At 34.8% G+C, this 72,089-nt stretch overlaps 3 protein-coding genes across 4 annotated transcripts; all 3 read right to left on the reverse strand.

Moving 5' to 3' along the window:
- Window positions 1-15,801: 15,801 nt before the first annotated feature.
- Window positions 15,802-24,138, reverse strand: LOC147077469 (uncharacterized). 2 transcript variants are annotated; one of them, XM_085940841.1, is made up of 5 exons: window positions 23,939-24,138; window positions 23,488-23,634; window positions 20,831-21,190; window positions 20,026-20,178; window positions 15,802-17,963 (listed from the first exon to the last, which is right to left on the reverse strand). In XM_085940841.1, the coding sequence occupies exons 1-5, from the start codon at window positions 24,083-24,085 to the stop codon at window positions 17,925-17,927; spliced, it is 846 nt and encodes a 281-aa protein (XP_085796967.1). In that variant the 5' UTR covers window positions 24,086-24,138; the 3' UTR covers window positions 15,802-17,924. The 2 variants fall into 2 exon arrangements, 1 of the variants encoding a protein (XP_085796967.1); XR_015069465.1 differs by having other exon boundaries at window positions 16,723-17,963; window positions 21,042-21,190.
- Window positions 16,317-17,909, reverse strand: LOC147077470 (uncharacterized). Its single transcript, XM_085940839.1, has one exon. The coding sequence runs from the start codon at window positions 17,838-17,840 to the stop codon at window positions 16,317-16,319; it is 1,524 nt and encodes a 507-aa protein (XP_085796965.1). The 5' UTR covers window positions 17,841-17,909.
- Window positions 24,139-34,203: 10,065 nt separating the features above from the next.
- On the reverse strand, window positions 34,204-41,401 carry LOC147077471 (uncharacterized). The gene is made up of 5 exons (XM_085941702.1): window positions 41,214-41,401; window positions 40,773-40,919; window positions 38,910-39,047; window positions 36,160-36,339; window positions 34,204-34,404 (listed from the first exon to the last, which is right to left on the reverse strand). Exons 1-5 carry the CDS (start codon window positions 41,358-41,360, stop codon window positions 34,204-34,206), a joined length of 813 nt encoding a protein of 270 aa, XP_085797828.1. The 5' UTR covers window positions 41,361-41,401.
- Window positions 41,402-72,089: the final 30,688 nt, after the last annotated feature.

The following is a 72,089-nucleotide window of genomic DNA, read 5'->3' on the forward strand; positions in this document are numbered from 1 at the left end:
ACTTTATACTCTTAAAAAGCATAAAAAGACACGTCATACTAATAATTAATCACAATTATTGTCAATACTAGCACACAACAACGGTGACGTAGAAAAACAACGTTGCTGGATATTTTGTCAATGGCGTACATACAAAATATATAAACTATTATAAATATGTAGAGTAAGTAGTTTTTTTTATATAATTAAAAATATTTCAGATAATAAATTGAAGATTATAGTGTCAAATATTGGTCTGTCTTGTTATAGGACCCTGATCATATTATGAGTCCGCTCGTAAATGGTTCAAGCCTCTGTGGACTCCTCAGTCATCCTCAAATGGCGAAAATTTGGAGTTGTGGCTTTAACTACATGTCAATTAATTCCATTTTCCCCAATCGGGCTTCTAGCAGACGTCAAAACGCCTTTGGCTTCAAAGTTCTGTAAGTTTTTTTGAGCAGATTTTTCTCAGTAATTTATCATGTCAACTAAATATACGTTTAATAAACACAATGCAAGCAATTCCTTTACTTGCTTTAGTAATATAAGGTATGTAATGTATTATATTGTCATTTTTTCAATGTATGATGATTTGAAACCAACGCAGTAGCTACATATTATTAATATTCTTTTAAAAATTAGTGGTAGTAAGTATAAAAATAATTGTAAAACTATGTTCAATAGCCACGTAATATCAATAAATGTTGTTTTAAAATTATTCATTATAAATTTTTCATTCGGTATAAAATACACTATTTATGTATATTGTTTCCAATCCCGATATTCTGAAAATTTAGAACTTACATGTCTGCGTTAATTTGGCCGAAAGCTGTTTCCTCATGTCAGGTTCACCAGGCACCAATAGGGAGGGCTGTGCGGCTGGTCAATGCACTCCCTAGAGATGTTAGAAATTTTAAGCGATGAACTCTGTTTTTTAAAATTTATTGTTGAATTTGTATTTTTTTTAATTATTTTTATAACTTTATTTCTTTTCTATAAAATTATTTTGTGCTTTGTTTTTTTTCTCTACCTCTCGTTTTTTTGCTTGTACTTTTTATTGTAATTGTCGTTGTGAACGTCTTGAATTAATATTTCTTTATATTCTCAACCTGTCATTTTAAATAAAAAAAAAAAACTTTTCACATGAATAATAACGTTCAATTATTTTGTATTCGCGGAGTTTCGGAATAATATACAAAAAGTCGTTAAATAATTTAAAAAAATAATTGTTTCATCGTGTTTTATTTCTCACTAAAATAGGTACACAATCTACCTGCATTAAGTATTAAGTACAGAAATTTAATGCGCATGAAAAAAAAGTTACTAATTGCATTTTTTCTATACATTTAAAGCTGTTGGACGCATCGATATGAACTAGCTAAGAGTATGGGATAGAGACCAACCACCAGCGCATGTTTTAACCAACGGAGTACCTAGGTACCTAAATATTACAGCTGATGAGCATCGCAAGTATAAATAATTACAAGAGAAAAAGAACTTTTTATATACAACGTTTTTAATTTTTTTGTTGAATTATTATATTCAATATGCTCAAACTTGTACTTGATATGAAGTAAAGAAAGAAATATAGAAAACTGAAATGTCATTTTGATTTCCATAGTAACGCACGTATATATTAATAATTTAGTTGCTAGGACCACCCCTTTAGCAACCATTAATAGTCCAATATACCAATTCATACAGAACAGAATTAACTGGAAATGAATTTAATTCTGCTTAAAGATGGCTAAAAGTATTAAAAGAATGCACTGGCATCGTGTTCTGATATACCTATTCTAAAAGTTACAAATGTCTAGCTACTCGGGAAGTTAGTTAAAATCGATTGCAAGATTTGTATTGGGTAAACAACCACCGGACAAACAAGAATACGAGCTAAGAAAAACGTTGTAAAATAAAACACAAAACGTTGCAGTGTAGTAATTTAGTATTAATGAGGTCACTCATTTCTTGCCTTGTAATCTCAATTTTGTTTCGAAAAGAAAATTGGAAATCAATACACATTCAACAATAACGTGGCAAAATTCAGGTATCACTGTTCAAAAGTAAGGATATGTTTAATGCCAGCGTTCCATTGGCGAGCCAAAAGTCCGAGGACAATACATCGTCCGATTTGTCAATGCTCTGCTACTAATCAACGAACGAATAAAAAGTCAAGCTGTCGTTATGTCTTCCGATAATCCTATAATTTAGTGTTATTTATATGTAGACTTGCATACAATAATATAGCAGTGAAAACAATACAATTTTTATTTATGAATATCATAAATACAAATTGGTAAATAAAAATTGGTAAATCTCTCATTTTATAATGTGTAAATTAACAAATTGATCAATGAAAATGTTTCGGTAAGAATTATCGCGCAATAATGTCTAATCGAATTTGCATAGTGATCGAAGGACGAAGTCTGGCAACTCGGAGAGTAAAATATCAGATATGTTTGAAATCCAATGAGCCGAGTCTGCGAATTAAAAGACCGCAGATCTGGGGTGCTCCACGCGAAAAAAAATCCAAAGACTGTAAATCATCTGACTTGCGTGCCAATGGAGCGCCGGCTTTATACCAATAAACGAGAAAAAAATATTGATTTTTACAATGAAATAATCCACTGGGAAATGAGATAATAAATTGAAGTTTTAAATTAAAATATGTTTAGTAACGAATTTAATTAAAGCGGATTTTGAAGATATTATGCAAATTAAATTAATATTATTATTTCACTATAGATAATAATATACCATCATAAATGGCCCGGTGTTCGAAATTAGAACTAAGTTCATCACAGTATAACAAGTATTGAATGCTATGTCAAACGTTAGCATGTGGTGCCCTCACTCGGCAGACAACTTATACTGATGGAGCTAAGTAACTTTTGCTTGACACCCCACGTCGAGTACTTTTAAAAGGCTTTATCTGAGGTGTGGTTTTTTTAATGAACATTTCTTATATTATTATCTAGTGTGTTTCACTTTTAGCTCACAATTATTTTTTTTGATTAAAATAATCAGTTTACCTTAATTATTCCAGAATTAACTTGTATGGACTTGAGTATCATTTAATAAAATAAGTGATTCGATTATCAACAAGATATTAGATATTAATTTAGGGATCAATCTTTAACTGTCAGCAGATCATTGATCGGCGGATATTTTCACGATATCTATATTTTATAAATGAAACTTTCATTTACAATATTTTTGTGTGAGGACTGTGCGGGGATGAAAACATGTGTGCAAACACATTTAGTAGGAACATTGCTCGACACAAGAGCAAACATTAGAAATCGTATTTCATAATACTTGAATACGCTCACTTGATAGATTGTTTTTAGTCAGAAGCGTCAGAGTATGTGGTTTGAAGTACCTAGGTATTGAGTCAAAATTATTTTTTAACACATGTTTGAATTATCATAATTTTTCCAATTTTTTATCCAGTTCCCATTCAACACAGATACAAGTTAAAACTATGATCAAAATTATTAAAAAATTTTCTAATACGTTGTAAAGGCATTTTTTTTATATTGTTATATTGTACTTAATAAAAGTACACACCGAGTTTTTTTCAATTTTAATTACAGTCTATTTAACTTTTAAATCGATGTTTCTTAAATTTGAAAAAAAAATATATAAAGATATAATTATTAAGTAATTGCAGTATTTGTTTTGTGATCAAATTCACAATTGTTGTGTGACATAAATAATGGATTTATGTATTTTTTTATCGTAATTTTCATATTAAAACTTGCATCATAATACTACGCCAACCTACATAAATGTATTGAATTGTACACGTATTTTCGGAATGTTCAGCATTCCGTAATGCTGAACTCCAGATTTTGATGCTGAACTCCATTATAACTTTTTTTTTATCTTTCATTACTTTTGAATATATATTTATCCATTAATAAACTTTTCTAGCTATTTTTCGATAACAACTTTACTTAAAAACATCAACTTAATACTATGAAACTTATATCTAAGGCCGCGGACCTGGTGGAAACGCTCATGCAACGCGCGATGAAGTCTAGACTAATAAAATTATCCGCTCCAAATGCTTGGCCTGTCCCACGTAGGAGCGTCCTTTACCAGCGGTTTGAGCCAGTGGCACGTCACCTTTTCAATATAAAAATTTATTTTATATATTTAAAGAAATCGAGAACCTGAACAGAGTTGTTTGGATTATAACCAGAGGGTATTGTATGATCTTTTTGTAAAATACCCACATTGTTTGTAAACTGATATCGCTTAACAAATTCACATTAAAAACATTTGTAAGTCTACGCACGTATTCACCTGCACACATTGTTATCAATTAAATGTAGTCTGGGCAGCCCGTATCATACAGATTTATGAGATTTAATCAAAACAACATTCGTCAAGACCACACGGCATTACTTTTAGTGAAACAAAATCTGTAGACACGTCCACGCTCGCATGTTTGTTTGTGCGTTTGCATACGTTTTCTATTCGTGGCGAAATACAAAAAAAAATGCACATTTGTTTACAATAGTATCTATGAATTGTTTTTATACAAATGTTTACAAACAATTGATATGCAACTTTAAAACTGTTTATATAATGTTTTTTTATTTATCTTGATTTGGGACTTGGCATAACTCGGCACATGATGGCGGTTCCACAACGTTTTTAGTATTGGTGAATTTGTAATCATGTAAGAATTATTGCACCACACATTCTGCCCTGAGAGAAGCGGAAGATCGAGAAGGATGGAAAGTCTTGGTCGCTCAAAGGAAGACGAAATTCAAATTTGGTCACGATCCTCAGCCATGAGTGTACGACCAAGAAGAAGAAGAATTATTGAGATCTTGACTACACTCGCCTACGTAAACAAGTGTGTATTTTTATAAAGTGTTCATTTTATTATACATGCAAAGCTAAATATGGAAAATATTATGTAAATAAACATAAATAATTTACATAGCCCGACAGTCACTAGATCAAAATTGATAAAGGTTTATGTATATAATTCCCCACACAGAAGCGGGTTTTATTTGTATATGTAAAAATCCCGTATTTCACAAAAACAGTGAATTCTCAGCATATCTATAAGATTTTTTTTTTTTTTCTAGATGCCTTTATGGATACCTCGCATTTACTATCGAGGTTTCTTAAGCACTTTGGCACGCAAACTACTCTACTTGATGCTAGTCAAATGAAAATTGTGCCGGCTGAGAGAATATGCCTTATTGAAAACTGTTCTTCTACCCGCATCGGGTATTGCTAATTTGAATTCGGCCAGGGCCTATGATACCGCCTTGCAAAAACCCTGGAAAATTCTTAGTAGCGCAAGGCGGAGGTGATTCTGATGAATATTTTGTCGTATTCATTGGGAACTGAGGACTGCGATTTGTAGTCGAGTTTTTTCCTGTGGTAAAAGAAATGTCGCATTGGACTTATGTTCTAAGTATATACTTATCCTATCTTATATGATTGCAGTCACTGGATCTGAAAGGCATGAATCATCTTTACATGTCACCATTTATTATTTTTATTCTTTTTATTACATCAATACAGAAATTAAAAAGGGCATCTCTTCCGGCCTCGTTTGCCATGGTCCCCGGAAGGTCTCGAATGTCCGCATCTGCCATCTGTAATAAAAAGTTCAGGTTGTGCCGCTCCTTGCTAAAGATTTGACAATCTAGGAGTAAATGTAAGACGTCCTGGTCGCTTCCGTCGTCGCATGGACACTTTCCATCAGATGTTATTTTAAACCGGTGCAGGTATGCTCGCATGACTCCGTGACCTGTATCTCAAAACACAGTCCCTTATGCACCCTGACGTCTCGTGCTGCTAAAATTGAAGGTAAAAACTTTCGGGTCAACTCCCCTGTCGATGAGTTTATGTATCGTGAGTTCCATTCGTTTTTCACCATGTCTGAAATTGTAATTTTCGCGTAGCTCAGAGGAAATTTGTCATTAAGCTACCGCGGTCTTGGGTTCAGAGGCACCATGCCGAGCCAATTTGTCAGCTCTTTCATTTCCTTCTATCCCGGTGTGTCCCCTTATCCACTTGAAGTGCACCTCGGGGTGGCGCCGTCTCAGTAGAGCGGACTCGCTGTGAATAGAAAAGACAATCGGATTAGTAGACAACGGATTTCCAATTGCTTGGATTGAGCTTTTGGAGTCCGAATAAATACAAATACTATGGTTTCCGGTGAGCTTTCGCTGAATTGGATCTGAGCCTGCCCACTCCAGAGCGCATTGGATGGCATAGAGTTCGGCCTGCATTACCGTACAATAGCTGGCAAGGCGGTACTTACGAGCCGCTATCCCACCGCCATTAATGTATGCCACAAACCCTGCACCAGTACCGCCATCAATTTTGCTCCCATCCGTGAAAATCGGCATGTTATTGCATTCGTTGCTTTCCAACGTTGCAGGATAAGAAACCACTTCAGAAAATAGTCTAGCCGGGTGTGGCAGCCTTCTATAGTCCACCGGTTTTTCGTAAAGCCTGTCGTCAGGCAGAAAACCTGCGAGGCCCTCCTCGCCCTTCTTAGCTCTGTAAATGAGAGCGATTTGTTTTAAACGTAAATCTAGAGGCATAAGTCCTGCTAGAGCTTGCGTTGAATTGAGCGAAGCCGTTCGGTAAGCTCTGCATATTCGTATCGCTAGTGCTCGCTGAACCGTATTGAGTTTTTTTGCTATGTTTTTCCGTTTGGCAGCTTCATGCCATATGCTGGCCGCATACGTGATCATAGGCTCAATAGCACAAGTGTAGAGAATTCGAAGAGCTTCAGAAGATACACCCCATGTGGGTTTGGCCATTCTTGCTAGTTTGAGCGAAGTCACCGCGGCTCTTTTGCAGATGCTGTCCGCATGCTTTGACCAATTTAGTTTGTCATCGATTACAACCCCTAAAAGTTTAAGATCCCTAGAAAAAGATAGAGGTTGCCCATTCATCACCAGCGAAGGCGGAGAGATGCGCCTCCTAGTAAAGAATAAGGCCTTCGTTTTCTCCGCGGAGAAAGACAGTTTGACCTTCCTTCCCCAGGCCTCGACGCTCTCCAGCACGCTGTTAGTCATGGATTCTAGAGAACCAAGTTCTTTGGATTCCATAATCAGCAATACATCATCAGCAAAGGCCTGTGCGTGTACACCTTCAGGAAACGGCATAGAGAGAAGATCGTCGAGAACTATGTTCCACAGTACAGGGCCGCAAGACGAACCTTGTATGCATCCCTTTGATGTCTCTTTGGTAGCAGATGCTCCAGCATATTCGACGAAGACTTCTCGGTCGGATAGATAGTTTTTGATGAGCCTGAAAATGTTAGCGGGACAATTTTTAGATTTCAACTGTTGAAGAAGATATGGCCACCATGCGTTGTCAAACGCGCCTTTGATATCAAGAGATACCGCCACTACGAGCTGACCATCGCGGTTAGCCCCCCTGATTCTATCAATTGCTGCATGAAGCGCGTCTTCAGTACTCTTTTGAGGGGTGAAACCGTACTGGTATTCGCTGAGCAGATGTTTAGTCTGAAGTTTCCAGGAAACTCGATTAATAAATAATTTTTCGAGTACTTTACCGAACACGGGCAGCAATCCGATGGGCCGATATGACGAGACGTTAGCGTAGTCGTCCTTTCCCGGTTTGGGAATGACCACCACTCTAGCTACTTTCCAGATTTTTGGAAAATGACCAATTCGCAAACAAGCATTATAAAGAGCGACAACTATGCTAGGAACAGTTAAGAATGAATTGAGACAGATATCCGCCGTGAAACTGTCGTGTCCCGGAGTTTTAGCTGGATTGAACAGCCTCATTGTTCTTTCGACCTCCTCGAGAGTGAAGTTCTCGTCGTCATCTTCCTCTGAAGGAATCGAGGCCGCATTTCGGATCAATGTCTGTTGCTCCGTTTCGTTTGCAATACTGTCGTCTGGAAAAAAATACGCAAGAAGAGCCTCTGCAGATTCGAGAGCCGAAGAGGTCATGCGACCGTTGATTGTCAGAGTTTCAGGCGGTTTGAACGCCTTACTTTTGAGCAATCTCTGAAGACTAGACCATACATTCTCTTTTCCCTGAGCCGAGCAATGGCTCTTCCAGCTTTCTAATTTCGCTTCCGCAATTGCAGTTTCATACTTATTCTTTGCGGCTTCAAAAATCTGTCGAGTGAACGGCCGTCGAACCACGCCTGAATTTCGAAATTTTGTCCTTGCTACTCTAAAAGCCGTCTTCAGTGTATCCAGTTTCGGACTCCACCATGGATTACTTTTTCTTTGAAATCCTTCGCCCGAAGAGCGCACCATCGTGCTCTCGCATGCTGACTCGTTCGCCAATGACCATTCTTTGACAATGTTTTCGAGCTCATGTGCGTCTGTGACGCTATCCAAACTATCTACAGTGATACCGCGATCCTGAATCTGGGAAATAAGTGCAAGCCCAAAATCTATCCAGTTAGCCTTGGACGTCTTAAACAAACCTGGTCGCTGTTGATTGACATTTGAAGTTTTGTTTGCAGCGTAGCTATCTGCGGCCTGTAATGAAAAAACAATCGCATTGTGGTCGGATCCCAACGCTGCATCACGACATACTCTCCAATTTTCAACTCTGGTGAGCAGAGCGTTGGAACACGCCGTAATATCAATATAGCTTTCCAGCTTACGAGTTCCTCTGATCGTTTCAAACGTTGGGACAGAACCCTCGTTTAATATGTTTAGGTCGTGCTGTGCTAAAAAATCTGACACGGCTGTGCCTCTGCTATCAGTACGTCGACTGCCCCACCAGATGCTCTTTGCGTTTACGTCGCCTCCGAGTAACAGCCTGTGACCCTTTGAAGTGTTCATTAGCCTGCTCATGCCGGTCAGCGATTCATCGATGTGCACCGATGGCGCGCAGTACAGTGATCCGACCAGTAGCGTTTCTCCTAAGTAGTCGAGTTCTACAACAGCGCAACTATATGAGCTAAACTCGGAAAGTAAAATGCAGTGGGTTAGAGATGACGTTCGACGCACAAGAATAGCTGCCTTCACTGGATACAGACTGCTCGGCTTCTGAAAAATGATACCTGAAAAAAGCGACGAACGGATTTGACCCGTGTTGCCAGTGTACGGTTCCTGGATTAAAGCCAGGTCCACGTTATTAGATTCCATATACCTGATGAAAGAGACTGTGGCGACCTCACACCGTGCAAGATTCGCTTGTGCAACTTTTAGGTGTATAGCCATTATTGGTTTCCGAAGTCAGTTGCGGAAGTAGACTTGGCTTCTTGTTGGCGGTGCAATATGCATGCGCGCGATAGAGGGCTGTGACCCGTCGGAGCCGTCAGATGGAGCCGCCTGTTTTTCCGGACGCAGTTGACGCATGTCAACTTTCCCTTTTTGGGACACTCCGCAATTTTGTGGTCCCCCCCCACATCCCCGACACGCAAAGGCTTCCTTGCAAGTATGAGCAGTATGCCCATACCCCAGGCATTTCGTGCAATGCACAACACTAGAGCATGGCTGCACTCGAACCCGCTGGAAACCAACGTTCAGGCCACCAACTTCCACCATCTGATGATACAAGGAAGACTCCACCTCCAGAATGTAATTGGATTTGCCCTGGATGCGACCTTTTGTTTTGAACACAACCCTGAAGGAATCGTTCGGTGACGTTCTGATGAAGGCATTTTGATAACGTAGTGCAGTTATCAATTGTTCCCCATCAAAATTTTCCTCAATACCCTTTAGGACAACCCTCGGCCTTTTTAGTGAGCTGACCGATGCGGTGAGAACCTCCGAGCCGCTGACAGCGTCCACCAGTCTCCGGGAGTCGTCCTCGCTCATGACTTTGACGATGCACTTGTTGTGAGTCGCCCTCGCCAATGACACGACAGCGATCCCTAGACCGGAGACGTCCACCGTTTCTCTGATACATTTTTCAACCTCCTCGCTTGTCTTATTATTGTCTTTGCTTGTCAAAATCACAGCATGACGTGAACGAACTTTCCCCGATGCAGCTGCAGTCGAAGCCGGGAACTCCAAGACAGGTGTAATCTCAGGCTTCCTAGAAGATCGTGTAGCCCCGGAAACTTCCGCAAAGGAACGCTTTGCCGGTACGGGTCTATTGGGAATGACAGTTTCGGGTCTTGCGGAACTGGCTGAATGCGGCTGTGCTGGCCGCAGCGAAATGTTGCCAGCACTACGCGAATTTTTAGGGGTAAGGATTTGCGGTGACAGTTCACTCTCCGTGTGCGCAGGTGCTTCACTAAAGATTCCTGTGACAGGTCGGCGATCAGCTGAGAGCTGCGTTGTGTGACGTTTTTCTTGATTGAGCAGATCTCTGGTCGCCTCAGCACGCGCCTTAGATTTGATGAGGGCGCTCTCAAGCTCGCGTTTTTCCAGCTCTGCAGCCTGACACGCGAGCCTGATTACGCCCAGACTATTCGATATCGACTCCTTCGCTGACCGACTGACATTTTTGAGGGCTTCCAGTTCTGCGGAAGCCTTCGTAACCTCTGTGATGATGGTCACCAAAAACGTAACTGCTGTCACGGTCACTGTTGTCAGAGACGAAGGCGTCTTTTGACAAGTGGAATTAATCGTTGAGCCCTCGGCAGATTTGGCAGGCGATTTTTTACCCATTTTAGAACAAAGATGTTACCTACTTTAACAAATTTATTTCAAATAAGCAATTGGATCAAATCAGTTTGGCAACGCTGCGACTTAGGGTAGGTAGACAGACGTTACTAAACGTTATTAGAGCATACGTTGGTAGGTACTATTAACTACTACAAGTTACTAGTATTGCTAACTCATTCCCTCAGAACATCACAATAGCAATAATCGTCGCATACAATAATTACCAGCAAACAGATATGTTTTGAAATGAAGAATATAAAACCAATTTGTTTCAGGATATTGTTATTAGGTAGGTTAAAAAAAGGTTGATTTAAGGGCTGCAGTTCTGAGAATTTGTAACTTTGTGTTTGGAGCGAAGACTTTTGTGAATAGATAAATTTTTTGAAGGCTGCGAGGTTGTTAAGTTGACGATTATTTTTGTAGGTAGGTATGTATGGAATAATTATTTATCGGGCGGTCGGATCGTGCTTTCTAGAATTAAATGAATAAGTATATGGTTATATATTATATAGATAAAGTAAAGGCTGATGCTATGTTTGAAGGGGCTTTAAGTTACATATATAGTGTTGGATATTTTGCGAGCTACCTACTGATAACCTGTGGTACAGGACTAGGTATGTACTGAATTAATTTATTTTAAAATTTAATTTGAATTGAATTTTTATTTGAGAGGGCTAGGCAAGTGCTGTTTAATATAATATAGTTTCTGATAACGAGTTATGGTTTTAGAAAATTATGCTGATGGAGCTCAATAATTTATAGTACCTACCTATACTGATTGCAATGGAATTATTTAAGTGCGAATTGGTAATAGAATAGAGTAGAATTTACCGTTTGCGTACGAATAATATTCTTACTGTGATAGCTATGTGCGGGCGGTAGGTATGGTATTCTATCGAGGTAACGTATTGCATGCTATCGGTAGTGAGTTGGACTTGCTTCGATTTTAATTAATTTTTGAAGTTAGGTCAATTAAGTGGTTTTACAGATATAATTAGTATACTAATTGTAATGAAATGATTTTAGTGAGATAAATTGAGACTGTAATGTATGTACTTTAGGTATTAAATAGTGATTGATTTAAGGTAATGGTTCTATGGTGCAATTTTATTGTTTGTTAGATTACTTAGCTTTCGATCCCGAGCATCCTGGGAGGCGATCTCTGGAGACTCCGCGAGAACTGGGGCAATTTACACGGGCAAGCCGGAACTTATAGAATGCTCTGTCATATATTGTTTACACGATGAGCGCGTCTCCTTATTTCAGACTTATCCGGAGCCGCTCCTGGGCTCGCAGCAATCTCGGAAGAACGTTCGTCAGGATGCACGGTATTCGCGGCAATATAAATGAAGCGAAAGCCGAACACAAAAGTCGAATATTTTAAAACAAACTTTTCAACTCAGAGCGAGGCGGCTGGGTTCAAATGGTTATCGACTAGAGAGCAAATTCAGGTAGAGAAATAAAATTCGGGTCGGAGCGATTTGCGGATACGTGTGTTCGGTCCGAGCGCTAGGAAGCAAGTCCTATCTATAAGATTAACCGAACCAGAAAAAATGCCGAACTACTAAAAAAAACAATAAGAATTGAAAACTTTGAAATGTTTAGTAACGCACAAGCGCATTTTTTGAAACGTTAATAATAATCTAATATATAAAAATTAATATTTGTGTGTTTGTGTGTTTGTTTGTTCGTATTTAATGCGCGGCCATACCGTTCATCCGATTGCGATAAAACTTTGTAAACTTATTGCTTGCACTTGCGGGAAGAGTATAGGCTATACTAATATATAAAAATGAATGTCTGTCTGTCTGTATGTCTGTCCCGTATGCGTTCCTATACCATTCATCCGATTGCAATGAAATTTTGGTAAGTGGTTGTTCGTATGGTCCCTATACCATTCATCCGATTGCAATGAAACCTTCATCAGTTGTTGTGGTAACACCCGCAATGGTTTTTTTAATTAGTACAACCATCTTCTTCTTCTTCTTCTATTCTATATTCTTCTATTCGTATGCGTTTCTATTCCATTCATCCGATTGCAATAAAATTTTCGTTAGTAATTGTGCCTACACTCGCGAAGGTTTCTGAATTAGTACAACCATCTTCTTCTTCTTCTTCTTCATTCTATCTTCTTTTATTCGTATGGTCCCTATACCATTTATCCGATTGCGATGAAACCTTCGTCAGTTGTTGTGGTAACACCCGCAATGGTTTTTGAATTAGTACAACTATCTTCTTCTTCTTCTATTCTATCTTCTATTCGTATGCGTTCCTATACCATTCATCCGATTGCAATGAAATCTTGATCAACTGTTGTGCTCACGCCGCAAAGGTCTCTGAATTGTTACAACTATTTTCTTTTTCTTCTATTCTATCTTCTTCTATTTGTATGCGTTCTTATACCATTCATCCGATTGCGATGAAATTTTGACCAGTTGTTGTGAGCACGCCCGCGAAGAGTTCTAAATTAGTACAACCATCTTCTTCTTCTTCTATTCGTATGCGTTCCTATACCATTCATCCGATTGCAATGAAACTTTGGTGAGTTGTTGTGCCCTTGCCCGCAAAGGTTTCTGAATTACTACAATCATCTTTTTCTTCTTCTATTTGTATGCGTTCTTATGCCATTCATCCGATTGTGATGAAATTTTGACCAGTTGTTGTGCGCAAGCCCGCGAAGGTTTTTGAATTAGTACAACCATCTTCTTCTTCTTCTATTCGTATGCGTTCCTATACCATTAATCCGATTGCAATGAAACTTTGGTGAGTTGTCATGCGCATGCCCACGAAGGTTTCTGAATTAGAAAATCATCTTCTTCTACTATTCGTATGCGTTCCTATACCATTCATCCGATTGCGATGAAACTTTTGTAGTTGTGTGCGGTTTCTAAATTATTATTATATAACATACAAAGTTTGTTGTTTGTTTGTTCCATCCAATTTTGATTTTTTTTTATTACATATTTATAACATTAATAACGTTTTCATATTTTGGATTCGATTTTAATTTAGTGTTCTTATGTTTGACCTTTACTCCTATTATAATTATTTTCATATTGCCATATTGTATTACACAGATATTTTAATAGTAAAGAAATAATAACCTCTTATTATTTTTCAAATATCTAAGATAAATATAACCACGAAGCGACCCCGTGCGAAGCCGGGTACTTCAGCTAGTATTATATAAAATCTGGTAAAAATTAATTATACATTATTTTATTCAGAATTAAATAATATAATAAAATAATAAAAGGTTTCGCAGCGCTGACCGCGTATGGTTTTGACAAGAAACATGACACCTGACGTAATAAATTAAAAAGAAAGTTATTAGTTGCCGCGTAAGCAATCGGCATTATTATTATTACACCCATAACAAAATTATTTTGTCGCCAGCAATATAATAATAATATTTCATTTTATGTTCCGCATAATTAAAAAAATACAATGGAGCAGGAATAACGTAATTATAGTAGGTATGTATTTTTATTTAGTTAAAAATAGACATTTCCGATTTCAAAATTACAATATTTTGGACGTACCTGCTATAATACCTATAGACTTTTTTTATATCTTACATAGTGCGAGGACCAAAAACATACGCCAAATAGTTCGTCCGGCAAAGAAGCTTGGTTACCTACGAGGAATGGTTATCAACCATTCGCCGAATTCATTGGAACCTTGCTCTGTTACATATTGTGTACCTTGTTAATATCAAAATCAAGGTTAATGTGCATTTTAAATCTAAAACTATCGTAAATAAATTTCATCAGTGTACCTATATCAGTGGCGGGCTTAGAGACTTGATAAAGAATACTACCAACGTACCTAATAACAATAACAACGTATCTATTTCCCTATCCAATTATTATTGAAGATGACAGTGATGACACATAATATTGGTGGTTTATTTTTTATATGTACACGTACGTGTGAGTTGGAGGAATTCTGCATCTCTGCATTCGACATCTTCAGGCAATATGTAGGTAATCTTGACTCAATAGGTAGGTACCTACTTTGTTGTATTAATTTTATTATATAAGATATAATTAACTGCATTTATTGACAGTGTTTATTTACTATTGATGAGTGCGCATAGTGCCTGAAGATGCCGTAAGTCAAAAACCGGGTCGCAAAAAACGACTCAAATGGAATACATAGTACAAAACTTAAATGCATTAGATTATTTATACCTGTACATATTAAAAAAAAAAAAACTTAAAAGTATAGGTACATGCTAGTGTAATTTATAATAATATGGGCTTAGTAGGTATTTTCCTTCAAATAAAAATGAATAGCAAACTAAGACGCGCGTAAAACACAAACTATTTTGTGATCCAAAAGATTCATAGCAGCGGCTACCTAACGCTACCAATTGCAGACGTTTTTTGAAGTCGGGGAAAGGAAGGGCGAGGGAACAGTCAATTTTGTTTGACACACCGCTAGCTAGCCGCTCGAAACGCTGCAAATTCGACGAGCGGCCAGACTGTCTACCGCTCACTCTCCGCGCTTTCATGGTGGTACCCATACATTTTTTGGCTCCGCTCGACCTGGCCGCCCCTACGAGGCCCACAGGCTAAGACTCTCTCATACAATGCATGACGTTACACACATATGCCATTTCATTTAAAATTAGGTTTTATAATGATTACATTGAATTACAATTCTTGTTCTACTACGGGTAAATTATAGTATTCTGTATTATCATTCATTTACATAGCACAATTCACCACACACTAACAAAATAACGACTAACATTTTATTATCAAAATAAATAATTATTCTAATATATTCAAGCTCTGTACTATTCCATTTTAGACGTTTTTTGCGACCCGGGTTTCGCCTTTCGGCATCTTCAGGCGCCGTGTACACTCACCAAATGTAAACACACTGTCAACGAACTCTCTTTACTTTAGCTTATATAATAAATCAATACAATAAAGTAGGTAAAACTCCATTACCTACCTATCAAGTCAAAGGTTACAAAAAATACAATAAACAAATTATGAATAGTTGAAGTGTCAGTAAAAAACCCTATCTTATTAATAACAATACACTCGAAAGCATATAATAATAAATCGTCAAAACATAATAATAGATCATTATTCTTTATGAACAATAAAAATACTACATTCAAGAGGTGTAAATCGTCAATTCTAAGAAAAATAATTGATGGGGTTAATTAAAGAGATATTAGTGTTTTACTTTTAGATTCTTTTTTATAACATTTTTTAAAAAAGATACATATAAACTTACCTAATATAGACTTATACATACCTAAATCCTCATCCATACATTTGGTCGATAGTATTAATACATATTTATTGATTTTACAAAAATTGCAATCGTTCCATGGTGGACGTCAATGAAGGAAAATTTCTCCGGGGATGTATCAATAAGTAATGTGAGACCGAATTATAAGAAATAATCAAGGCTTGATACACACATTCGAAATTCTGCGGAAAATGTTTCTTAGGATGATCCTATTCAGGAGGCACCCAATAATCACTTCGTTTTCGTCTACATATACTATAAAGATCGAGAAGGATGGAAAGTCTTGGTCGCTCAAAGGCTGGCGAAATTGAAATGTGGTCACGATCCTCAGCCATGAGTGCACGACCAAGAAAAGAAGAGAGATACTATAGTGTTCAAGGCAGCATCCATTTACGTACTAACCAAGAAATTTCCAGGATATATCATTGAATGAATGAACTCGAATGATGCAATTTTATTTTATTAAACCACATCGCATTGATGTGGTTTTTCACCAGTATGGTTCAATTTATGTTTTTTGAGTTGATTTTTTGTGATGAATGTTTTAAAACACACATTGCATTGATGTGGTTTTTCACCCGTATGTGTCATTCTATGTTGTTTGAGTTTACTTTTTGTGATGAACTTTTTAGAACACACATCGCATTGATGTGGTTTTTCACCCGTATGTGTCATTTGATGTAACTTTAGTTTACTATTTTCGATGAACTTTTTAGAACACACATCGCATTGATGTGGTTTTTCACCAGTATGGTTCAATTTATGTTTTTTGAGTTGATTTTTTGTGATGAATGTTTTAAAACACACATTGCATTGATGTGGTTTTTCACCCGTATGTGTCATTTTATGTTGTTTGAGTTTACTTTTTGTGATGAACTTTTTAGAACACACATCGCATTGATGTGGTTTTTTACCACTATGTGTCATTTTATGTGTTTTTAAATGTCCATTTTGCAGAAATTTTTTAAAACACACATCGCATTGATGTGGTTTTTCACCAGTGTGTGTCATTTTATGTTTTTTGAGATTACTAGTTGAGATGAACTTTTTTAAACACACATCGCAATGATGTGGTTTTTCACCAGTATGGGTCATTTTATGTGTTTTGAGATAACTACTTAGAGAGAATATTTTAAAACACACATTGCATTGATGTGGTTTTTCACCCGTATGTGTCATTTTATGTTGTTTGAGTTTACTTTTTGTGATGAACTTTTTAGAACACACATCGCATTGATGTGGTTTTTTACCAGTATGTGTCAATTGGTGTGTTTTAAAATTACCCATATGCAGAAATTTTTTAAAACACACATCGCATTGATGTGGTTTTTCGCCAGTGTGTGTCATTTTATGTAATTTTAAAACACTATTTCTGATGAACTTTTTAGAACATACATCGCATTGATGTGGTTTTTCACCAGTATGTGTCATTTTATGTTTTTTGAGATCACAAATTTGCTGAAAATTCTTTAAACAAACATCGCATTGATGTGGTTTTTCAACAGTGTGAGTCCTTTTATGTATTTTGAGAGTACCAATCTGCTGGAAATTCTTTAAACATACATCGCATTGATTTGGTTTTTCACCAGTATGGATAATTTTATGTCTTTTCAGTATATTATTTGCGTTGAACTTTTTAAAACACACATCGCATTGATATGGTTTTTCACCAGTGTGTATCATTTTATGTTTTTTAAGGTTACCCATTTGCAGAAAATTTTTAAAACACACATCACACTGATGTGGTTTTTTACCAATATGTGTTTTATATAACTTAGGATGCTGAGACTCCGTGCATGAAACGTAGTGATGATTTAGATGTTTTACGGTGTCAAACACTCCACAACAATTGTTACAAATAAAGTTACGTGGAAAATATGTAACTCTTCTCAACTTAATTCGACCCTCTTTTGGCAAATATAATTTCTGAAATTCATGTTTGATGTTCTGTTCATCAATGGTTATTTCCGAATGCTGCAACATCATTTTTATGTTTTTATTGATTGCATGTGCTATTTTGTTGTTACTCGGGTCATTATCAACAGAATATTTTTTAACGATGTCCAATGGTTAACTCTTACGTACTGCAAAACATTTCTGGGTAGAAATCTACAAAAAGAATGGGAATATTAATATATTCAAAGCAATACGATGTAAAAAATATCAATAAAATATACTTAATATGTTCCAATGTTTCCTAATATAGCACTGATACCATGTCGTTTGTTAAGTGTTTTTCTGTCAAATCGATACGTTACACTGCGCTCACTTGTTGATATTTTTATATATATATATATATATTTTAATTGTGGTGAACATTACAAATTATTAATATAAGACGTTCACAACATGACATTTAGAAGAAAATAAATATTAATAAAAGAGTATTACATATATATTAAAGAAAAAAAAGATGACCATTAAAACAGTAGAATTAGTGTGGACATTAAAAAATTAAAATAACAAGGTAGTCACCGGATGAGCTAAGCAGACCCTATTTTAAGAATTTATAAAACATTGCCCACTTATACTCATCCTGACGCAGGTGAAATATGTCAATATCTAAAGTGATTTGGTTGTACAAACTTATTGCCCAACAAACAAAAAATGGATGCACTCGATTTCTAAGATAATTATCAGAGACACGCAAACAAATATTACCAAGAAGTGCAGAGTTTTCATTTACGTATAAGTCGGAAAAATATGTAGCTAAATAAAAATACTTCTAAACTTTAAGGGGTACATGCTCAGCGTAGGTCAAAATGGAGCTTTTATTGCATTTTCAAACCATGATACTGGACATTCCTTAAACGTGGTAGATAATCTATTTATATAATTTTGAAGCCGTATTATCATTTATATTTATCTTAAACATTTGATTATTTTATTACATAAAATTGTATTCTTTTAAGCCTCTCGCTCTAATGTTTTAGAATATAGTCATATTTCGGTACATGAATGTGCAGTGGTGTTAAGATTCTTTACATTTATTAATTTTTAAACGCAATTATAAAACTATTAGTATAATTAATGACGAGATAATTTTAGTAAAATATTTACGATAAAAAATTATATTGTTAATCTCTGTGATCCCAAATTTGACAAGAATTAGGCATTTTATTATTCAAAAAAAGGCAAGATTAACACATTTGAAGATAATTCTAAAGATACTAATTATAAGCTATGTTTTTGACCATTTAAGTGTGATGCACATCCTACGAATAATGATTGCTTTATAATAATTATTGACATAAAAATAAGGTATTGTTTTTTTGAAAAATTGACAAACTAAAGCTGAAGTAGGGAGTAAGATCATGTTAACGCGCGTGTTTGAACATGTACCGTTTTAAAAAAAAAGATTTTTAATTTAATTATTTTTAATTGATTTAAAATAAATATAAAGGATAATAAGGCTTCAAAATCATATAAATAGATTATCTACAACGTTTAAGGAATGTCCAGGATCATGGTTTGAAAATACAATAAAAACTCAATTTTGACCTACGCAGAGCATGTCCGCCCTTAAGTTACAGTATGTGAGCATACCTAATGATCAGTATACCTAGCCTTGCAATTCTTCATGAACAGAACCACTCAAACAACAAACAATAATAAATTATCCAAATTTACTTGGAAAATCTGTTGTCGATTTACGCAACTTATAACTTCAATTTACCGCAAAATTGCGTTTAGCGATGACGCTCATGTTTGCACGCGTTTGTTAATAAGGAAAATTGTCCACACGAAAAAAGACTAATCCAGAAGACTCCCTAGAATTCATTACATCTAGAGTAATGCACCATTTCATGTGGTTTACGCGCTGGTTGCATCGACGCACAATTCTTCAAAAATGGGGCCAAAGCTCACGTTAAGGTCAACGGAAATCCTTGTCAAACCATGATTAATATTTTGATTTAAATATTATGGATTTATTTTAAAAAACGGTGATTTATTTTCAACTAGATATAATAAAAGTAGACCAAATTGGGCACCCAGAATTTGGTTAATTGAGAATACTAAGGCCACATGCCCGACATCACTTTCTGTTAATGCCATGAAGGTATCGATTTTTCGAAAAATAATATTTTTTTGTAAATTGTAACTTGTAGTTTTTTTTACAATTCAAAGTTTCATCGGATTTAAAAAAAAATAACTATGTAATGTAACATACCTGGTCTAATGGCTTGTATTGTAGATTAGAGGAGCCAGGTTGAGTTAATTCAGCATTAATTTGGCGAATTGCATTATCAACAAATTCTTCATTGATGTTGACTCCCTCATCATTATTCTCATACTTAATATTCATCAGACCGTTTTCACACTTCTGAAAATAACAACATTATTAATATTATGTAACAGTATCATCATTACGATTAGCCAGAAAGGGTTTCCCAGAGCTCTTTCTTTCATCGCTGGCCCACAAATTATGACTTAATTTGGTAGGTGAATGTATAATCACCGAACGACATTCCAATGTTATGGCAATCCGACAAAATAGTGAAATCTTGTGGTCATTCTTGTTTGTTTTAGTTCAATTAAGAGTACATATTACAGATGGCTGGGTTAGTTTTTTAAAATCCATTAAGCCTTACCTATACCCAACCAAAATAAATAAAAAATATTCTTCCATCTATAAAATATCAAAAATTCTGTATGATATAATATATTGAGGCTTAGGTTCACAGGGATTTTGTTAAATTTTAAAAACTATCAGTAAATTATTTTGGTGTTACTTTAATGAAAATAAATACGTAGATACGAACGATGAAGTTTTGTGTGCACCATATTTATGTTGAATATTAGAAGCCTATTTACACCCTTTGCCGCTGGATGATACCCATTTTGTATTACAATATAATATATATATATAAGTTTAGTATAGTATACAGATACGTATCAGATGACAATGTATTATAATACATTATATACCTTACAACAATAATCAAATGAGCATATATATTAATTATATGAGTTACCTGTGAACCACTGCCAAACGTTGGCGCATCAAACTTTTCATACAAGTGACTGCTTTTGTCGACGGCTTGTGCGCATGGAAAAGTCACTTCACCTAAAGTCAGCGACGCATCGTGCATACGTTTATGGTACTTCAAAATGTGCGCAGTTGAAAAAAAATTACAACACACGTTGCAAACAAAATTTCTATCGAAAAATGAAGCTCTGTGTAACCTTAGACGGACTTGTTTCGCAGAAGTAAGCGCTATTTCCTTTTTGATGTCCATTTCTTGCACTTCAATTTCACCAAATAACTGTGCAGATTGTCTCTCAAAGATATCAGGTGCTATCATACAATACATGTCGCGGTTTACGAGCGGAGTCTGTCAAGAAATAAAATACAAACATAAATCAATCAAAACATTTACACTAACAATATAAAAAATAAAACGACATAAAGAATGTAAAGTTTCTAGACTATGACCACCTAGAAGAGCAATTTTTTACGAAGCAGTATCGAAGTCATTGTATGAGAAGGTGATTAGAATGTATGAAAAATTTAATTTCTAATTAGATTTTGACAACCGCGTCTGAAAGTGGCGGAGGCTTTTGAGCTTCATAAGCTTTGACGGTTGAGGCGCTAATTTTGACAGAAGGTAAACAGATTAAATGTCGGAACGTAATGTTAAAGGCTCTTTATTTATTGTTTTTTGTCTTTTATATATTACCGTTGGAAGTGTTGTTGTGTATTTAAATTCTCAATTAAGTATTTATTGTGTTTGGTTATACAGAAACATAGATATTTTAGCAATATTAGGTTTGTAAAATACACCGGAAGTTCCGTTCACATTGTCGTGGGTACTGAATATTGTAATAACACTATTATAAGGTAAAATATTGAAGTAAGCATGTTCTTTAACAATCAATCGTTTTAAGAATTCAGCGATAACTAATAAGTACTGATTAAATAATATGATAATGTCATTACCACATTTTAGGTTATTTTACACGTATCCAAAATGGAAGTGATTCACGCTGAAATTTTGTTGTTAAGAGTTGGTAACCGGACGGATCCATTCAAAATGACAGACGGCTTTTGTGAAACGATTCCGGTTATCGAAACCATTGGCAGATATATTCATTTCCAGGATGGAAAATCTAATGACAACTCACACTAGCTGTCATGTGAGCATAGACAAAAATAAAATGCAAACTCTTACGCGACCATAAATGTGCATTCAGTATTTTTGTTCCATTATTGGACACCGTTCGAAGCACAATGCCTCCTTTGAAGACACTGTTGGGTTTTGCTTCTTGTTTGCGAACCAATTTGTTCAAAAATTTCCTTTCAGGTGTTGAGTCTTCACGATTGAATAGGCACGTCAATGAGGTTTGATTTTGTCGCTACGCTCATGGAGACACCCTTAAGCCCGGTTCGGATCAGGCGAGTAGTTTAGTCGAGTGGCGAGAAATTTAGTAACTAAACGCGTACGAACAGACAAATTGAGTCGAGTACCTAAGTAAAATCATTTAGTCGAGTCTATCCATTCTGTTGTAATTTATCGGTCGAGTAGCGACCCCCACCCCTCACTAAATACCAAAGTGATGATATCGAATCGAACTCTATGCATAGAAAATTAGGGTGGAATCATGGGACAATACGACCAAAATCGGTGTATTGTTCGCATATGGTTACTAATTAATAATAGGTATCGGTTACTACGCTATAATAACCGACCTAATTCTACTGAACTCCTACTGTGTAAATGTCTCAAATATTAATATGAACATCTCACGATATATAAATGCATAAGAATCTCAATTTTTCTTAATCCTCAAAATATTATAATGTTCATAGGTAACGCAATATTATGTTGAGAATATGACATAGGTACGGAATATAATAAATGACTATCATTTTTAGGTTAGGTTCCGTCTGGACAGTTATTACTTTGACAGATCGTGAGAAGTGGTTGACGTTTCAAACCAAACCACTTCTGACGGTCAGAAAATGGTTTGAAGTTTGCTGGTACAGTGAACTAAACGTTAAATCTAAAACTATTCCGGTTTATTTATAACGCATGCGCAGTACGCCAGTTTTGACCTGTCAAACCGTTTAGCTGGAACGCCTAAATTTATGTTGTCATGCAGCATGGTAGGTAATTTAGTCAATTTGAGGCTTACATTAATGTTACAAAAAGTGTTGACAATAGAATTGGTCTATTCTCACCTCATTTCACGTAGATATTGCTTCCGTTTATGGTATTTTATGGCTGCAAGTAGTTATTTTTATAGACAATAGGCTTGTATTTCCTACATAAAAAGGACTTACGGGCGATTAATTTTATTCACCAAACAATTAAGCACAATTTTAGATAATCGCATTAATTATTACTTTACATTCGAATGCATGCGATGTATAAATCATCATATTTAAATATACTTCCGTGATTTAACAAAAGATTTATATACCTACTCAATACTGTCTCAAAATATCTGTTTTAGCAATCGCCAATAGCTCGAATCTACTCCGCAATCAATAAAGGAAACAAGTTTGACCGACTTATAATATAATGGTTCCTAATCAAGATTCAAAGATGCATTACAAATTCAAACCTTTAATATAAGACGGCATCAATGGAAGAAAACGGCACATATACCTACCTACAATTGAACATACCTGATGTATTGGCCTGTAATCTGAATACGAACAACCTTGTTGAGGACCTTCATCATATAATGGGTGTGATATATCTTCAATAATCTCGCGCTTGACGACAGCTGGTTGATTATCGAATGTTTTATCGGAGAGGTCCGCCTTATGGTACTGGAAAAAGCATTATTAAAAGCATATATAGCACTATAAAACCAATTCCAGTTTATGTAACGTCCGTACAACGATGTATAATAATTATATTTAATATGAATTGGTAGATAACCTAACCTATATCACATGTATGTATCATAGCTGTCAAATTGTATAAACATGTATTTTTTTTAAACAAAGTTTAATATCAACTTATGTTCCTACATAGTATGTAAAAAAACCACAGTTTACAATATCAAACTAATCATTCTTATTCTCAATTTAAATTATTGATTGTAAAGGAATTTAGTTTCCAAAAACTAACCTCGAAATTGCAACTTGAAGCGTCCGCATTCTCTTGCGTTACATGAAAGCGAGGGTCCGGGTTGTTTGGATAGCTAGTCAGCGTGTCAGAAAAAGACTTCCCTTCGATATCGGAGTGTTCTCCATTACATTCTTGCTTTACATCCATGTTAAGTGTAAATATGGCAGGAACAACGCGCGCGATAGCCAGGATACTTTCAGGGTAATGTTAGAAAAGTGTTGCCACAATACTTAGAAGTGTTTTCCGTCGAAACTAATAATATTTATAATAGATACATTACATAAAGTGTCACGGTCAAGTCTTGACACGGTGACACAATTTAATAATAATTGATTGAATTCAATAAAGATTTGTGTATAATTTTTCATAATATTATTGTGTTTTTTGTGTTTTTAATAATAAAATACTTACATCCATTTGAATTATTTTTTCTTACCCTGAATCCTAATAAAGTTTTTATTGCGGGAACTTTTTATAATGAAAATACGTTTATCATAAATTGGTTGTAAGCTTGTGTTGATATAAAAAAATACTCAGTGGGGTGTTTTTATGTCCAAGTATGGCCCATTTGCAGCAAAGTGTACCTAATTTCACAGAAATAGAACTTTCTCTCACAAAACGAGTACACACTGACATTTCGAGGACTTAGTGTCAAACAACACTATCTACAAAAGTGCAACTTTACAGGAGAGCCAAAAATCGTTATTTTAGATTCTTGTAACACAACAAGGGAAATGTTTATTTAAAACCTAATGTTAATATTTTATAATTTATTGTGTATTGTACATTTATCTTGCTTATGATGATGTTAATTTATAGGGATAGTTTTAAAAAAATATGAAAACAAGGGTAACTTGTGTAGTTAGCGTTAAACTTTACTGACGATTTAATAAGAAATTAGAAAAGATTGACATAACGTTGTTTGACTATCATGTAGCCATAAATGTAAAATAACGTTGTCTCATAAAAAAACACTTTTTTTTAGATAACGTTGTCTGACTTTAAACACTCGATTTGTGTGCTACCTCTGGGAGGAGTCCAATCTCTTTGGAGTCATTGCAGTAAAATTTCATGAAGCAGACCTTTTGAAAAATGTGGTTTTACAGTGTGAAGCAGTCACGGCGGTTTCTATAATTTTAGGTATTAAGAACTTGCAAGTGTCAACACACCATCTACAGCCATTTTACATTGAATGAGGTTGACCACTTGACTGTAGTGCTATTTACACCATTATAAATAAAACAGGCCAACGGACTTACAACGTCGACAGCTGGTTTAAATATTTTGCTGTATTTTTTTGACTTGCTTGAGGCACTTAGACCATAGTTGAAGTTATTGGCGTTAGTATGTAGAACACTTTTCTATAAAAATGTCAGTTTTTTTTGTTTTTGGTTCTTAGCGCCTTAAGGTATATTAATTTTAGATGAGTGTTGCCGCAATACGTATAATTATCTATGGCCGAAATATGTACTGAAAAGTATATTACGGACAATAATGTAGCATAACAAACAATTATTTATGAATAGGTAGGTACCTTAAATAATTTAATTGTTTATTATTATTGTTGGGCTTTGTCAAACGTGCTTCCCGGGTCTTCTCGGATGTGAGGTACCGTCAAATGGGGTTATTCCGCCCTCCAAGTGTAATTCTGCCTAGTAAAAAATATTTTGTTTGTATGGCCACTACTTATTTTTACACTAGGGTAGACAAAATATTTCTTTATAACCTTATTCTCAATTATTGTCAGTTAGTCATATTGTACATTTTAAACATCTATAGCTTTACATTAGTTAATATAAAACTTGATTTTTGTAAATGGTGTGTGCACAGTGACGTCCCTAGACAAAATGCCGCCCCTAGGCAGTGTCAAAATGCCGCCCCATTTTTTTTATCATCCTTTCATTACTCCAATATCTAAAAAATGTGTTGTATGAAGCATGGCCCCCTCATCCTGAAGCGGGCCCCATGTTAGGATCTTTGGCGCCCCCCCCTTTACCTATCGCTAGAGATAAAAGCAGTGTGACGCTCTACAGTAATGTTTTCCAAATGGTGTACGCGTTAAAATTGATGTGTATATTTAGTGTTTTTTTGTATATTTTAATACATACACTTGAATTATGGAGTTTTTGAGTATCGCTAGTCGCTACACAATTATAAATTGTATTGTGTAACCACATAATTTTAAATAATATCATTATTGAAGGAAAATAGCGCCGCAGGCGAATTTTTTGCTATTAGAGTAAATTTGTGATATGTGTTTATCTCACTTATCGAGCCCGGGCCCCAGGCTAGAGCCCTGTCAGCTTCCCCCTTGTGGGGGCCATAGTATGGATACATTAATAATAAAATATACACCTACCACTAAGCTGAAACATACAATTTAAGATATCAATAAATAAATAAGCGAATAAATAATTATAATATAGTTAGACAATTACCCAAATGACCAGAGTCTGAGATGCATTGTTCGATGTTTGTATCATTTAGTAATACCTACGCAGATGTATTATTTTCACACGATTTTTTCTATGCTATTATTGTACCTGTACATGTAAACAAAATAATTTTCCTCATTATTTTTTTAAGATAACCTAAATTTAATCATAAATACACTATTAATTAATAGTCTCAACATTCAATCGTTGATGATTGAAATAAACTACAAATCCACACTATTATCAGCAAAAAATATGTTTACAAAAAAAACGACTTAAAAGAAGGTATTGCACAGTATTGTATTCACAGCACGATACATATGATATAATCTAGGTAGATACCTACTAGTGTACATTTTTATTACAATTAGCTGGTACTTAACGTTAATACCTATTATATGCACGAATACTAATTGATTATGTCAAATGTCAATAAGGATTAATAATCATTATGAATATGTATCTATTTGCAATAGGTACATCCGGCAACTTTTAAATCCCGCGAGTGACTGCAAAAATATTTGCATAAATTAAAAAATACGGTATGTACTCGTACCTACCCATAAATCTCTACCATAAATTCTCCTTGTTTCGTTACCAACGTTGAAATATATAATATTATTTTCTTTTAATAACTATGGCGCGACATAATTATTGGCTTTTGCGCAGTATACCTACCACAGTTATGAAAGGAACTTTTTAATCTGAGTAAATGACATTATATTATTATGACTGATTTATTATTCGTTTGTGGTGTTTACATTTATAAAAATCTTCATAATGTGTCTAGGCGCCAAGTTTATTAGCATTTTTATACGAAACCGAGCAGTCAAAAATAAAATAAAAAAATCACTAGCGGAGCGTGGCGACATCATACTAAAATCGCTGCGAGTACCTACTGGGTAATAATAATAAAAAACCATCCGGAACAAAACATCTCCAACGCTCTGGTAATAATAACTAAGTTTAGGTAGCTATTTCTATATAATACCAAATGATTCTCCTCGATTTGCCGCCCTTCGAGTATCTGCCGCCCCCAAGCGACGCTCAATCTGCCCACCCCCACGGGACGTCACTGTGTGTGCATATGCAGTTCCGTCAACTGTCGAAAAATCATCATTTATTTACCAGAAATACAAAACGTACGATATTGATATTTTTCCCTCCATTCCATTATATGTTAGCAATTAGAATGCATAGCTATATGTATATAAATTGAATTTTAAAGACTTAAAATACGCCAGGCGGACTTGTACCGAAGACCGACATGAAGTTTTATGGGTTATTCCGCCTGGGGTAGGGTTGTCAAAACACTTTTTAAAAGTATTATTTTTTATTGTCTATTATTTATTAGTAGTACGCCAAAATAGGTATTAAGTACAACACGATTATTATTATTTGTTCGTTAATGAACCAATTTGATAGAAGCATGATGAAATTGATATTGGCGTCTTATAAAATTATGTAAATAGTTCTAAAATATAAAAATACACATAAGCATAATAATTATACTATTTTGTCAATAGATGTAAGAGGCTTCCTTAAATCAGTTTTTGTATTCAGTTACAAAGATACTTTTGTTATACTTAATTATTGTTTCAAAAAAACAAAAATAAGCATAAAAAACCATAGTCTCAAACATTATATTTCAACCTAATAAATATGCACGTTAATTTGTTAGAACATATAATATTATGAACATAGTTTATGTACAAAAAATAATTAATTATATTTTTTGCACAACCCTAAGTTTAATCTACAAAATGTATGCACGTATCAGTGAAACAATGATGATTCCGCCTAGAAAATTTTGACGATGGAAAAACATACAAAAAGAAGAATGTAGATGGGTTATGGTATGAACATGTTTGCAGCTCATGTTATGAGTATTAATCTACTACACTGTTGTTCCCTCGTAACTATCGTAACGATAATGACTTAGACGGACTTTTTCAACGATGGGCGGAATAACCCCTGAGTCAGAGTAATTTCGCCCATATATTTGTATCAGTAAAATCAATGTATTAGAATGTAGATAAATAATATTAGCTATTTTTAATAATTGCAGTTAAGTATATTTAACCATAAAAACCACAAAACAATGGATACGTACTTTAAAAAAATCATAAAATACAAATTAACAACACGCCGTAGAAAACTAGGCGAAATAACCCCGTTTGACGGTATTATGTCTGCCTAATGTGTGCCAAACGAACTCGGCGCTTAATTTGCCCAAATCATAACATAATATATTCTATAAACTTAATATTATTCTTTCCTGTGATTTTTGGATACGTATGATTAGGTACTCGTACCTAATTGAAACACAAAGTGAATCGTTGATTTTTTCTCAAATTGAAAGGTACGTCTTTATGCGCTATGCACCTTTTCGTGAGTGGTGCATTTACCTTAATAAATTATAAAATAACTGGCACGCATTGAAAACATTAACAGTATGTACAATAATAAAATGAAAAAAATATGCCAACTAGGAAAATACAGATCTAAAACGAAGCAGAAAGAAGGCATTCTATTATTTTGTTATTTGATCTGATTTTCTCGGAAAAAAATATTTTGTAGTTGTAATTTGATTTTTATTGCATGATTTGTTTTTAAATTATGTAGGTATGTTCAATACAATAATATTGTAATGTATTCTATATTTTAAAACTTTACATTCTCAAATCTTGTGTCTTATTCGTTGAATAAAAGAAATTGTTTATTATCCCATATTCTTCGACACTCTAAAACGGTTGCCTGTTACTCCACACCCGTGAGTATTTCAAGTCCCATTAAGTCCATGTGTCCCGATTAGGCCTTATCGAATTATAAAGTTGGCTAGGTATTCCATCGGCTTTGATGGGTATAACATATTCTGAAGCTTGGCAGGTCACAATAACATTACAGATCGATCACTCCACGCAGAACCTAGGTTAAAACTCATTCGCTGCGTCCAACCAGTGACGTCCCATGGGGGTAGGCAGATTGAGCGTCGCTTGGGAAGGGCTGTTATTCGAAGGGTGGCAAATCGAGGAGAATCATTAGGTATATATAGAAATAGGTACCCAAACTTAGTAATAACGTAAATATCTTTGCATTAAAAAATCAGCTCATTGCTTGGGAATAAATTGTATTAATAAACATATAATAAGGTTTAACAGACTGTTATTTTTTGTCAGGTTCGCGATGTCTAGTTTACTTCCGTTGTCGTTGGACGTCACGTCCTTGATGACCAGCAATGACACGCGCAGATTCGCGAACTATATTTGAATTATAGGTAGGTACGTGCTTACTTGATTGATTAATACAAATATTTTTGCCGGTCACTCGCGAGTTTTAAAAGTTGTCAAGAGTTTTAAAACCGTAAACTCGCAATACTGTCTATTGAAGTCGAGATTGCATTTAAATTAGATTTGGTGGTATATAATATTTTGTTAGTAATGTATCCATACAACACATTTCTTAGATAGGAGTCATGAAAGGATGATAAAAAATACTGTATAAAAAAATGGGGCGGCATTTTGTTTAGGGACGTCACTGCGTCCAATGCAACTGGTGCGTTTCCCATCAGGTGGCCATTAGATAATATAATAAGCATGTTATTTAAATGTGGTAAGTGAATTCTCGTGATATTTACGTTGATTATTGCGTTGAGTACCGCGCACGCGAATTCTCGTTTTGGCGCGTTTTTAAATAAATATGTTTACAGTGACATCTATGTATTTTCTACTAAAGCTTTTGACAAATACCTGTAAGATTATAAAATTCAGTACCGACTGGTATAGATAAATCATCGATATCTATTTACCTTCTGTGATATTATTAAACACAAGTCACAATTTTATTTTTGTGAGACGCCATATTTGATCATTACGTCGTGTGACTTTACGGAGTTGTATACTGATTTTGAGGACGAAAATTACAGAAATAAGCAAAAAAGGGATTCAATAAGGAAAGAGAAATAATTTATCTATGATATTTTAAATGTTTATTGATGGTTTATGGTAAGTTAGGGTAGTTAGGTAGGTGAGTTAGGGTAAGTGCATCTACGTGGGGAAGAGCATATAGATTAAATAACTTTTTACTGCAATGAATGTAATTACTGCCGTCGATAGGAATTTATTACAAATCCATAAATGTATGCCAACACCCAAAGATGGCAGCATAATAATGTTTGATGTATCCACTATGACAACTAAGAGTTTGACATTCTTGTTTGATGTCAAAAAACAAGTTGGACGTGTTTTTTTCAATCTATCTGTATGTCAACAATATTTCGTGCTAAGAAGGAGATATTTAGTGTGTACCTTTGTTTTGCATTGTGATTTGTGTTTCGACTGTAAGATTTATGATTAATGCAAATGATTATGTTTTTTTGAACTAGATACACTCACCCCACCAAAGATATAGCATGGGGTAAGAGCGTCAGATGCTCTTACCCCATATACTCTATTTTTTGTATGGACAAGTTTTTGGCTAGTGATGTTCCTTGCAATAAAAAATGTATTGAATTTGTAATTTATGGTAGGTGCCTAAACATTTTTTATTACAACCTCTAGATTCACACAGTACAGTACTTAAAATATAAGGCCGCAGATTAAATACCTACCGCGCTGTGCATATTACATATCGACATGACCAAATACTTCATGGAATAACACACCAAATCTAAAATGTTAATTTTTCAGTAGAGCGGAAAAACTTCTTTTCTTACAGAAATAGGAGCATCTTTGACTGTATTATTGATTTATGAGGTCATACGTCACACTTGACTGACAACTTAATAGAAGAAGCAAGAAAAAATAATGTCAGAATTTTAAAATTTCCTCCTGAAAGATGCTTGCGATGAATCATTGGTGAAATGGCAAAGACTTCACGTAGGCTCAAAACTGTCCAAAAATTAATTTTCAATATAATCGCAGAAACTAGAAAAAATTTGACTACCAAATAATAAAAAACGGATTTAAAAAAGGAGGATTCAGCCATTTCATCGAAATGTTATAGGCTAAGACAAGTTTGACCCCATGATTGAAAGGAAAAATATTATGAGGACTGTATTGATCAGGGATCATTTGCAATGACACAATCTTTGGATGAATTAACACATCAAAAATCAACAGATTATTCAATATTTGGCGAGGAAAATAACACATTTATTCAAGCACCTTCTACTTCTAATGAATGAATGACACCAGTTAAATCTACTAAGCGAATACAAATTTTGTATTGTCAAATAATTAAACCGCCAGTAGGAACTACTGATATAAAAAAACGATTTTTTGCGGATGAAAAGGGAGGATCCTATAAAATTTAAAAAATCAAGCAGCAGAAGTAATAATTACCTATGACGATTTTTTGAACCGTCTAAAAACATCCGTTAAGGTGATTCATCAGTAAAACAGCAAATAATTTTCAACTATAGGCGCGACGAAATTTTGGAATCGCTGCCATTCGGAGAGATAACGTCGAGCTGGAAACACGTCAATTTGTTTCGTGATGGCGACGGGGGTATTAATTCATAAATCGTGTTAAACAGAATTAATTTTTCAGGATCACTTAAAAAGGCACACTGATTACTAAAATTGATATAATTCGTGTATTATTCATTCAATTCAAATAAATCATTTAAATATTTATAGGTTTTAAATTTTTCTATTAAGTATTTACATTTTAAGTAAACTTTGTGTATAAGTGGAATGAAAATAACATGTCAAATATAGTTTTTTGGGTTTTTTTATACAAAATGACATAGATAAAAAGTCCATGATAAAAGTAAATAATAAAAGGAAGATATACTAAAACTGGAGCTAAATATAATACTCTTCAAGATATTTAGAAGATAGAGGGCCATTTTACATTTTTTACTGTCTCAAACACCTCATACCTAGCGAACTGATCATTATTTTGACAAATTTAAATAAAAATAGATTTTATAAATCAAATATTTCTAAAAAAATATATTGGACTGTATATAACTAACATCATAAAATGATAGCTACATATTTTATTATTAAGTAATTTCAACTTTAAAAAAATTCAAAATATGATTATTTTTTTTTGATTTTCATCATGTCCTGCATCCTGTAACACCGGCGACAAATTGGCGATGATAGGGCGCGATGGGTTAAGATGACTAAAAACGTTACCCATTTACTTTAAAAAGAAAACATGTGAATGAATATATTATTATTGTTACTAATAGAACAATAAATTGAACATTAAAGGACGCATTTTGGATTTATATGACAAATTATATTTCATTTGGCATGCGTCATTCGCACCCGCGAACCGCAATCCGCGCATCGCCTAGCCACGATTTTTTTAGACCATGCCTCAACTGAGGTATAGCCTTAACCAAAAAACAGTTTAAGAAGATAGACAAAAATTCATACAAAAGAAAAGTTTTTACAAAAAACTATTTTTAGAAATTAAAAAAAAAAATCAGTTACAACCAGTGGACTCAGTGGACGAGAGTGAGTCTGAATGGAAATCCTCTTCCGAAGAGGACAATGTTGTCGATTTTTATAGGTAAAGGTCTTATATTCGAAGAAGATTATTAGAACAATTTGCTTGACGATTTTCAAATGGATGAAGGGGTTGTAATGACTAATGAAATGTGGAATGCTGATATTCCATTAGATTCCACCAGTGAGTCAACTAAAAGAAATTTTACATTGTACCTACATCTCAAATTATTCAGCAAATAAAATATTTTAAAAATAACGAGTTACCTATTTTATTTTACCACAGTTACATTCCTAGTGCTACATATGCCGCACTTACCCAACTTTTTTGATTTTATTTAATATCTTCTGTTCCCTTAGGAAATTTACTACCATAAACAATCAAAATGTTGCACTTAAAATCTATTATTATCCTGAGGTTGATATATTTTTCGACTGGTAATAATTATGAGAAATAATTTAACTAGATGCTCTTACCCCAAATGCAAGGGTAAGAGCGTCTACTCGCCTTGTTTCCTTAAAACGTTTTTATTATAATTAATCATGCAACATATAACTAATGAATATGGTAGTCGAAAAAGAGATTATAGGTGAACAGTCAACAACAATTTCGAAGAGATATTACAAACGATTAAAGTTCAACATCAGCTTAATGTGCCGATATATTAGTTTATAAACCTAGAGTATTGAAGTATTATGAATATTCCATAAAAGTATATGTGTTTGAATGAGTATTTAGTTATTCCACGTGTTTTTTGAACATTCAAAATTTGTTGACTAAAATGGCGAATTCTTTGTTGTTTACAACTGTTCTAAACCGATTGATTTGCTTCCGATATCTGATACGTCACAAAGTAAGAATATATTCACCAAATAATTATAATTTATCTATGATATTTCATATGTTATTGATGGTTATTTAAATTCATTTTACATGGTTTTCCATTCCCGTCAGATAACTGTCAAAATAGGTATCCGATTGCAATGTTTGAAAGTTCTCATTATTTGCCAATTACATCATTATGTGCCAATATATATTATTTTATATGCCTAGAATATTGAACTATTGTAACTATTTCATACAATTATGTAAGTATAAACAAGTAAGTATTTACTTATTCTCACGTATTTTTCCAACATCCAAAATTTGTTTACGAATGACGATTTGTTTTTTGTTTACAGCTGTCAGAAACCAAAGATTTTCCTCCAATATTATTAATAATTAATAATCGAACGTTTTGACAATGCCACGTGTTCCCCGAGAATTAAAATCTGTTTACTAAAGTGGAATATTGTTTTGATTCCAGCCTGTTTTCACGCTGAAATGGAGGCCTTTGGAACAGTAGGATTGCGCATTCGTATGGACTCAGGAGTCGACACGCTCGAGGACCCACTTTCTGGTCCATCTCGGACAGAAAACGGAGGTCAAGCGAGTGAATGGCATGTTAGCAGAAGTAGGTGAGGTCGTTCTAGTGGTGACGTCGTCCCTAAGGTAAGCGAGGAGGACATGGAAGGCGTAGTGCTCGTGTGACTGAATCGTGGTCAACAGCAGAATATACTCCAGCACCTGGGCAGTTTATAACAGTGTCAGATTGGCCGAGGAGTTGCTGGTGAAAAATATTAGAGTTAATGGGACTATTCGCAAAATAGAGGTCTTCAACTTGAGTTAAGTCTTTGAACGGGAGGGCGAGTCGGTTATAAAAATTTATGTATAAAAAGAGATATTATCTTACATTCTTGGAGAGATAAGCGCATAGTGAGGATGATAATTAACATCTATCCATTGATATTTTGGATGATAGATTTGGGCCTCAATTACAGAAATAAGTGTGTAACAAAGACCGAATCTATTGTTACTTTATTACTGTCCTCTGGTAGCGATGTCTGGTCTTCTCCGGATCCGAGGCGTAATGTGATGCTGAATTCGCCTGTCAGATTATTTGGAGATATATCTAGACACACCTTACAGACGATTCCAGCAACACAGAAGAAGAAATACCAGTCAATGGTATGTAAGGAATGTGCCAAGATGAAGAAGAGAGGCGAGACTCAGTACAGGTGTAAAGAGTGTGATGTTCCTCTGCACGAAGTAGGTTGTTGGCAAAATTTTTACACTATTCAATATTATTATTATTAAACTGTTTTCTATTGTTCTTAAAGGTTTCATTTAAATATTCCCATAAATAACCCAATAAACTAAGATTACATTAAATACTATAAAACACTTATTTCACTCTACTTGTCCGGGAATAGGGCTAGATTTATAAAAACCTGCCGGGGCTGAATACTTTGCAAACATCTTTTTGAGCTTACGGTGAATTAATAAGATAATTAGTATATGTCACTTCATGTCTTTTAAGATAATTCAGTTGCGAGCATATATGAGCACACCTTGCAATTATGTGGTTTTACACCTGTGTGTCATTTTTACATGTTTTTGAAAACTACTAAGTCGCGAGCATCTATATGGGCACACTTAGCGTTTATGACGTTTTTCAATTGTGTCATTTCAAACTTTGTAAGATTACTAAGTCGCGAGCATCTATATGGGCATACCTTGCATTTGTGCTTCATTTCATGTTTTTTAAGGTTACTAGGTCGCGAGAATCTATATGAGCATTTATTGCATTTATGACGTTTTTTACCTGTGTGTGTCCTTTCATGGGTTTTAAGATGGCTCAGTTGCCAGCATCTATATGTGCATTCCTTACATTTATGAGGTTTTACAGCTGCGTGTGTCATTTCATGTTTTTGAAGACTACTTAGTTGCGAGTATTTATATGAGCATACCTTGCATTTATGAGGTTTTTCACCTGTGTGTATCATTTCATGGTTTTTAAGATTACCAAGTCTCGAGCATATATATGGGCATACTTTGCATTTATGAGGTTTTTCACCTGTGTGTGTCATTTCATGGGTTTTAAGACTACTAAGTTGCGAGCATCTATATGTGCATACCTTGCATTTATGCGGTTTTTCACCTGTGTGTGTCATTTCATGTCTTTTAAGATGACTAAGTTGCGAGCATCTATATGTGCATACCTTGCATTTATGAGGTTTTTCACCTGTGTGTGTCATTTCATGGTTTTTAAGATTACTAAGTTGCGAGCATCTATATGTGCATACCTTGCATTTATGAGGTTTTACACCTGTGTGTGTCATGTTATGTGTTTTGAGATGATTTAGTTGCGAGAGTATATTTTCTTGACTTTGATTAGCAATAAAGCCCATGTGAACCATTTTGTGATTTTTTTGGAGCACTTCTACATCTAAAAACTGTGTTACAAATGCTGCAAATCAAATTACATGAAAAATGTACTACTCTCCTCAGAATAAGTCGAAGTTCCTTCGGAGTCTCTCGTTTTGAGATTTTTCTTTTAATGTTTTGTTCATCTGACGTCACTTTTGAAAAATGTATCATTCTATCTTGGATTCCATCAGGCGAGGATTGTTGACACCTGTCTATATCGTGATGCTTTGTGAAAAAGTCTTTAGTAGAAACCTAGAAAAAACAAAAATATTATTCTAAATTAGATTTTAAACTGTTCCATTTGAGTTATTTTTTTCGAAGCATCTTCAGACATTAAAGTGTGGTGAGAATGAAAATGAAGTTAAGAAATGGTAATAGTACCGACATAGATATTAAATACACGAAATTACGGAATGATCAATAAATAGTTTTTTTTTTAATTCACCTACGTGTAACATCGAAAAGCAATTGCACAAACTGACACAATTATTGTGGCACTACTATTGGTAATATGTATAAATCTTATATAGTTTCGAATGCAAAATTTTAGATTGATTTCAATAAGATAGTTTCACTTTACTGTGTTTATTTCTAATATTTCTTGATAAAATAATTTAAGATCACCAGAATAATGTACATACCTACTATGAGGCAGTTTTGCACCCTGTTCGATAAAAAAACATTGCAAGCTTCGTGTAGTAACTAGTAATTTTTGTGCCAGTAAGTTATTGGAGAGTGTGCATAGTGTCGGAAGATGCCGAAAGGCGAAACCAATGTCACTAACAATATTCAAATTGATAGAATTTATATTCAAATTTCATCAAGTAAACTTGTACCCAACAGTATAAGAAATGATTAAATATATTATACTAGAACCATCTTGAAAAACAAGAACACCCACGATGACCGCGCGGCTTAAGCTTTGGCGTTTGCGTCGTGGGTACCAGGTATGAGTATGGACCTAATAGGTTGACCAAGTGGCTGACATCCATTTCTCGTTAAAAAAATCTGTTTATACAATCCTCCACTCTGTGGAGGCCCATATTAGGATCGGACATGGTCAAAAGAAAAGAAAAAAAGAACCATCTTATCTTGGCCACGATTATAAAGTATTGTAAGCAGTGTTACAGACTAAATCGGGGACGTAGATTTATACCTGAAAGTGCGGGAGTGAATTTATATTGAAATTTCATCAAGCGACTTCGATCAACAGTTTAAACAATATTTTAATATATTATTATACATATGAATTCATGACGGCACGCATATTAAGCGTCGCATAGGGACCGCAGTTATTCAAAGAGCGACACTCTCGAGTAGGAATGACTCGGTTTATATAATTTTCACATATAACATTTTGTATCATAAATATCTATTCTTTTTCTGGTCTGAGCGAAACAGCAAGTCGTATTTTAAAATTAATCAAAAATAAATCCTTTTTGTTTTGGTGAAATGAATGAAATATAGCATAAATATTTTTCGAATTAATAAAGTTTACCGGTTGAGCACATCTGATATTCAAATAATGATCTGAGCAAAACAGCAAGTCGTATTATAGCTAAACGACCCTAAATTGGACCTGCGCAGAAGTACACTTACTTTCGTGCGCATATAGTAGGTGTGTAAACGCTGCGTCTTTTTGTGAAAAGTCTGTTTTACACGATACAATAGTATATTTATAGTTTACAATGAAAACCTCATCTCTATCAGGGTATGACAAAAATCCTTTACAAAGACAAGCACGAGAAATTAATGTTTTTAATTTGACCGAATATTTACAAATGATGAAAAGTAGTACAATTTTATAAGGAAATATATATTTATACGGAAAATGATTTTCACAGTTTGCGTTTTATAACAACTTTACTAAAAAAAACAATAAAGACATTATTTGAAAATTATAAAAAAATGTGATTGGGTCATCGATATATTTAATATGTATACTGATCACTTCTACTATTTAAGTAATAATTAGTGCTCTCCTAATTATTTAATGAATACATACTTGCAGCAATACAATCAGTTAATATGGCTTTAAAAAGTGTTTTCTTCAAAACTCAATAATTACCCAGTATTAATTAACCTATCATAATAATTAAGAAGTTGAGACTTTAACTAATGGCTCTTATCATACTCTCTGGAGCGCTTTCCAAATTGAGTTACCATAGGCAATCGGCTTTTGTATTTTAAATCAAAGTAGTGTGACAACCCCGTATGGTCCCCATTTGGGGATGTCTTTGTGTATCTTGAGAGGCCCGAATCGGTATCGAAGCCAAAAAATAATAACGGCTGATTGCGAAAATAATTAAACAATGTTTAATACCACTAATAAATATCTGACCGGCAACATTGTCCAAAAAAAAAATACGAATGGCAACGTCGCATTTGGCACGGCTCGCAAGTGTAACCGTTTTTGTTTGAGAGAGAGAAGCGTCTTTGACAGCACGCAGAGAAAACGTTGTTCGCTCGCGCAACACACATTTCGTACGGATAAAATAAATTATTCAAAATGTAACCATATAGTATATAATAAACGTAAATAAACCTCGCCGTTTCTGATAAGTATTTCGGTGCCTTAATTATCCACCTTCACATCCCGAACCTAAAAAAAAAAACCATAACTAAAAACACAAAGTGACAGTTGGTGTTCACACTCAAAATGGAGTGAAATGATAGTAGGTAGGTATTGATTACTTTAATTACTTTTTTCAATACGACTGGCTAGGAATGGTACGGAGATTTATTGAGATTTTAAACGTCAACCTTCGATTAAAATCGGCGAATTGAGAAGCAAATGTTACAATATATAAAATTGAATATACCCCATGTCCTGGTGTGTAATCTGAATGCGAACATCCGGGTTGAGGATCTTCATCAGAAAATGGTGGCATTTTATCTTCAGTGAATTCGCGCTTTATGTCAGTCTCAGCTTTGATACCAGTGACACCCGTCGCAGCGAACTGAAATAAACAACGTTTTATATAACATGTTGTCAATAAGTACATATTATTAATATAATATATTAAAACGTTATTATCTAGGTGAAAGTAGGCTGTTAAGATCCGACATAAATAGTGCACACTAAACATAATCAGGCATACTTATTTGTTTTCATTAAATTAGTATTTAAAATTCCATTAAACCCTGCCTAAACTAATCCATAATATCGCAGTTAATAATAAGAGCTTTCCAAATTGAAGTAGGTACTATTTCCAATTGGCTTTTGTATTTTAAATCATTGTGGGGTTTTTTAAATTTAAATTTAAAGGTAATTTAAAATACACGTAAATTATTATCGATAGGCCGCCTGATTATTACGCAACAGGTGCGTCTTTAGCGTCCAATGACTTAATTACTTTAATTAAGTATTTTTTTCCAAAAAAAGATCTCTTCAGTTTGTTATATATTTTCTCAAAAGTGTTTTCAAAATTATATATGTTCCATATATTATAATATACAAAATGTTAATATTTTATAAAGATACATCTCTCGACAACTGATGTCTGTAACGAATTCTAAAGTTTCTTGACAAATTGTTCGGCGCGGAGCGGATACTCTGGAGAGACTGGTAGTTTTGGGCAGCCTCCAAGGCAGATGAAGCAGAGGAAGAGCGACCAAGTAAAAGAGCTGACTGAGGGCAGCCTTCACTCTGTCCTGATAGAAGCAGAGGATTGAGAGGAGTGGGAATTCTTGATCGCTTAACAGATGATAACATTCCAAGGTGGTCACCATCCTTTACCATGAGGGAACGACCAAGAACTAATGGGAAACATTGAAAATGTACAGATGTATTGTGTTTTTATTTAGCGATTATAACTGTTCACACGTAAGATTTCTGACTGTCGTAAAAAGTAAGCGAGACGCCATGTTGTCATTTTATGGTACTTTTTGACAGATCGTGAAAATCGGTAAACCTCAAAATGAGACTGCGCGCTGTAGGTTGTTTTTTTTTCAGCAGGTTTGCCAGTGTCGCTCTACTGCGCAGGTGCGAATATCGAACAAATCCAGACTGTCACGTGAAAATTCAGAAGCGAACTTTTTTGATCGTTTGAAATCGTTTAACGGCCTGCTCTTAATCCATGCTGCTCATTCATTATAGAATAGATGACCATCTTTAGATTAATACTTGAGTCGGCATTGAAATGACTCGATCCTCGGAGAAATCATGCCGTGCATGATCATCTCAAGAACTTTTGCTGGTGCATAGAGAATGGCTACCGGCCTATAATAATAGTTTTCCACTGATGACTCCGTACCACTCTTATGAATTGGAGTAACCTTCGACATCTTCCATGCTTCCGAAAAGATACCCGTCTCCATTGTCAGGTGAAATATATATGAAAGTGGCCCTTGACAAAGTCAATACAGCCCTTTAAAAAAATCTTGGGAGATATGCGATCCCTAAGAGAGGGAATTCTTATATTTTTTTAATAAATCTAAACACGTCACCCTCATCAATTGGGAAGATGTCAACGGATTGGGCACCGCATGATCGTTTTCTCTACATATATATGAAGGCGACATACTTGTTTCTCCGTCTAAACGCGCCCATTCATGCAGCGTCTCGAGACAATGGTGTCGCGTGTGAAACGGCTCTAAGATTAAAACATATATTGCTAATTCCAACTTTCGATATAAGACTGCACCAAGGGAAGAAAAATAACACATTATACAATTGAACGAACCTGATGTATTGGCCTGTAATCTGAACCCGGTTGAGGATCTTTAACATCACATAATGGGTCTATTACATCTTCAATAATCTCGCGCTTGACGACGGATAGTATATCATCCGTCTCAGGTTTTATATTAGAGAGGTCAGCTAAAAGATACTGAAAGAAACATTACGGTTAACACAGAAAACCACTTTCAGTTCACGTAACTTCATAGAATATCCATATAACAATGTATACTAATTATAGTCAAAATGAATTAGAAGATAACCTGCCCTAACCTAAATCAGAAATGCATCGTAGCTGTCAAAATGTATAATCGAGTTATTTTTTTTAAATCAACGTTTAATATCATTGTATGTCTCTACGCAGTTTATAAAGAAGCAACATATTATTATTCCACACTAATCGTTATTATTTCAAATCTAAAAAAATCAGTTTCAGAAAACTAACCTCGAAATTGCAACTTGAAACGTCGGCATTCTCCTGCTTTATATGAGTGCAAACTTCCGGGCTGATTGGGTAGGTAGTCGCCGTATCAAACAAAGGCTTGCCTTCTTCTTCAGGTTGTCCTCCATCACATTCTCGCTTTACATCCATTTTAATGGTAAATATGTCAGGAAGAACATGACAAACAGGATCCATTCAAGGTACATTAATTTAAGAGAAGTGTTGCCAGAATACGTAATTATTTATTATGTATGGCCGAAATACTGAAAAACCTATGCCGTGGAAGCGATCAAACAAAAAACTGTGTTTTATTGGATTTAAGTTTTGTACTACTATTTGAGTGCGTAGTTTTTTTCCACTCGGGTTTTGCCTTTCGATATTTTCAAGCACAACGCGTATTCACCAATGGCAAATGCACACTAACAGCGTATACTGTTGCACCCATGACTATTGGGTCTCTCCCGATAGTTTAATTAATAAAAATAATTATTATTAGGTGTATGTAACCATGTCACCTGCCCTCTGGTCAACAATGTGCGTACGTACTTCCAAAATTCGTTGATTAACTGTAAAAATGTTCAACATGTACTTAGCACGTAAGAATTGTATCTAATTATAATAATAGTATGTCATTTTATTTTGTTAACTGTCAATTCATGGTGGAACTGCATTGTATTGTTGTTTTTATTTAATAAAACGCAATTTTTTTTTAGTACTTATTCCACTTTTAATAGTGGATTTTAAAAGTGGAATAAGTACCTACTACAAAAAATTGCGTTTTATTAAATAAAAACAACAATAGTATGTCAGATTGTGCCGAATAAAAAAAACGAAAGCCAAAGAAATTTTATATCGGGAGTATGTATAAAAAAATGGCATCACTGCTCAATATAAAAATAGTGGAAAAAAATAGTCGCGGGAGGACGTGGTATGTACCTATTGAGTTCACGAATTCCCGCGCTAAAAACTTAGCAATATTAAACGAATTCAGATACCTAATTATTAATTAGAATATAAGCGATGTTACGATATTATTAACATTGGGAACGTAACGATATAAGATTAATTTGGATGGTACTGTTAAACATAAGTTTCTTTGTAAAAATAACCGTTGAAAATATAAAGCCACGTGTTCAACAAAGAAAGACTTTTTAATTATTATTTAATTTTTGTGAATCCCGGTCCTACCAACATTTCGAGCTAGCCACAGGACCCGGGATTTATCTTAATACCTACACTGTTATTTTTAACCGATATAATAAATCAATTAATAAAATAAAATAGGGACACTTTAATGCCTACCCATTCAGTCAAGGATCAAGTAAGTATAACAAACAAGGTATTGTCAAAGGGCCATGCCTTTTGACTTTGCCTTGTCTATCCGTGCATGGTGAAAATCACACCCAATGTCTGTGTGCCTGGCTCAAAATACGGGTGGCATTTGGTTTGTATTGCACTGACGGATATGTTCTTTTGCCACGTTGAAGATTATTATTGTACTATTTAACAACGTTTTGCCATTTGAATATTGAGATGCGCTGATCTCGTTATGATTGAGGAAATGTATTCATTTTCGCTCCATTGTTTTGTTTTGACAACAAAACATACAAATACTTAATTCATATTGAAGTGTGTCAAGTGTTATTGTACCTATTCAGCGCCATCTTCAGATTAATCCAGCCTGAGCATATTATCTTTTTGCACAAGTAACGAGTGGTCCACTGGTTCAGCTGTCAAAATTAGATCCCAGATTGCTTGACATAGTGATTCTCCCTTTCACGTTTCAAATTCAATTAATTTTAAAAATCTCAAATCACAAATACCTATAAATAAATTAGGTATAAATCAAAGAGATTGGACTCCTCCCCCAGAGGTAGCACACAAATGTCAGTGTGTACTCGTTTTGTGAGAGAAAGTGTTACTTCTCTGAAATTAGGTACACTTTGCTGCAAATGGGCCATACTCGGACATAAAAACGCCCCACTGAGTATTTTTTTTTATCAACACAAGCTTACAACCAATTTATGATAAACGTATTTTCATTATAAAAAGTTCCCGCAATAAAAACTTTATTAGGATTCAGGGTAAGAAAAAATAATGCAAATGGATGTAAGTATTTTATTTTTAATAACACAAAAAACACAATAATATTATGAAAAATTATACAAAATCAGTTAATAGCAAATGGTTAAATATTGGAATAAGAAATATGGTCTTGTTTTTACATATTGTTCTATATAAAATAACATAGCATTTTTGTTTAGATAAAACGGTTAAATAAAAAACGCAAATAATTACAGTTACAAACAAAAAAAAAGTATATTATATTACCTACCTATTTACACATGTGTATTTTGAAAATATTTTATGAAATAAAAATATAACATGGGTTCGTTTTTGACATATTGTGTATAAAATTACTTGGTTATATAAACCTATTAGACACAAAATACAGGTAGCTATTAGGCTAGCTATTAACAAAATATTTTAAAAGTTTATTATTTAAATATTCTAAATTAAATTTTGGATGCATACGAATGCCTCCGCTTTGATGCAGGGCTTCTCTAAAGATTTTTTCACTGCGTGTACAAATGGAAATTACATCCATTGAGGGGTACACTAAGCCACCTCTATCTTTTGCAACGATCAACGACTCCATGAGATTCTCCCTGACACCTGTGATCGCTGACAGACACTTTTCACACTTTAACATTTTCCGCAAATGCCTGACAACGAATCCGGCAATATATGTTACGACTTCGCCGACATAGTTGCTTATATAAATTGAATCAAGAATATCGTCAAAATCAATATCTCCGGAACTGGAATTTATGTCCCCATCATCGCATATTGTAGCCCTAGATGATGAAGAGTTGATTATGCTGATGGGGTTGCTAGAGCAATTTAGAATTGATATGTGATCTAAAGGAATGCAATTACCGGTGAAAGAAGCCTTGAGTTCGGCATTAATCAATATTTTTTTATAAGCTGATCTAAATTGACGAACTGTTGGGTTGTTGTTATACCCACCTTGCGCACGTATTTGTCCAAAAAATATTAATTCTATGTGATCCTGCGAAAACTTATACATAGTTAAATAAGTTAAATTAGAAAGTTGTGAAGTTATTGTATTACGATATAAAAATTCTAAACTTTTTATACAACATTGAAATCCTAAGAAACCTGTTTTTTTGTTGCTATTAATGACCCTTTTCCCATTTCTAAATTTAAGACCTCCAATGTAGACATTTTTTTGACGAAGATTTTTTACTTTTGATCTTAATAAAGAAACTTTACGCTTTAACATAAACCGTCGGGGTGTACAGGGAGAACCAAATGAAGTTGCTGGTTGAGCGCTATTTTTCGATGTATCATCAGAGGTAACGTCAACATCCATCTTTTCCAGTGTTGGCGGGTTGTGAACCTTCGGCATTGACTGAAAGGAATACATGAATTTTATTTGCAAAATTTTCAAAAGGGACTTTAGGCAAGTTATTATAGAGATATCATTTCATTAAACTATAGTAAAATGCACAAAGTGTTAACCGCACTTGTAGTACATTAATATAAAATATCGATGGTATTGAAAACTCTTTCAGCCGGATAATGCGACCGTCTGTGATGAAATCACTTTCCGAGAAATGCTTCCCACACAGTAATGAATATTTGGATGGCACCCAGCTCTCCCGCCCGACTGCATCAATCCACAATTTCCGAAGAACTTCATTTTTCGGAAATCTGAAATAATTTAAATAATATAACATTATAAAATTGCTACATATACTCCATTACATGCTTCATATAAATACAATTTTTTGTTTGGTATTCTTAAAAATATATTTAACTCTGAAATGAAATATAAAATCTATGTGAATAATGAATGTCATTAACTAGCACTAACAGTTTTTACTTTGAAAAACACATCGTATATTTTGGGTTCAAAATAATATTATGCATACGGCCCTGGATTTTTCGCAATAAACAACCATTTGACGTTTGATGTCAAAGTGTGAATTGTTATTGTAAAAGATCTTTTAGGAAAAACTATCAATGTATAAATAATTAATAGTATGCATATTGTACCGAAATGCTGTTACTCATTTGTATCCTTCTATTAATGAAAGGAGTTTTACCTACCATTAAAACTCTTATTATTCTTGTTGACTCTGAAGTCCCTTGAGATGTTGATCGTATTTTTTGCCTTGTGTTCTTCTGTGCTGGCCCCTTCTTACCCCCTTTTCTTCTCGATTATTCTCCTCTCTGGTTGTTCATCTTGTTTTTACCGGCTGGCAGGACTGACGCTTGTATCGAGGCGTGCTTTGTCTTTGGTTATTCAATTTGATATGTCTCAAGGACACCAGGTAGGTAGGTGTTCTCTGGACTTCAGAGTCAACAAGAATAATAAGAGTTTTAATGGTAGGTAAAACTCCTTTCATTATTCGCTATTGACTCTGAAGTCCTTTGATATATCTGTTTGTTATCACCAGGTAAAGCAAGATAGATCCTGCAAGATAAGGTGGATGAACCTAACATGAGAATTAGGTATAGCATCTCTTGGCTTTTAGGCTCAGTGCACCGGGCTGAACAGAGAGGTCATCATATATTTTGTTCCCCCGCTGTAGAAGTCTGTGTTTCTATCGGTCTCTGGTAAAATGTTTTAAACGTAGCTTCTTGGCGCCAATTACCTCTCTGCAGGATGTCATCTATGGGGTAGTTCTCTAACCAATTTAGAGAGGCGACTGCTGATCGAGTACTGCCTGATGATTCCTGTACCCCTGCATCAGCGAGTACTGACTTCACCCAATTTCCAATGACTGCTCGAGTCGCCGGTTTTGGGGGGCCTCGTGACGAGATAAATAATGCCGGAATATTACCACCCTCTTCTCTCATTGGAAACGCAGATAAGTTTTCGTAGCCAAAATACTGGATCGATGTTTTGGCAACTGGAAGCGCTTAATTTCCATCCAGATTGGCGGTGCCTTGATGTTTCCCTTAGCTCACCCACTGGATCTTCCAACAGCAATTCCGATTCATTCGAGCAATACAATCAAATAATTGAATAACCAGAGACAAAGCACGCCTCGATACAAGCGTCAGTCCTGCCAGCCGGTAAAAACAAGATGAACAACCAGAGAGGAGAATAATCGAGAAGAAAAGGGGGTAAAAAGGGGCGAGCACAGAAGAACACAAGGCAAAAAATACGATCAACATCTCAAGGGACTTCAGAGTCAATAGCGAATAATAAACATTTTTTTACCGAATAATAACGTATAGTAATACCTACAACACTTATTTATCAATAAACGTAGAGAAAAATGTACTTAATATTATTATTATAAATACTTGTGAAAAGATACGCCGGCATTCCTTTTGGCTTTGCATCCTATTGCACTGCAACAGGCCATGGTTTTTTTTTACTTAAAATGTCGACGAAAATATCTTACTTCTTTCAACATCGAGAGATTAACAATATTATATTCGCCATGTTGTTTTACCACACGAACTTGAAGTACTAGCTCCAGAATGCCAACATTACCAACTGTCTTTCTCCGATTCGTATCATTTAGTACATAAATGATGGCGTGTTCCCTCTCCCCAGTCTTTCAATCCCTTTTGCCGGCGCTCCATTGGCACGCAAGTCAGACGATTTACAGTCTTCGGACTTTTTTTTCGCGTGGAGCACCCCAGGTCTGCGGACTTTTTAATCCGCAGACCAGGCTCGTTGGATTTCAAACATGTTTGATATTTTACTCGCCGAGCCGCTGAAATTCGTACGTTCACCACGCTTTACCGTCACATTATTTATATCTATGCCGACGGACGACAGCGCCATCATTATTTTACTGTCATTCAAAGTGTTCGGACATCTCACATCGATAACAACAATGGTAGATCTACGAGTGCATTCGAAAAGTTTCTTGGAAGATTTTATTAGTTGTTTTAAAGACAACCCATCGTTGTGGAAGACGACCAGCCCACTATACAAGAATCGTGATGCCAAGTCCTTGGCGTATGCGGAACTTTTGGAGATTTTAATCAAGGTGGAGCCGCAGGCAAGGGTCGACGATGTTAAAAAGAAAATACAGACATTGAGGTCGGGTTACAGAAAGGAAAGAAATAAAGTAAGGACATCATATCGAAGCGGAGCCGGCACAGACGCAGTTTATCTACCCAAACTGTGGTACTATAAAAATTTGGAGTTCTTGAACGACCAAATGGAAGGTACGTAGGAATGCTTTAAAGCTATTTATTATACACGTGCAGATTATGAAATTGTCGTACCTAGCTCTGAAAGTGACATCGCATTAGATTAGCTACTATTAAGCAATTAAAACATACAGCTATGAATCATTTCTAGTCACAATAAAATTTCTTATTCTTTGCCGAGGTAGGTAATAAATAATAATAATATATAGGTACGAGGGAATGCTTTAAAGCTATTTATTATACACGTGCAGACTATGACATTGTCGTATCTCTGAAAGTGACATCGCATTAGATTAGCTACTATTAAGCAATTAAAACATACAGCTATGAATCATTTCTAGTCACAATAAAATTATTTATTCTTTGCTGAGGTAGGTAAGAAATAATAATATATATGTACGATCATGGCGGTGGAAGCGCGGCTTATTGAGTCGTGGTCGGGTCCCAGGTTCAAATCCTGGGTCTGACAAGTACACATTGAATTTCAATTTGTGTATGAGTCAGAGTATGGACCTAATATGTTGAGCAAGTGGCTGACATCCATTTCTCGTAAAAACAAAATCTGTCAATACAAACCTCCACTCCGTGGAGGTCCATATTATGATCGGACATGGTCGAAAGAAGAAGAAAAGAAATGATCATAAAATCAAAAATCGCTCGAGTTAGGTTCCTTCAGAGACAATCAATAAATCGTCAATCATCAATCAAAATTAATGGTAATGAGGAATACAGCGGAAAACACATTTTGAAAATACCCGATATACTGGATTACACCAATTATACCAATATCAATATTAACCGTATGAAGGAATGGGTACTTAGGGGAGAGATAATAAAAAACAAGTTTGAGTATTATGTTGTATTTTAACAATTTACATTTTGTTTTACAGAATCGAGCTCAATATCCAGCATGGTGGACGATTTGCAAAACATGTCTCCTGATGAGAGTTACTCCAACTCGTTAAACAACGAAGATTGTATTGAGGTAAAACATTTTAACTAAATTGTTACATTGGTTTAATTTATCTATTGCTTATCATACTTTCTTGCCATGTGACAGCCCCGGTAGTATTAAAATATTTTTCGAAATCTCCTCGCGCTTTCTTAGCATTGGCAGTCGAGTTCCGATTAGTCGTTGCTTCCAAAGGCGCTAAGGTGTCCTGTGACCTCAGTCCGAGCTCTATTAAACCTGTCTCAGGATTTTCCCTATCAAGGTCATGAGAAGGAGTATAAGTATGTGTTGATTTGCGACGAAGAAAGTTGTGCAGCACACAGCAAGTTAATACAACTGTATTGATATTTTCAATTTTCATGTTTATTGGAGCTTGAAAAATGCGGAATCTAGCAGCTAAAATGCCAAAAACATTTTCTATAATTCGCCTGGCTCTGCATGTCCGATAATTATATATTCTTTTACTGTGATTTAATTGCCTTTGTGAATACGGCTTTATGAAATCGTTACGTAATGCAAAGGCTTCATCGCCAATATAAACAAATGGCAGTGCATCAGAATTAGCAGTAGGTTTTTTTGGTGCAGGTATTTTTAATCTGCCTTCGTCTAAACGTTTGAAAAAATCAGATTTTCTCAGTACGCCTCCATCAGAAATACGTCCATTTGTTCCAACATCAACATAAATAAATTCATAATTAGCATTTGCAATCGCCATCAAAACAATGCTGTGGAAATGTTTGTAATTATAAAAGTGGGAGCCGGCGCCTGCAGGTGGCACGATTGCAATGTGTTTCCCATCAACTGCGCCCAGGCAATTTGGAAATTGCCATTTACTATTAAATTCTTCTGCAATCGTCTCCATTTCTTCGTGCGTATCAGGGAACTGCAACAAAAAATAATCAACATTTTATTTACAGATAGAATATTCGCCTTCAACATCCACGTTGTCGACTACTCCAAGATCGAATCTCAATAGAGCACGAGAACCCCCATCGTTCAAACGAAAAAAATCGAATGATAGCGCCAACAAAGTGTTAGAATTAATCACCGACAAACTAAGCAAGACTGAAGATGAATTTGATGTTTTTGGCAAAATGATGGCCATGAAACTACGATCGATGTCACAGGGACAAAGATTGCTGGCCGAGAAGCTGATGCATGAAGTTGCCTTTATGGGACAAAGTGACAAAATAACGCCAGCAACTACTGTTCATACTCAACCAGTTTATCGTATATTAAGCAAAAATGTACAAAAGCCGGTATAATAAATTAATGTTTTTTGTATGAATAAATATCTTGTAAAAATATTTGTTTTTTTGTTTGTTTTTATGCCTATAAACCTTAGCTTAAGCGATACAACAAATGGTAAGTATTTGAGCTATGTTAGCAAACCTATATTATTATGTGGCCTCATTTAGAAATCAAATTCCATGCTTGCTTTTCGAAGAATATGACTAGTATTACAATACATTCAACAGGAATAATTAAGCAGCTTGCTTACAGCCTATATGGAGAGTCCTGGCTAGGTACAGCATTCTAATGGTCTATTGAATATTTAGCATGTCAACGATGGCCTTATTTGTGACTATATATATACCTATCTCAAATGCATCTTGTCTGCCATTCTTATGATGCCGTCTATGATTTATATAGGTAAAACAATCCACTAAACGTTGAAAATGTGATATATTTGTAAATTTGCCCAACTTTATTAGATGACGTATAATATAATACACACCTTGAAATATTCTCCTTTCAAAACGTCAATGATGACTTGGCAAGTTTCGGGAATTATCTTGCCCAGAGTTTGTCTTCCAATCGCAGTTCTATAATGCAAGTCAGTGAATGTTCCGCCGGCAGCCAAAAATCGCAGGGTTGCACATAATCTATCATGAGGAGAAATAGCTTCCCTCATCATAGTATTTTTTTTTTAATAAATGGGGAGACCAAATTATACAGTTCTGTGTATACATCCTCCGACATTCGCAAATAATTGCGGAAATCGCTCGGTTGCAAACGCAATTCTCGTATTAAATTTGTGTGGGATAATGTCGTTCGTTTCCTTATCCAATGTTTCACCCAGTATTTGTGTACCCTTTGCTTCGTTATTACATTATCTGCCACCCAATAACCCAAAAAACATAAAACGTCGGTATCATTTAACGCCATCACGATTTAACTGTCAGATATACGTATATTATCTATGCTGTCAAAGTCGACTGTTTTACTCGTCAAATTAATTATATACTCGTTTCGTTGAACGTCTGTTGGCCAGTAGCAGAACGTAGAAAAATCTGAAGACTTATTGTCGTCGGACTTTTGGCTCGCCAATGGAGCGCTGGCATTTGATTGTACCTAACTCTATTAAAAAAATATTATCTTATTTTATGTAGGTATCTCATGTAGGTATACTTCGTTTCACAAAATATTATTTTCTTGATTATGGCAACACGAACGAGGACGCTTCATTTTCCTTTCTGGCACTGAGCAAGGCCGTAGATTATTATACGCAGCCCAAAGCCCAAATATTGAAGCATGGATACTATTATCAAGCGCGATCCTGATGAGGAAGTGCAGCCTTGGTTTGAAGTACCAATAATTACGAACCCAAACGTTCCGCACGTCTCCACCATAAAGCAAGAGAATGCTGATGATTCAGGTTACAAGTATGAGGTTAGTTTTTTGTGAATCTGTCAAATACTACTGCAAAACACCAGTATGGAGTAGGTACCTATAGTATGTTTTTATATTTTACAAACTATTTAAAAATGCTTTCAAATTTTGTTTAATCAATGACACTAACATTCAATTCAGCAGCAAGTATTATTTTATTTTAGTAATAATTGTTCATCACTATGTAAGTACACGCTAGGCGTATAACTCGTTTAAACTTGCATGGATATACTGCTGACAGTACGTATTATCGCGGCCGTAACAAGAAAATGCACGTATTGTCATGCAAGTTGCAATATTGCATGCATCAATCAAAAAAGTTCAGAAGCTTCTCAATTTTTATGCGACAAATCTGCGCCCGCGCAGTAGAACGATAGTGGCAAACCTGCCGGCAACAAAACAAACTTCACCGCTCATTTTGAGGTGAACAGATTTCTTTACCGTGAAATGATAAGATCGCGTCTCGCTCACTCTTGATGAATGAGATTAGAGAGAGACAGCACTTTTACGTTTAAACAACTATTGTCATGATAGTTTAAAATACTCACGATTGCTTCAAATAAATCGATGCACGTGTACAGGCATTATTAATCTACCTATACTGCTAGATATGTGTATCTTACTAAAAGATACTGAGTTTTAAAACGAATATAGCTGACTGTCAAACACATTTCGTGATTGTATTTAACTTACTTATAGCATAGCATATTATACCTACTCAAATTTTTGTATTAAAATAATAAGCATTGCATGGGTAGGTGATTATTTTTTAACTCTGTGAAGGAAACGTACGCTAACTTCTCTTTAATAAGTAATAACATAATATAGGTACTCCAATTCTCCTACAAATAACAAATATAATATAACGATACATGGGCTAAACTAGACTATTTATGTTATATTGCGATCTTATAGTATTATGTTCCTTTCAGTACCCCGCAAAATCTGAGAAAGACTGTGGGTTCGTTGATGTCAAGCGCGAGCTTATCGAAGATACAGTAAACCCATTTTATGATGAAGATCCTCAACCAGGATGCTCGTATTCAGATTACAGACCAGCAGAACAGGTATGTCCGATTTTACATGTAAAGACTTCATCTCCTGGGTGACGTCTTCTGTCGGAAGTCGACAATCGAATTGCATTCTATCTCAATTCTGGATCAGCTATAACTATGTCACCTCTTCATTGAGGTAACTCTATTTAGGTACCCACATTCATATAAGGACTTGAGTTAGTTTAGTATTTGATCGTTGTACCTGTGTGTGATAGCTGATTACTATATTATAAAAAAATTTGAAATTATACTTCTTTTGGCGCGTTTGGGAAATCAGATCATAGTGTATTTTTGCGATGTGATATGTAACAGATAATTAATTTTTTCACACGAAAAAAAACGCACTCGTTTGGATTCGAACCACCGATTGTTCGCTTATCAAGCGAACGAACTACCTTTACACCACGGTATGGTACTGCGATCGTGACGATTATACAATTTAACATTATAGTTTAGAATTGTTTCGTTGCCTAGGCAGCGAATTTATTATTGTCGGCCATTTGCAATTCCCTACGTAAACAAATGAGTAAACGCCAGAGTGACAGTTAGTACTTTAAAAATAAAAACAACGAGAAACCATTATATTGTTTAGTAATATAAGTTAAAATTTATAGAAATAAACCAACGGCGTTCCAATAAGCGGTTTTGAGTGTGTAGTTTAACTAGATAATTAAGAGCTAGTCAAAGAATCTAGTTTATCACACATTTTGTTTTTGTTTTGTTATGCCAAAGAAGTATAAATTTTAACGCGCGTACATAAGTACACACACCGATTTCTTTTCATTACTTATCACATTTGAAACCTACTATCACTCCATAGTTTGTATGTTCATCACCAAAGCTATTCCTTGCTATTGATTGTGTGGGAGCATTCACTTGTTTTCGCTATTCACCCCTTTTCACATACTATGGTAAGTAAATTTATTTGCTTTAGATAAAATTTGTTGGGCTCTTTCAATTATATCTATCTCGCTCTAAAAGCTAATACAGCCAAAATAGGGGCTGTTTAAACATATTACTTTTGACAGTTTAGCTTTAGACGGTTAACTTATTGTAACAATTAGCCGTCTCAATACGTAAATATGATAAACTACCCTCGATAGCCGCCGATAGCACCCTTATATAGAATAGATGGGCTGGGATGCATAATAATATAGACTATTTCATCATCATCAGCCTTTTTCTATCCACTGCTGGATGAAGGCCTCTCCAAGCTGATTCCACTTATCTCTGTCCTGTGCGTTGCGTTGGCACGTACTTCCGCAAAACTTTATTATTTAATTGATCCAGCGGCCTCTAGGTATACTTTACGGACGTTTTGTACCTCTTGGGTACCTTTCAATGACTAGATTTGTCCAACGATTGCCCCTTCCTCGAGCTATGTGTCCAGCCCATTTATTTTTGAGGCTTTTAGCGAACTATATTACGAATGAAGACTATTTAAAACTTATTAATTCTGGCAATGAATCTCATAGTACTTAAAGATTTTTTTAAATCAACATCAAAATGGAGAATGTTTTATGTTGGTACATATCTTAATAAAATATGTATTATTATTACTTAAAAAACACTGCCTAATTATGTCAATATAATAGGGATATATAACAGGATGATATCTACCATATGCATGGTTATTATGTCTCTTAATATTGTACATTTCTAAATACTGTCATGTTAATGTCATCATCAGCCAGGGTCAATCCACTGTTGGATTAAGGCCTCCTCTAGATTCTTCTAATTCTCTCGGTCCTATGTCGTTCGCTGCCACGTATTTCCGTCGAACTTTACCAGTTCGTCAATCCAGTGGCTTTTAGGTTGACCCTGTGGCCGTTTCGTGCCCCTTGGTTACCGCTGGATGATGGCATTTATCCAGCAATGGGCGAGTAATGTGCCCCGCCCATCTCGTTTTCAGCTGTTTGGCAACGTCTATTACATCGCGTACTCCTGTCTGCTTCCTAACCCATTCGTTTCTCTTACGGTCCTTTCGCGTGATGCACAACATACACCTCTCCATGCCTTGCTGTGCGACTCTTAGCCTTTCGACATCTCTCGTGTTGAGGGTCCACGTCTCGCAGCCTTACGTGAGCACAAGTAGCACACATTGGTTGAACACCCTACGCTTAAGACATAGTGGTAGGTCACTCTTGAAAATACTATTCAGACGTCCGAAAGCGCTCCATCCCAGCCTTGTCCTTCAAGCAATTTCATCGTGCGTGCTTCCGTCTATTGTCACCTGCTGTCCGAGATAGACGTAGCTGCTGACTTGCTCGAGTTGGGTGCCATTAATACAGATAATCGCAGGGTCCTAAAAACAGTTCCTCATCACTTTTGTCTTTGAGACGTTTATCTTTAGGCCGACCGTTTGACTGACATCCGCGAGTTCTTGCATTCTACCTTGGAGGTCTTTCGGGGCTTGTGAGAGAATAACAATATCATCTGCAAAGCGCAGGTGACTGAGGTGCTCCCCATTAATTGGAACACCTTTTCCTCTCAATCAAGTTTCCTAAATAAGTCCTTAAGAGTAGCGGTGAGTAGTTTAGGTGAATTGGTGTCATGGATGCGTCTACACCTAGGAAGCAATCAAGCTGTGAATTTTTAACTTGTCTGTCTGCAGTTCTAACTTGTCAGCAAAAGGTTTAAATTTTTCTGTAATCTTAATGATATTTTCATTCGCTCCTTGCATTTCGCACGTCCTCATGAAGAAAATTGTAACCCATATTTTCAACATCGAAGAAAGAAATAATTTCTGCTCGCAAAGATATAAATCATGGTAGTACTTTTCCTTTTGAGAGCCAACGTACTTTAGTATGTAACACTCTGACACAACGACAAATATGTATTTGTATATGTAAATGTTGAATTTATTTAAAATTAAAAAAAAATTAAATGTATAGGGGTTATTTAAAATGAACCGTTTTGAGGCTTCTTCCTTCGCGGCACACCTGAGAATTCTTGCGGCACACAGTTTGGCAGACACTGATCTACAGCAATGCTTTGTTCTGCACATTTATTATTTTGGATCAATGTTGCATGTGAGTTATATGGTAGACTTGCTTAATGTGTAGAAAGCATCGAATTACGAAATAATGTTTGATCTCATTTTCAATACGAATTATGATTTCCCTCAACCTAGTTGCTCTCATTCCGAATGCAACCCAAAGAGTCAGGTATATATCAATCTATTTATTTAAAATAATCATTAATGACTGCTACGATTTATCTAAGTACACTGCTTCGTCTAAATTTGATCCTCCCAGCATTTCAAGATTCCTAAATATTTACTTTAACGGCCCACGTGCTCGTCGTAGGTCAAAATTGAGTTTTTATTGTATTTTCAAACCATGATCCTGGACACTCCTTAAACGTTGTAGATAATCTATTTATATAATTTTGAAGCCTTATTATCCTTTATAGTTATTTTAAACATTTGATGACTGCACAAAGTATTTTTGATACATAAAATAGTATTCTTTTAAACCTCTCGCTCTAATGTCTTAGAATATAGTCATATTTCGGTACATAACTGTGCAGTGGTGTTAAGATTTTTTACATTTATTAATTTTTAAACGCATTTATAAAACCATTAGTATAATTTATTACGAGATAATTTTTGTAAAATATTCACGATAAAAAATTATATTGATAATCTCTGTGATCCCAAATTTGACAAGAATTAGGCATTTTATTATTCAAAAAATCGGCAAGATTAACACATTTGAAGATAATTCTAAAGATACTTATTATAAGCTATGTCTTTGACCATTCAAGTGTGATAAACATCTTATGAATAATGATTGCTTTATAATAATTATTAACCTAAGAATAAGGTAGTGTTTTTTTGAAATACGCCATATCTTTGGTCATTCCCCAGTGGTTAAGCTACAACATACGGCCGTAGCCATAAATTGACAAACTATAATTGAAGTAGGGAGTACAAACACGCGTGTTAACATAATTTTACTTCTTACTTTAATTATAGTTTGTCAATTTATGGCTACGGCCGTATGTTGTAGCTTAACCACTGAGGAATGACATAAGAAATGGCGTATTTCAAAAAAATACTGCCTTATTCTTAGGTCAATAATTATTATAAAGCAATCATTATTCATAAGATGTTTATCACACTTGAATGATCAAAGACATAGCTTATAATAAGTATCTTTAGAATCATCTTCAAATGTGTTAATTTTGCCGATTTTTTTAATAATAAAATGCATAATTCTTGTCAAATTTGCGATCACAGAGATTATCAATATAATTTTTTATCGTGAATATTTTACAAAAATTATCTCGTCATAAATTATACTAATGGTTTTATAAATGCGTTTAAAATTAATAAATATAAAAAATCTTAACACCACTGCACAGCTATGTACCGAAATATGACCATATTCTAAAACATTAGAGCGAGAGTGTTAAAAGAATACTATGTTATGTAACAAAAATACTTTATGCCGTCATAAAATGTTTAAAATAACTATAAAGGATAATAAGGCTTCAAAATTATATAAATAGATTATCTACAACGTTTAAGGAGTGTCCAGGATAATGGTTTGAAAATACAATAAAAACTCAATTTTGACCTTCGACGAGCATGTACCCCCTTAAGATGTTTGATTTTTTTTTAATTATTCTTTAATATACCTATGTCGTTTGCCTATGTTAATGCAATACTTCAACTTGTTTTAGTTGATTCCTGCAACCACTGACGTGACCTATTTCGGTAGTCTCGGATTGTCAAAGAAAATGTTAGAAGTACAGGAGCCATACGATGTATTACAGATTGACTGTAAAGACATTAAAAAAGAATTTGGGATATATGCAACCAATGAAAATAATATAATCAGTCGCCCTGCTAAGTGTAAGAATATACAATCTAACTTGATAGATCCAAAATTATTAGTACCTGTTAATTGCTTAAGCATTCAAACAAATTTTAAGAATCTATACAAAATTAATCATTCTGGCGAAAAGCCATTTACATGTGAGCAGTGTAATTACTCTTGTATAGCATTAAGTGATATAAACAGACACAAAATGACTCACTCTGGTGAAAAGCCATTTAAATGTGACCAATGTAATTACGCTTGTATAGCATCTGTTTCGTTGAAAATACACAAAATGACTCATTCTGGTAAAACGCCATTCAAATGTGATCAATGTAAATACTCTTCTATTACATTATGTGGCATGAATAGACACAAAATGACGCATACCAGTGAAAAACCATTTAAATGTGACCAATGTAATTACTCTTGTATACAATCCGGTACAATGAAAACACACAAAATGACTCATTCTGGTGAAAAGCCAATTCAATGTGATCAATGTAATTACACTTGTACAACATCTAGTAACATGAAAGTACACAAAATGATTCATTCTGGTGAAAAACCATTTAAATGTGAGCAATGTGATTACTCGTGTATAAAATCTGCTAAGATGAAATTACACAAAATGACCCATTCTGGTGAAAAACCATATAAATGTGACCAATGTAAATACTCTTGTATAATGCCTATTGCGTTGAAAAGACACAAAATGACGCATTCCAGTGAAAGGCCATTTAAATGTGACCAATGTAATTACTCTTGTATACAATCCGGTACGATGAAAACACACAAAATGACTCATTCTGGTGAAAAGCCATTTCAATGTGAACAATGTAATTACTCTTGTACAAAATTAAGTAACATGAAATTACACAAAATGACTCATTCTGGTGAAAAACCATATAAATGTGACCAATGTAAATACTCTTGTATAATGTCTAGTACGTTGAAAAGACACAAAATGACGCATTCTAGTGAAAGGCCGTTTAAATGTGACCAATGTAATTATTCTTGTATAACATTTAGTAACATGAAATTACACAAAATGACTCATTTTGGTGAAAAGCCATTTTAATGTTATCAATGTAATTACACTTGTATAACATTAAGTAACATGAACAGCCGTTTAATTGTGACCAATGAAATTTCTTTTGTATATATTTTAGTACGATGAAATGACATAAAATGACGCATTCTAATGAAACGCTATTCAAATGTGATCAATGTCATTACTCTTGTAGAACATCTGGTAAACTAAAAAGACACAAAACGACTCACGTTCGTAATAAAAGTCATTATATTGAATGTTACTATGGAATATGTCAACAATTTCGTACCAACACAATTCACAAATAGTTTCACGCTAACCTTTTTCAATCGTATTAATTAATCTTTTTCATTTGTTTTAAGTTATTGATTAAGACATTATAATTAATATTTAATACGGTTTTTCTCATAAGCCTAAGAAAGTTAGAGTCAATAAAAAATGTATTGCATTAATTGTCGTTGGTATATTACATACTTACTTACCAATGTTTGGGAAATTATCCAGCATTATTTTTATTTATAATAATACGATGTAAATGACTTGTATGGCCCCACTGTTGTGTGTTGCGAATATTAAGATCGAAAACGAAATCAGTGGAGGGTAAAAATTCGTCGCGGTGTAAGACCGGGGTGTATATTGTCCCCTTTGCTATTTAACATGTACTCCGAAGCTATTTTAAGGAAGCCTTACAAGGTAAATCGTTGGGTATTACGGTCAATGGCAAACATATTAACAATATACGATATGCCGATGATACTGTGCTGAAAGTTTAAAGAGTTTACATCAACTGGTAGAAAAGGTTAATGAGGTCAGTAATTCTTATGGTTTAAAAATGAACCTCAAGAAAACAAAAATATTACTAGTATCAAAAATAGCGACACCAGACACCAACACAAATTTTATCATTCACAGCAAACTAAACGAACGTGTGACCCATTATAAATATTTAGGTACATGGGTCAATGAGAAATAGGACCAGTCTCAGGAAATAAAAACTAGAATTGAGAAGGCACGGAGCGCCTTTCTCAAAATGAGATGCCTCCTTAGCAATGGAGATCTGAACCTGGGTCTGAGACTGCGTATGGTACGTTGTTATGTTCTCGCAATTCTTTTCTACGGTATGGAAGTATGGACGCTAAACCAAGAGATGTCACGGAGACTTGAAGCTTTCGAGATGTGGCTGTATAGACGCATTTTCAAAACTCCTTGGACTGACCGGGTGACAAATGTTGAAGTTCTCAATCGAATGGGGAAGGACCGAGAAGTTCTACGTAGTATCAAAACCAGGAAACTACTGTACCTCGGCCACATTATGAGAGGACAAAAATACAGCATTCCTAACTTGTCATTCAAGAAAAGATCAATGGGAAGCGTAGCAGAGGGCGGCGCCGCATTTCGTGGCCTAAGAACCTCCATGATTGGTACGAGTGCAGCTCCACTGAACTGTTCCGGGTAGCAGACGACAAAGATAAGATAGCCTTGACCTCCGCTAGGGGATGGCACAATAAGAAGAAGAACTGTTGTGATATTATACCTATATCAATTGTCACTGTTAAATATATAGAAAATTCGTCACTATGATTTACGTTCTCACAATTACAAAATAAAGAATCTATAATAAAAGCAAACATGAGCATGAGACATGAAACCGGGTCGTGAAGTTACCTGATCTTTTCCAAGCCGAACTTTGCTACTCCTTCAGAAACCTCGCAACTGATAACTGGAATTCGATTATTAAGAAAGGGATCCGCACGACTGAAGGCTCGTGGAAGCCAGAGTTAAGTATAACATAATAATTTTTTTGGCGCCACACGATCTTGCGATCGTGAAAGAAAAAATTAAACAGTGTGGAAATATAGGAACAGACAAATAAAAAAGCGATTTATACTTCACAGAGACTATATTATCGCAAAGACAAGAATTAAAAATACATTAAATGGATATTAGGCAGCTCGATACTGAAATTTGAAATATCTAACTTTATATTCAAGCGGCTAAGTTTGAAAAGAAATAAAGCAAGAATGGTGGGTAAATTGAATAGTTTTAAAATACCCAATTAGAATGATCAGAGACTCTTGACATGACGGCTTCATCGTGCTCCGTTAGGTGTTGTCTATGAGTGGCCTACAAGTTCAAACTGTTTTTGTTCTTTTTTTTCCTCTCCTGTAAAATTGTATTGTAATAACTGTATGAGTAAATATTGTAATAATATGTATTTATAGTGTATGTTAAAAGGTAAAGCTAAATAAGACTCAATTGAGACTTCGGAGCTTATTAAAAAAAAAAAAACTATTGGGTTCTGAAGGCAGACAAAATCAAAAAACGATGTTTCTACTGACACACCACGCGACCTGACATTGTCTCCGGAAATTCCAACAGCGACATCTGCTTATTCGCCGAACGCTCTACCAACTTGACCATCGATAATAATTCGAGTTGCCAGCGGGTTAAAGTTGGTTATGTTTAAAAATGCACATAACAACACATGCTAATAAATGTTCGTTTTTTTTTAAATTGTATCGTATGCCTTGGATTCCTCGTTTACTTTTTACCTGTATTGTATTCTCATATTTATAAAAAAATATTGTAAACTATAGAAAATGATTCATGTGGTGCGTAGTGTTACCTAATAAATGGACATTATTTATACATAAACACAGGTTAACGAATTGTCTATTAATCAAAAAGTGGTAGAATTGTTACTACACAATGCTACGAAATAGTTTTCAATTTCCCAGAAATGAATAATTGTCATCGGAATTGACATAAGTACTTAAAGTTTCATCGTTTTCTTACGACGTATGCTCGCTACTCACCTAAAAAAAATGTCATATTTTTTCTACTGTTAATCCATTAATAACTCACCTTCCTTTAAATGCACCACTTCTAACATTTTGTATTGTATTGTTTTTTATTTATTTTTTGATGTTATTGACACGGCCAAAAAATGCTTGCCTTTAGTCAGCAACTTTGTAATGATATTTTGACGTCATAAGTATTTTGGTCTGATCTTTGAAGTCAATTCCTACACTAAAATGTGAACGTCTACCTCACGGCGAAGTTAAATTATACATGCCATAAGTACCACAGTTCGGTCTGATTAGTTTACAGCTATTCAGAGTGAACTGTGGATGATTTTTACAGGTTGCCCAAATAATCATTAATAGTAAAATGAAAGTACTAAAAGGTCTAGTGTATGAGTTTAATTAAGTAACTATATGTAAACAGTTTATATGTTATCATTATTATCTAAATGTTGTAAATCACAATAATTTCATAAGTAGGTTCATAATCTTGTATTGTATAAAAATAGACCGCTAATCCGCGGTGCTTTGAAAACGTACGTAAGTACGATAGCGTAAGATGCCGTGAGTAGGAATGAGAAACCTCATCAGCAAATAAATTCAAATTTTGTGCAAATAATGATTTCATGTACTATTATAATAAGAAAGAATAATCGAATATTGAAAGTAACGTTGTGTGAATTTAACATAAATAATAAAATGGTAATTTCAGTTGGCCAGGTACAAAATAAAGTGTATACTTGTTTGGTTGTAGGTACCTACTTGACTGTCAAATAAGTAAAAATATTGTAAAAATCATAATTCTAGAATTGTTGATAGCAAGGCACTATTATTTTGTTAGTTTACAGCTAAGAATGATATTCATAATTGAATAGATGAGCCTTGTAGGCCTTTTCTAATTCAAGAGAAAGTGAGCTAAAACAGACAAACTTTGGAGCTCGTAATTTCACCTTTCAAATATCGATTCCACTATATACCCCATCTTGATCTTGTTAAGAGCGTACTTCAGTGAAACGGCAAATAATTTTCAAAAGTAGGTGCGACGAAATTTGTCACTCGTCGCCAATCGGTAACGGACTGTAGAAGTGTGCACACGTCGATTTGTTTTGTCATGGCGTTGGATGAAAATATACTTAAATCGTGTAAAGATGACTAAAAAACTTTGCGTATGTAGGTACTTAAAAAAGAAAACATGTCAATAAATATACTATTATTTTTTGTAATAAAACAATAAACTTAACAGTAAATGGACGGATGTTGGATTTTTATGACATTATATTTCATTCTGCACGGGTCATTACCACAATCCGCGCATCGCCTAGCCACGGTTTTTGTAGACCATGCCTCAACTGAAGTAAAGCCGCTCAATTTTATATTTAGAATCATTCTCACGCCGACTGTAGACCTGAGCGGTCATGCAAAGTATAGTGCTCCGGCACATATCGGCTGAATGCATCTTTTTCTAATAACAGATTTTCCTTTTATACCTTTGTAGCGCCGACATTCAGGTTGGTAAATATGTATCTAGATTATGTGAAAACCCATAGTAACGCTTTCCGACGATATTGAAAGTCGTACCGTTTGTAGATATTTAAAGACAGGTTATTTCCAATCTAGTTGAAAGTTCACAATTTTCCGGGAAAGCGGAAAAATAATCCACTTTCCCGTGATTGGTTTAAAGATTTTGCCATTTTTCTAGTAGAAGGGGGAAAGCCATTCTATTATTGGTCTGGAAATTTTACCAATTATCTTGTAAAAGGGGACCAAAAAAAAACCCCATTGGTTCATCGCCCGAGCGTTTAAATGTCATGTAAAATTCATGTACGCATATTTTCCTAAGTTTTAGAGTCTCGTAATATATTTCAAATGAAGGGTAATTCGGGTCCTCATCTAGCCTTAGTATTCCTTCATTAGATTACTCAAGGTTTTAAGAGAGAATTGATAGGCGGTGCCTCGCGTCCGGTGACGTCAAATTTTCGGGAAAATCCCGCCGAGTCCTTATAAAACATCGACGTTTTTCAAACAAAATTTAGTAGGTCTCGCCGCTTCAAACTAAACAGTCGTAATCCGCGCCACTTTGGTGTCGGATTTTCCGGTGAAAAATCTATAGTAAATCTATATAATGAAAAGTATATAGACGCGAAGTACCATAAGGTACATCTAGGAAAGTGCCAGTAGTTACCAACCTTTTCATAAAGTGCCGCATAGTAAAGTTTCACGTAACCGATACAAATAAATTTAGAAATAATTATTGAGTTATAAATTTAGTTTTATGTGAATAAAATAAATTAAAAATATAGTTTCATATAATTATTATAAAGAATGCATAAATACTATATCGAAGTTTTATAAAAGATACTTACTATACAATTATACGAATGACAACTTTTATATGAAATAACGATAAATAAATAAATTATAAAAAAAATGGACCTTTAATTAATATAGTTCATGAATCCCAAATCAATTAGTGTTGCTATATGGCTCTGAGCAAGGCCAACAATAAGATTGTAGTGACATTGAACTTAAATCTTACGGGTTCGTAAATAGCCATCAGCTGTCTCTGATACATAGCGCTGTGACCGAGACGTTGACAATTATTATGAATAATAATAATTGACGTAACCCCTGACGTCATCGCGATAATGAATTAATACAGTGGTGTGCTACCATAGAGTGCTACTAGTGATCACTAAGAACTCTTTTTTGACCTCACCCTCCGCCCCTGCAGAGCCAGCCGAGAGCAGGGGTTCTCAACCTAGTTTGGAACTGGATCGGTTCAAAATCATGGTTCCACTGCACCACACCAAGACCAGGGTGTCGTCAACACCCCGGCAGAAAATCTAACCCTGCATATCCTGGGTTTACGCCCCGTCCGTGCATTACCTCTACGCTACAAGGTGACATTCTAATTGCGACAAATTTGAACTATTGGCCTTTTTAATACCTACTCATCAGCGCTCTTCAAATTCAAGCTACTACACATAAGATTAATTGAATATGCAGCGACGATATGAAAACCCTATCGGGGCTCGCGATCTATGTGACTTCGGGCATCGCAAGAAATTTATGAGATAATGAAACAAGAAAAATATTACTTTTTCAATATAACCAAATACTTGTACGTACCTATAGTTTTTTGAAAAATTTGATCCCATAATGAAATAGGTGGGTTCATTGGCATATGTAAGATGCAGTACTATTAGTGCATAACAATATTGTGAGGCGACTTAAAGCTGCAATTTACCGAAAGGTTAGATAATTAAGTAAGGTAATATAATAATAATGCTGGATTAACAAAATGCCTAGATGTATTTTTAAACTTTAATGGATTTAAGTTTTGTATTATTCCAATAATTGAGTCGTTATTTGCGACTCGGGTTTCGCCTTTCGACATCATCGGGCACTGTGTATACTCACCGAAAGGCAAATAAACACTGACAACGAATACTATTAAATAAGAAATCAATACAATATAGTACCTATGTAAAAATTTCATTACCAACCTATCAAGTCAAGGGTCACAATAATAAAATTATGAAAAGTTAAAGTGTTTGTTATAACCTCCCTATATTATTATAAATAATAAATTTTCAAAAACTAATAGATCATTAGTAATTATTATAAACAATAAAAATACTAGTCAAGAGGTGTCAATCATCTATTCTGACTCATTACCGAGTTACCGACTAGACGGCGCTGATTCGGCTTCATCCTCTTAGGATCGCTCTTCGCAGGCAGCACGAACATATCTGAATTTGACCGACATGTCTACCAACCTAAATTTTCGCCGTATTACGAATTGGAGATAGCCGCCGATAACTGTTTAATGCATGGAAGGCCTTTCGTATTAATTTGGACAATGAAAATAATGGAATCGTACTAAAGTGTAGACCGTTAAGAGTAAACATGCTAGAAAGATATTTCTACGTAATTTTTTTATTAAAAAAGTTTCTGATTTTTCTTATTTGAAAGAAGACATAATGTCACACTCCTCTGGAGGCTTGGAGAGGCCGGAACCATTTCCGAGCTGACTCATAGTAATGGTCGATAACGAGAAAAAAAATATCCGGCGACGTTGTTTGTCAGAACGCAAAAAAATGCATCGCTGCATTTGTGATGGGAGATCGCTTGTAGCGCTTCTCGCTGATAGCAAGATCGAAAGCGAAAAATTTAGGCTTCTAGAGATTGCAATTGTAAACATACTATACATCTCGCGTTCCGAGAAATTGATAAAAAATGTAATAAATAGTAAAAGTATAAGTCAAATAAAAATCGCCGTTTTAGACCATTCCGAGGTATTTATTTGTTCACTCCCAAGTCTTAAATAACAGACGTTGGCCAGCAACCAGCATACCGAGCAAATAAAGGGAATGCGTCTTCTTCGCTCTGACGCGAACTGGCAATAATTATATATTATGGGTTACAATGATGAACCTCATATTAATGTAGTTTCTTTGTGCGAACCGGTGCCACTTATTATGAATGGGATAGTGTGAATAAAAACGATTAAAACCAAATAAGTTTCCAATTTTCTTTATTTATCTATAAAATATAATACATATTGTTACTAAATACAGTTATTAACCAAGCTATTGACATACCTACTCAGCAGGTTGGTACCTTCCACTTGTCAAACGGCTAACAATGTTTGGTTCATTCATTCAAAACAAAAACTTCCGTCGGCTGACATTTTATTTAGACAGAACCAAGTCTATTCTCGTTGGACATAACTATTATTAGCATAACAAGGCAAACGCTTAATAATTAAGAGAATCATGCATAGATTATTAAATAACACCAATTTACAGGCATAAACGAAAATACGAACAGTTGTACATTATTTTTGTTATTTATTGACGTCACACGTATAACGATTCAATTCAGGAGCACTTGATAGCAATCTTGTGTACAGAATAGATGTGCAGTGGCATCTAGTGCAAAAATACGAAGCTTGCGCACATTTATATTTTTATAAAAATTGATGATTTTTGAAATGAATATAAAAAATATTAAAATATGGATTAGTAAAAATCTCTTAAGTACATCATAGAAAACTTATTAAACAAAATTTTAATAATGCCTAAATAACATGACCATAAAAAATATGTACCTAAGTAATAATAAGATGGGGTCCTTTGACAAATTCACATGTTATAACATTTTTTTAAATTTGTAAGTTTATCTTGTTTTCAGATACACTGTAACGTAATTTATTCAAGTACCTTAGAATAAATACGTTTGAACATTTTAATGGCAACACTTTGCCTCGGAAATTAAACGTTGTTAACATGGCAGACTGCAGCGGAATCAATCTTTAAGTTGGTATCACCTGCGCGTGGGACGCGATTGCGTGCGCGTGGATCGTACGTCAGTCAACATCCGGAGAGCAACGAGGACAGTCCAGTTTTGAACGAGGTGCCGGGTTTCGAACGCCTGGCCGCCCCAAATGGCGGACGCACTCAACCGGTATTTATTGTATCACTTGTCTAGAGGAATAGATTCCTGTTTTATTAACTTTGTAATAACTCCCCACAGAAGCTCTAGCTTTGTTGTGTTAGGCATGGCATTTGTTCGATTCAAATTGTAACTCTTTATTACTATACTTTGGCGGTTGATCCGCGTGTAACTTGTTACTTCTACTTGTTTCAATAAATTTCATAGTGTCCGATCTCGGAACGCATTTAAACGATTTTATTATTTAATTCTTGTCCTGATATGTCCCGTGTATTGAATACGGCGTTGGAGGAATCTGGGCAAGTGGCGCCCCTTTATACTTTACACTATAAATAATTTAACATTCTTAACCCGAAGTACTGGAACCTTGAGGAACTATTTTGAACGTACATCATGGTATTCACGACCCTCAGATAAGTAGGTATTATTTCTTACAGGGATGGGGATTCATATGCTATACCGCGGTTTGTTTTATTTTGAGCTATTTCGGATGTTATAACATTGTAGGTACACACATGTATATTAATATTGCTAAAGCATGGGTGGTATTTAGAACGTTACAACACATTTATTAATTATTACAGTAGTTGATATTGTAAATTATCAAACAAATGTATATCGCCTTAAACCCTGCGAAACCAAACCATAACAGAATATACTTTGTCAAAAATACTTATCTATCTATAAAATATCTAAAATTATGACATTGAATCATACATAAAATAAGATATTTTAAAGATAGAATAATATTTTTATCGATTATATTTCTGTTTGGGCAGGGCATGTGAATTAAAAAAAAATTAACAAACAACATGTGTGATATGTATTTCTAATTCAACGAAAACAAATTAATGGACCGAAAAAGTGTGCACAATATTGTCAGATAGCCAAACAAAGCTATGAACCAGCTTACCCCAAAATGGCCGTGCGTCTTGAGCGTCGTGGGTTTTAGGTTCAAATCCTGGGTCTGGCATATACACATATTGTTTTTCAATTTATGTAGGGTCAGACTATGGACTTAATAGGTTGAGCAAGTAAATGACATCCGTTTATCGTAAAAACAAAATCTGTTAGAGGCCCATTAGGATCGGATATGGGTTAAAAAAAAAAATACTAGCTTACGGTAGTGGAGTTCGAAACACTTCAATTTATGTCACTAAGAACTAACGTGCACTTACACCAATCCAAAATACACTAAACAACAAACGAGATTTATTAGAGCAAGTGGGTTTGAAGTATTCAAAAACTGTTTTTAACACAGATTATGTCTGTTAATATTATGTCGCTATAGAATGGGCTACAAAAATATAAATTGTTTTCGTTATCGGTTGATGATAAAAAAGACGTACGCACGTTCGATCTCTTCTCGACTGACCATTATTTGAAAGTCTTTACTACAGATACTGTATCCTAGCTAATTAGTGAACGGGTAGCTAACGCTTTTATTTGAATAGTATATTATATTGAAATTATGTCCCAAAAATGCGGATTTTTTTAAAAATAATAAAGAAATATGCTACCAGAAGTTATTCATGTGTAATTATATCACATTTATATGGCCTTGTCTGAATACGCCAATTAGGGTGGCTCTAATACAATAGATAAATTCCAACCCACCTCACAATTTGACCCTTGCCTGGCGCGACAAATAACGGTCGTCATTCATCAACCGTGCGCATATAAACACTTACCTACGCTAAGCCGTCAAGTGCCACGCACCCGATGACCCAATGAATAATACCGAACGAAACTGATTATACGACCAGAATTGACAACCAAGCCATGGAGCCAGCCTCAATAGCATAAAACGTCAGTGCCAGGTATCCTAGACACACCCTCCCCTCTCAGCATCCGAATCAATCCTTCACAGTTTACAGTTCACTGAAAAGCACAGTCAGTGTCTTTTACAGACAATTTGCATGCGTATAAGAATTACACTTAATGGCTTTTCACCGGAATGAGTCCTTTCATGTAATATTATCTCATTAAAAGATATGCATGGGTAATTGCATTTATCATAATAATTATGTAACTGACTTTTCACTAGAATGAGTCATTTTATGCAATTTCATGCTACCAGATCTAATGCATGAGTAATTATTACATAAATCACATTTAAATAGCTTGTCACCAAAATGAGTCATTTTGTGTTGTTTCATAGTACCTGACTGTATGAGTAATTTTATTTATCACATTTCAATGGTTTTTCACTAGAATGAGTCTTTTTATGCAATTTCAGGTTACCAGATTTTATGAACGAGTAATTATAATTTAAGTAGCTTTTCACCAGATTGAGTCTGTTTGAGCATTTTCATGCTACTAGACGTTTTGCATGAGTAATTACATTTTTCACATTATGACTTTTCACCAGTATGAGTCATATAGTGTATTTTCATGCTACTTGATTGTCTGTATGAGCATTGCACTTATCACATTTAAAGGGTTTTTCAATAGAATGAGACATTTTATGTTGTTTCATGCTACCAGACGTCGTGCATGACTAACTGCATTTGTCACATTTAAATAGTTTTTCATCTGAATAAGTCATTTTGTGTGTTTTCATGTAACTTAATTGTCTGTTAGTAATTGCATATAACGCACTTTAATGACTATTTAATGGAATGAGTAAGTTTGTGTCTTTGTAAGTGACTTGATTGTCTGCATGAGTAATTGCACTTATCACATTTAAAAGGTTTTTCACTGGAGTGGGTCCTTTTATGCAATTTCATTTGACTAGACGTTTTGCATGAGTGATTGCAATTGTCACATTTAAAGGGTTTTTCACCAGAATGACTCATTTTGTGATATTTCATTTGACCAGAATGTATGCAAGAATAATTGCACATATTACATTTAAATGGTTTTTCACCAGAATGACACATTTTGTGTGTTTTCATGTGTCCAGACTGTATACATGAATAATTGCACATATCACATTTATATGGTTTTTCACCAGTATGAGTCATTTTGTGTGTTTTCATCACACCTGCTTGTCTGCATGAGTACTTGCACTTATCACATGTAAATGGATTTTTACTAGAATGAGTCATTTTGTGTGTTTTCATGTTACCTGAATGTCTGCATGAGTAATTACATATATCACATTTAAATGGCTTGTCAAAAGAATGTGTCATTTTGTGTGTTTTCATGTGACCGGATTCTCTGCATGAGTAATTGCATTTATCACATTTAAATTGCTTTTCACCAGAATGAGTCATTTTGTGTATTTTCATGTGACCTGACTGTTTGGATGAGTAATTGCAATTGTCACATTTAAATGGTTTTTCACCAGAATGACTCATTTTGTGTTTTTTTATGTCACTTGAATGTCTGCATGAGTAATTGCATTTACCACATTTAAATAGCTTTTCACCAGAATGAGTCATTTTGTGTTTTTTCATGCCACTTGTTTGTCTGCATGAGTAGTTGCATATATCACATTTAAATGGTTTGTCACCTGAATGAATCATTTTGTGTTTTTTCATTCGACCAGATTCGTTGCATGAGTAACTGCATTTATCACATTTAAATGGCTTTTCACCAGAATGACTCATTTTGTGTCTTTTCAAGTTACTTGAATGTCTGCATGAGTATTTGCATATATCACATTTAAATGGCTTGTCACAAGAATGTATCATTTTGTGTGTTTTCATGGTACCTGACCGTCTGCATGAGTAATTGCATTTATCGCAGTTAAACGGTTTTTCACCAGAATGAGTCATTTTGAATGACTTCATGACGTGACCAGGACGAAATCTTGAAAAATGACCATCGTCACATTTAACCAGCCTTGCAACGGAATCGGTCGTTTTCGCAATTGTGGTTTTGTGTATCTCTTTGTGATGCAACATGAGGTCGAACGATGAAAAAAAATCAAAACAGATACTGCACACAACATTTTCTTTATGAAACGATTTTTTTTCCAGTTGTATAACAGCCACTAATAATTCTGTGATTACCATATTATTCGATTGAAAAATATCACGTTTACTATTGTGACAGGCGACATCTTTGTACCTTTTAATATATTCTTTGAGTTCTTTCTTAATGTCGTGTTTCTCAATATGTAGGTCTTCGCTAGACGCGTGTGCTTCAGTCACGTCCCAGGACGATACGAGACTCGCAACATTGGCTGGTACAGTGCTTCTAGCGATAATCTAAAAAAAACATTTAAAAGTATTATTTATTTTGAGATTTTTAAATAATAGTTTATTATAAGTAAAAAATATAGGTACAAATATTATACCTAGACACGGCAAATGTCGAATACAGTCGGCGAGATGTTACAAGTAAGTTAAGCACATTGATTATTGATAAATAATACAATAACATAACGTCAAAATTTTACTAGGTAGAGCAAATGAAAAAGCAAAATTTAAATTATTCTCAAAACACACCAGAGATGTATCAGACTTATTAAAAAGTTAATCCGTCTTAATCAATAAAAATAAACAATAAAATTGAATGACAAGTGAACACGACAAGAACTCTATAGAACAGAGTTAGCGAACCCTTTTACGTACGCGTGCCAAAATTTTCTTGTCTGACGAACCGTTTTTTACAGGGAAAGAATGAAAAATTAGTTTTTAAGAATTCTATTGAAAGGTTTAAAAATTACAATGAGAGTTTCTATCTTTCATCGTGTTCCTAGACGAAGGCATATCTTTTAATGTTTGAATATATTTTTCCTTGTTTTGAAATTTATCAAAAAGGTCGTGGGAGCATTTTAACCATGCTTCTTTTATATCGTCACTGTTCTGGCAGAAGACACTAATTCGAAAAAATGACATATTGAGTTATATTTTATACTAAAATGTTCCTTATTTCAAACTTTACCGTCTGGAAGCCTTCTTAATTTTAAAGTTATTCTTTTTACGATTATTTAATAAAGTCACATGTATTCCATTTCAAACATTATTACAACTTCAAAGTCAAATTATTACTTAAAACAATATTCTCCAGTTAGTGTGTTCTGCCAGAACAGAGACGATTTATTCCGCATAACTGAACGGTTTTCCATTTTCACTGTCTGTCAGTATTACTACTACTAGCTCCACCAAGTTTTTGTTTCTTATTTGGTACAGGCATTTTGTTAGTACTAATTAAATTGTTTGTTACTGTATTATAGCTTAGTTCTTTACACACAAAATTACACCAGAATTGCTGCGATCAGATGAAGCATTCTCTCGCTACACTGGTCTCAAGCATTAGAAGTCGGTCAAAATCAAAAGTTCGCGGATTGGCTATCTCCGCCGCCTGATGAGGTGAGTGCGGTAATATGATGTGTCATGCATAAAGCATTAAGCGCGAAATGTTCAATTATATATTTACATTAAACATAAATTCTTGAAAAGTATTTGCCTATTATCTTTTTCAGTCATTTATGCACGGGTTTCGTCGGTTCCGTTTGCGCATAGATTGGTAAATACTATTGGTGAAAATAATATGGCAAACTATAGAAAATACGCAGCTATGTCGTCATTATTTTTTAATCGTATATATAAGTACTTATATTTATTAGTATCACTGTTTTGTATTTTTTTTATTATTATATTAAGTAATATTTTTTTCTCTTTAAAACAGTCGCGTGCCATCACTGCTATAAAATAATGATAAGCAGTGGGAGTCGCAGTAGAGGTAAGACTACTTGTTGTCGGCTAGTTTCCGAATGCTTAGGCTTGTAGCTTGCGGAGTGGTCGATCGATTAAAACCAACTGTGGTACTGGGTGGTGTAAATTGGTACCTACATAATCTACGTTTTTACATCGAATTTTGGAGTCCCGAACATACTTCAATTTAAATCAAGCACAATTTTAAAAAGCTTGACATAATCATAATTATTAATAGATAC

Source organism: Rhyacophila brunnea, unplaced genomic scaffold (genome assembly GCF_057557595.1).
Source record: "Rhyacophila brunnea isolate RB1 unplaced genomic scaffold, BYU_Rbru_1.0 scaffold_13, whole genome shotgun sequence".
NCBI classification, from domain to species: Eukaryota; Metazoa; Arthropoda; class Insecta; order Trichoptera; family Rhyacophilidae; genus Rhyacophila; species Rhyacophila brunnea.

Excerpts from the sequence above, each read along its gene's own strand:
- LOC147077470 (XM_085940839.1), bottom strand. The coding sequence starts at position 17,840 with ATGATGTTGCAGCATTCGGAAATAACCATTGATGAACAGAACATCAAA.
- LOC147077469 (XM_085940841.1), bottom strand. The coding sequence starts at position 24,085 with ATGGATGTAAAGCAAGAATGTAATGGAGAACACTCCGATATCGAAGGG. Across the intron at positions 23,635-23,938 it reads CTTCAAGTTGCAATTTCGAG|TACCATAAGGCGGACCTCTC; the intron begins GTTAGTTTTTGG and ends TGCTTTTTCCAG. Across the intron at positions 17,964-20,025 it reads AATACAAGCCATTAGACCAG|ATTTCTACCCAGAAATGTTT; the intron begins GTATGTTACATT and ends TTCTTTTTGTAG.
- LOC147077471 (XM_085941702.1), bottom strand. The coding sequence starts at position 41,360 with ATGGATGTAAAGCGAGAATGTGATGGAGGACAACCTGAAGAAGAAGGC. Across the intron at positions 36,340-38,909 it reads ATTACACACCAGGACATGGG|GTTTCTACTAAAGACTTTTT; the intron begins GTATATTCAATT and ends TGTTTTTTCTAG. Across the intron at positions 34,405-36,159 it reads TTCGACTTATTCTGAGGAGA|GTGCTGGAGTATATTCTGCT; the intron begins GTAGTACATTTT and ends TAAACTGCCCAG.